This window comes from Amblyraja radiata, chromosome 6 (genome assembly GCF_010909765.2).
Source record: "Amblyraja radiata isolate CabotCenter1 chromosome 6, sAmbRad1.1.pri, whole genome shotgun sequence".
NCBI lineage: Eukaryota > Metazoa > Chordata > Chondrichthyes > Rajiformes > Rajidae > Amblyraja > Amblyraja radiata.
Genome location: NC_045961.1, coordinates 63,271,738 through 63,343,826, shown reverse-complemented (window position 1 = coordinate 63,343,826; position 72,089 = coordinate 63,271,738).

Sequence of the window (72,089 nt, the reverse complement as noted above, 5' to 3'; positions counted from 1 at the left end):
GGGAATCAAGGGATATGGGGAAAAAGTTGGAACGGGGTACAGATTTTGGATGAGCAGCCATATGATATTGAATGGTGATGCTGACATGAAGGGCCGAATGGCCTACTCATATTTTCTATGTTTCTATGTTTCTATAATGTGGCACAATTTCCACTATACGCTTTGCGGTTTTCAACTGCAGGAAAAGAAAATCTGGTGATGTAATGGGAGCAAATAAAGCTTGGAAATCCTTTCAGGGTTGCTGCTCCGAAATATTAATCTTCTAAAAATCCTACATATTTTTGAGCTGACAATGTAAAGTATTGTTGGCAGAAACTGGCACTTGCAAAGAATGTCCAAAATGTAGAAGTATTATAATCTGTGGCACGTACATGCCTCATTCAGATGCACAAAATAACATTTGCAGTTCAAAGTATATTGACATAAATAACTGAATAAAGAACTTGTATTAATGCATATCGAACCATTGCTCTTGCAAAATTAAATCAGGATAGAAATAAATCATACACTATTTCTCATACACTAAATTGAATTCAAAAGGCATTCAATCATTGCCACAACATAATGGCTAACTATCCTTGATGATAAAAGTTTGCCCTCAAGTAGGCCAGTTATGCATCTTGCATCATGAGACAAGCAGAATTGTGGATGAATATTCCACCTCTTCCTTCAGACTCTTCAGTAGGATTGAGTTGAGGACCTTTTCTGCAATTCTCCTATGTTGCTGTATCTGTCAACAACTGTGGTATCCTGCTGACGCAGCTGGAATTTCATGCATATGCTTACATTATGGTCTAATTATATCAAAAAGATATCTATGACATTTTAACTACATTTTGAGTACTGTGTTCAAGTTCAAGTTCAAGTGAGTTTATTGTCATGTGTCCCTGTATAGGACAATGAAATTCTTGCTTTGCTTAAGCACACAGAAAATAGTAGGCATTTACTACAAGACAGATAAATGTGTCCATATACCATGATATAAATATATACACACATGAATAAATAAACTGGTAGTGCAAATAACAGAAAGTGGTTGCTAATAATCAGAGTTTTGTCCGAGCCAGGTTTAATAACCTGATGGCTGAGGGGAAGTAGCTATTCCTGAACCTGGTTGTTGCAGTCTTCAGGCTCCTGTACCTTCTACCTGAAGGTATTTTCCAGTTCTTCATGAAAACTGAAAATGTTTTGGAAATATTGTTGTGTAGCAAACATTCTTGGCTTTGAGTTAAATTTCCCACTTAATGTTGTCGATGTTTGTATTCACAGTCACTGGAAAGAAGTGTGAATATTGCATTTCGAAAAATGGTGGATAAAAAATCCATCGTCAAGTCAGTCATCTAATAAACTCAATATCTGAGAGAGAAGAAGTTGTTCTATTGTTACAGAAAAACAGTTATATTAAAAATCAAAAGGTTTGCACAGGAGGAATTGCATACTGAACATCGTGTGACATGACCCGACTCAAAGGGAAGGTTTTGGACATGAAGATGGAAAGTACAAACTGTTTGGGATGTTGAATAGTCCTTCAGGAAAGAGCTTACAAGACTGGAGAAGATCAGGTATCCACACCTTGAGTAAGCAAGAGAATGAGTTAATTACTGTAGATGACCATAACAATAAGTGTATTAGTAGAATTATAAGCTTGTTGCTGAACAATGAGAAATCATTTAATTACGTTCATGGAAAATTCCATACAAAACAGCACAAAAGGCTAATGTTAAAATGTACTTTCTCAGTCTGGGGGAAGCACAGCTGCTATTCAAAGTCCCAGAAGCAAGACCTAAGCCATTGTTGCCCCAGGCACTCCTCCCAACCATCTCTGCTGAAACAATCTCCCTGCCACATACTTTACAAGCTTCAGGCAACCTCCAAGCAGTGATACTTTAACCCATTAGGTGCTAGACACCAACTTGGTTATTCATTGTGTTGAGCCAAATAACCATAACTGTTTCGCAACCCGGATGTTGGGTCCTCCGCTTTACAAAATCTTCCGATTTCTTGACATTACCACCACTGCTTGGTTCCAAAACTCTTCAAGCTGTCCTCGAAACACTTCTGATTTTTTTACCCCTTGCTCTTCCTTTAAGATCATCCTCACAAGCTACATCTTTGATCAGACTAGTGACCATTTGTCTAAAAATCGTAGTGTCATATTTTGTTAGGTGATAATCCTTGAAGCATTTGGTATAGTTTGTTAAATTATGGGCACTGGTTTTCCTTATTAACCAGATCCTGTAGCGGCGCCTGCTGGCGCACGCAGTTATCAAACCATCTTTGGAAGCCGTGGTCACGTGACTCGGGAGGGGCTGCTGGTTTTACGCGCGGTTTCGCTTTCCCGCGGCAGTTGAATGCTGACCACCGTTGTGGCAGACGGGTTGTAAGAATCTGTGAGCTAAGAAGCTATTTTGAGATTAAAATAAGTTACAAAACTTAGTTGTCATTCATGCGACCGCCAAATTGGTGACCCCAACCTGTCTAGCCATTGTTAGACAAGCAAAAGATCATGCAGGAAGACTACGTTCCTGCAGAACAGCCGGCACGAGGCAGGGCTCACCGGGCTTCAAACTACCTTTGTTTTGGCCGGATCAACCTCAGGTGTGGTTTGCCCACGTTGAGGCACTGTTTCATCTGCACCACTTTATTGCGGATGACACCATGTATTTCCGTGTGGTAGGAGCTCTGCCACAGGACTGTGCCTCGAGGCTGTTGCCTTACATCAGGGACCCGCCGACGATCGCCAAGTATGAAGTTAGATAGAGCCCTAGGGGCTAGTAGAGTCAAGGGATATGGGGAGATGGCAGGCACGGGTTATTGATAGGGGACGATCAGCCATGATCACAATGAATGGCGGTACTGGCTCAAATGGCCGAATGTCCTGCTCCTGCACCTATTTTCTATGTTTCTATGTCTGAAGGCCCTCGTGCTCCACACCTTCGGTCTCACTCGCAGAGACAGGGCGGCGAAGATTCTACATATGGACAGCGTCGGCGATCGGCGGCCATTCACCATCATGGCAAAGATGTTAGCCCTTGTTCCTAGAGCAGATGAACGACAAAGTTCGCCTGATGCTCGCCGGAGCTGATTTCAGCGATCCCCAGCACCTCGCGGAGAGAGCTGACAAATTGTGGGCCCACTGGCCAGACGTTTGTGCCTTCACCCCTCCCCTGTCACAGCGCAGGTGCAACCGAGACGACATCGGGAGGAAGAGGAAGCCCAGCCCAGCACCGAAGAAGCATCGCCGCTTCCAGTGGTCTACAGCCGACAACGTTGGTGCAACTACCATCAGCGCTATGGCACCGAAGCCCGAAGATGCCGGAACCCCTGCTCGTTTCAGGGAAATGCCTCGGCCGATCGTCCATAGAGGCGGACGCGATCAGCCAAACGAACACCTCTACGTCCATGATCGCCACTCTGGTCACCGTTTCCTGGTGGACTCCAGTGCCATTGCCAGCATCCTGCCGCCGAGCACCCGAGATACCGGCGTCGGTAAGGTAGGACCCGTCCTCTCGGCCATCAACGGGAGCGACATTCGCATTTACGGTACACGGACCCTGGACTTAAATTTTAACTCCAACCCGTATAGGTGGAAGTTCACCGTTGCTGACTTCACCCAACAGATATTGGGGGCCGATTTCTTGCGCGCGTTCCCCCTGTTAGTCGATGTGCGAGGCAGACACATGGTTCCAGTGTCGGACCTGTGCCCTGCCAAGACGTGCAATTCGTCCACGCCCCTACAGCAACTCGACGAGGTAGCTGAGATCCAGCAACCTTTCGCAGCCCTGCTCACCGAATTCCCAGTGTTGCTCACACCCCGGTTCGACGGGGCCACGTCCCGTCATGGCGTGGCCACCACATTCCCACCGAGGGCCCACTGGTTCATGCATGCGCGTGCCGCCTCCCGCCCGATAAACTGAGCATCGCACGAGACGAGTTCCAGCTTATGGAAGACATGGGGATTGTGCGGCGGTCGGATAGCCCTTGGGCTTCCCCGCTGTATATGGTACCCAAAGCGTCCAGGGGTTGGAGACCTTGCGGTGATTACAGGCGTCTTAACGGCGTAAACACTGCAGATGGGTACCCAGTCCCGAACATCCAGAATTTCTCGGCTCATCTAGAGGGCGCAACCTTCTTCTCGAAGGTCAACCTCATTCGCGGATATAATCAAATTCCGGTCCATCCCGACGACGTCCCTAAGACGGCCTCCATCACCCCTTTCGGCATTTTCAAATGGCTAAGAATGCCTTTTGGCCTGAAGAACACCGCTCAAGCGTTCCAAAGGCTAATGGATCAGGTCGGTCGGGGTTTGCCGTTCATATTCATCTACCTCGATGATATTCTGGTGGCCGGCAGCTCGCAGGCAGAGCACGTTAAGCACCTCCGCCTGATCTTAGAAAGGCTGCACAAACACGGGTTGGTGATCAACCCTGTGAAGTGCCAGTACAGATTGCGTTCCATTTCCTTTTTGGGTTACAGCATTACCTGCCACAGCACACAGCCGCTGCCCGAGAAGGTCAACGCTATCCGTCGCTTCCCGAATTCCCTATCCGTCAAGGGCCTGCAAGAATTTATCGGAATGGTCAATTTCCACCACCTATTCGTCCCGTCAGCAGCCGCCATCATGCAGCCGTTGTTCCAGTGTCTGGCCGGTAAGCTTAAGGACCTGGTCTGGTCCAAGAAGGTTGAGATGGCTTTCAAGGGGGCTAAGACAGCGTCAGCCAATGCACTATGCTGGTACACCCTAGGGCATCAGCCCTAATGGCCCTCACCATGGATGCATTGGACGTTGCGGTAGGTGCTGTCCTCGAACAATGAGTAAGTAGCCGCTGGGTGCCGCTGGCATTTTTCAGCAGGCAGCTGCGGGCCCCCGAGGTTAAGTACAGCGCTTTCGATCGGGAGCTCCTCACGTTTTACCTAGCGATCCGCCATTTCCGATATTTCCTGGAGGGGCACGCATTCACTGCATTCACGGACCATAAGCCACTCACGTTCGCTTTAACCAAGGCGTCCGATCCCTGGTCCGCCAGGCAACAGAGGCACCTCACCTACATATCCAAATTCACATCAGACATTCGGCATGTGGCGGGGAAGCTGAACGTTGTGGCTGACGTGCTGTCCCGTCCGGCAGCCCCTGAGGTTTCAGCTTTGCGCCTAGGTGTGGATTACGCGGAGCTGGCCGCTGCCCAGCAGGCTGATGCTGGCATGGAGGTTTACCGCAATGCTGAGTCGGGCCTTAAATTGGCTAAGGTGCCCTGCTATGTTACGAGATTGTGCTTATGTTTTCCTTTGTAGGGATGCTCACCGCTCGCCGTTACAGCTGGTGTACGAATGTCTGTACAGGGTGCTGAGGACTGGTACCTCGACGTTCATGTTGGACATGGGTGGCAAGGAGGAGTTCATTTCCATCAGCCGCCTTAAGCCAGCATACGTCGACGAGGATAGCCCGGTGGCGGTGGTCACTCCGCGGCATAGAGGACGTCCGCCGGCCGTTTTGCCACCCTCTGCACCTGTTACCCCCGGTTAACCATATAACCATATAACAATTACAGCACGGAAACAGGCCATCTCAGCCCTACAAGTCCGTGCCGAACAATTATTTTCCCTTAGTACCACCTGCCTGCACTCATACCATAACCCTCCATTCCCTTCTCATCCATATGCCTATCCAATTTATTTTAAAATGATACCAACGAACCTGCCTCCACCACTTCCACTGGAAGCTCATTCCACACCGCTACCACTCTCTGAGTAAAGAAGTTCCCCCTCATGTTACCCCTAAACTTCTGTCCCTTAATTCTGAAGTCATGTCCTCTTGTTTGAATCTTCCCTATTCTCAAAGGGAACAGCTTGTCCACATCAACTCTGTCTATCCCTCTCATCATTTTAAAGACCTCTATCAAGTCCCCCCTTAACCTTCTGCGCTCCAGAGAATAAAGACCTAACTTATTCAACCTTTATCTGTAACTTAATTGTTGAAACCCAGGCAACATTCTAGTAAATCTCCTCTGTGCTCTCTCTATTTTGTTGACATCCTTCCTATAATTGGGCGACCAAAATTGTACACCATACTCCAGATTTGGTCTCACCAATGCCTTGTACAATTTTAACATTATATCCCAGCTTCTATACTCAATGCTCTGATTTATAAAGGCTAGCATACCAAAAGCTTTCTTTACCACCCTATCTATATGAGATTCCACCTTCAAGGAACTATGCACGGTTATTCCCAGATCCCTCTGTTCAACTGCATTCTTCAATTCCCTACCATTTACCATGTACGTCCTATTTTGATTTGTCCTGCCAAGGTGTAGCACCTCACATTTATCAGCATTAAACTCCATCTGCCATCTTTCAGCCCATTCTTCCAAATGGCCTAAATCACTCTGTAGACTTTGGAAATCCTCTTCATTATCCACAACACCCCCTATCTTGGTAGCATCTGCATACTTACTAATCCAATTTACCACACCTTCATCCAGATCATTGATGTACATGACAAACAACAAAGGACCCAACACAGATCCCTGAGGCACCCCACTAGTCACGGTTATGTTTCACCGATCCCCTCTGTTACGCCCGTCCCTCGTTCACGTTTGTCGCGCCCCTCCAGTTCAGTTTTGCTGGCCCCTACTGTCACGCTCATCCCGCGACCTCGGACTATGCATTCTGGTCGCACCGTCTGGTTACCCGTGCGATTCTGAGGGGCGCCATGTAACGGCACCTGCTGGCGCATGCAGGTATCGAACCCGGTGTTCGGAAGCCGCGGTCTCATGACTCTGGAGGGGCTGCTGGTTTTTCGCGTGGTTTCGCATTCGCGCTGCAGTTGAGTGCTGACCACCATTGTGGTCAGACGTGGTGTAAGAACCTGTGAGCTGATAAGCTATTTTGAGAATAAAATAAGTTACAAAACTTAATTGTCATTCTTGCGACCGCCAAAATCCTTCCTTTATCTTAACTTTTATGCTTTCTTATGTTGCGCAATCCCTTTGTCAATGTGCATTCAATTTTAGAAAAATACATTGTTTATTAACCATGTGTAAAGGTTGTAGAATGATTCCAAAGTACACTGCAGCACCATTATTTTAACAGTGCTCCCAGTCCACATATCATTACCATTTTGTACCTCAGATGCTGCAATACAATATTTTGGCAGAGTTTAGCATTTGACTTTTTGCCAAGAGGTGTTCACGCTCAGATTCTGACATACTGGGGTTCCAGATTGCAGCTTCAATCAGCAAGGTTGTTTGCTGATTCATATACAGCCACCTAGGGTGGTACAACCCTGGATGAGAATACAATAAATATCTGCAACTATCTCCTCGAGTGCAGTTGCAGTGACCATTACAGATATAATTTGGTGCCTATTTGATGAACAATGTGAAGCTTGAAGTGAAAGGAGAGTTAAGTAGTTAAACAGTAGCCAAGACTTTGGCAAGAAGACTAAGTCTGTACATCGGTAAATTAATACACCCAGACCAAACTGGGTTTATACCTAAGCGACATTCGTTTTATAATTTGAGACATTTGTTTAATATAATCAATTCACACAGAACGATAAACGAAGACTTAACAATTATTTCTTTAGACGCAGAAAAAGCTTTTGACCAAGAGGAACGGGCCTATCACTTTACAGTGTTGGAAAAATTCCAATTAGGAGAAAACTTCATTTTATGGGTGAAGCTGTTATATAACAACCCGACAGCCAGAATATTGACAAATAAAATTCTGTCATCTAAATTTCATTTATCCAGGGGTAATAGACAAGGATGCGCCCTTTTCACCAATGTTATTTGCCTTAGCCATAGAACCTCTAGCAGAAATCATCAGAGTACATTTGGGTATTCATGGATATAACACAAGACATACAAATAACAATATTTTGTTCTATGCAGACGATGTATTCTTATACATCACCAACTCCCAAGTTAGTATCCCAAATGTAGTATAGAATAAACTGGAATAAAAATGCCAATAAAAGCTCAAGACCCTTCACAACTCCAAAAATGTCCCTTTAGAATTGTTACTGAAAAGTTTAGACATCTTGGAATTTACGTGACTAGAACATACACCTCTCTATTTCAAACAAATTTCCCACCATTTATTACTAAACTAAATGCCCACATTCAATTCTGGAAAACACTCCCTATTTCCCTTATAGGTAGAGTAAATGCCATAAAGATGATCTTCCTTCCACAACTCCTATATTTATTTCAATCAATATATCTCCCCAAAAGTTTTTTTAAAAAATTGACCCTATTATCACAAATTTCATTTGGGACTACAAAACCCACAGAATTCATAAAAGACATTTGTGTAAATCTAAAGAAAATGGAGGATTAGCACTTCCTAATTTCCTTTTCTACTACTGGGCGACTAATATTAAAAACATAATTTTCTGGATGGATGATACATGTCAACAGGTAAATTGGTTAAAAATGGAGAGGGAAGATTGTTTGCCTTTTAACATAGGCGCGATTCTACTTTCTCCAACACATCTGAATAAATCAACGTATGAGCAAAATCCGATAATACACAGTACCCTACGTATTTGGAAACAGTTGAAATTAAGTCTCAAACTGAGAAATTTCTCTCTCCTACCAATCGCTAACAATCCCTCGTTTAAATCGTCTACTTTAGATAAGGCATTTGCACAATGGAATTAAAACGGTGGGAGATCTCTACGAGAAGGATTTTTTCCTCTCGTTTCAAGTACCAGGGGAAATATCATTTGAAAGCAAGCAATCTTTTTAGATATCTTCAAATCCGAGATTATGTGAAAACATATACACAAGATGTCATTTTATGGGTCCAGATATACTAGACAATTGTATGAATAGACATGCCGACACAAGCAAGTTAACATCCTACATTTATAACACTCTTTTAATTGCGCATACCCCATCTTCTGAGATGTATAGGCGAGCATGGGGAGACGAGTTGGGTTTATTAATTTCAAAGGATATATGGGAGGAAAGCCTACTATACATACATTACTGCTCTCTCAATGTCAGGCACTCCCTGATACAATTTAAAATACTGCATAGGCTTTACTATTCAAAGACTAAATTGAAGAAGATCTTCCCAACCGTCTCCCCTATTTGTGATAAATGCCATCTTCAAGAAGCGACTTTAACCCATTCTTTTGCTTCCTGTATAAAGACACAAAACTTCTCGAGGGGAATATTTGATAAGGTATATCTCCATCGTAATTTTTCTTATTTCCTCTTGCTCTTCTTTGGTAGTTTAGGGGTCTTTTCCTTCCTTTGTTTTATTTCACTTCATTCTTTCCTTTTTTCTCTCTTTTTTTTTTTTGATTTAGGTTTCAATGTTAAAAATGAAGCTGTACAAAAATTGTATAAATGTCATGTACAATTGCTTCTAATAAAATAAATACAATTTTTTTTTAAAGTAGTTAAGCACATGATCTTCCTGGGAGGAGTGAAGGCAGCAGTGTGGCTGAAACAAATGGCTGCTGCATGTTAAGGAAATTAACAAATTAATTGATAGATGACTGAGAAATACAGAGCCAAGGGCCACAAGATAATGAAAAGGAATGTCATATTGACAAACTTGGACGCACTTCAAATACATAATTTTGGACAGTGGCTTTATAACAGAGGTTCTTTTCATAAATCTCAGTTGAAACTACTTTGGAAGGAGTGACTGAAGACTGAACAATATGCGAGTCAGTTCATAGAGGTTTCAGAACAACAAGAGTTGTGCTATTATGACATTCCACAACCAAGATGAGAAGCAATAAACCCAGCAGGAGGTAGTGCAGTTATATATTATCAAATGGGTCTGGTCTTGGATATATAGAGTGAGAACTTGAGGTTGTGTGAGTTCTGATGCAGAGCTTGGAGATTACAAAACTTGTTGTTTGCAGAGTTCTAGCATGACCTGAATCAAGCTCAATTTGAGTTTTGTACCTTGAGGCTAGACTATCCTGTAATATAGAAGCATTTTCACATCTCTGAACATTCGAGGAAATATATCATTTCTGATATGGGTTTCCGAATGTCTGCCTAGAATGATCACATTGTCTCGTATCTAACTCTTTTCTCATGTGTAGCTGCAATTCACTCTTCTGTATCTTCCCATGAAACCTCACAATTTCTTCAGGAATATTTCTACTCATTCCTTGAGTAAGATTGACTCAAGAGTCAAGACGTCAAGTGTGTTTAATTCCCATATGTACTGACAACAAAGCTTTATCTACGAACTGAAATCTTTACTAGAATAGCAGATTTATAAACAAACTACACACAGATAATATGTACAATCAATCAATACAATATAATCAGTTTTCTTTGTCACATTGCACATAAAGTGCAAGTGAAATTAATTTGCCAGCAGCGGTACAATGATAAAGAACACCCAAAACACACAAAAAATTTAACACAAACATCCATCACAGCATTCATCACTGTGGTTGAAGGCAAAACATTTGGCCAGTCCTCCTCCATTTTCCCCCGTGGTTGGGACCTCAACCCTCCGCAGCAGTCGCTGCGGGCATCCAGATGTACAGACAGGTAAAAGTCCAGGTAAGTCCAGAGTCGGCTCTTCCCCACCGGAGACCACGGCTTCAGGTTGGTGTAGGCCGCAGGCCGGCAGGCGAAGATAAACCAAAATATAATAATAACCACAATACTCGTGCATAAAAGTGATTAGTGACATAGAATTTCATAGTTGTGTTTGGTGGGTCATGTAGTATTTAAGACCCTATTTGTTGTTAAGAAGAAGCTATTCTTGAACCTGGTGGTCACAGTTTTCAAATTCTTATACCTTCCTGCCAATGGTAGGAGTGAAATGAAAGTGAATCCAGGGTGATATATGTCTTTGATGATATTGGTTGCCTATTTGATGCAGTGTTTATATCGATCCCTTCGATGGTGGGGAGGATTATACCTGTGAACGACCAGGTGGTGTCCACCACTCTCACCTGTATTCCTGGGCTTTCAAGTTGGCGAACCAGGCCATGATGCTACCAGTGAGTATGCTCTTGGCTATACACCTGAAGGAATTCAAGAGAGTATACTAAATCTCCTCAATTTTCTAAGGAAATAAAGGTATTCATATTTTTTTTTGTGATTGCTTCGATGTGCTTGACCCAGAACGCATCTTCAGAGAAATGCACACCCAGAAAGTTGTTGCTTCTCCATCACCAACCCATTGATGAAGACAGGTTTATGGATCCTTGGCCATCTTCTTTTAAAGTTGACAATCAGCTCCTTGGTCTTGCTAATGTTGGAAACAAGGTTATTGTTTTGGCATCATTCAATCAGACAATTGATCTCTCCTCCTATCGATCCTGACCACGGGTGCTGTCTGTATGGAGTTTGTACATTCTCCCCATGACCACATGAGTTTTCTTTGAATACTCCGGTTTCCTCCCACACTCCAAGGATATACAGGTTTGTAGGTTAATTGACTTTGGCAAAATTGTAAATTGTCCCTAGTATGTAGGATAGTGTACGGGGATCGTTAGTGGCACAGACTCGATGGGCCAAAAGGCCTATTTCCGCTCTTTCTCTCAACTAAACTAAATTAAACTTGAATTGGTCCACACAGGTTTTAACAATACGGCCAGGTACACCATCATGACCGGATGCTTTCTGAGGGTTCACTCTTATGAAGGATGACATCTGCAGTGACAGATTACAATGACATCAGGGGCTATGAAGGGCTGAGAAGGCACATAGCTCTAAGCAAATTTCTCAAACGCACAGATGTCCATGGCATTTCTATTCCTGGCATTGCCTCTGTACTACTTAGAAAACGGTTTGCTGTTTTTTCCCCCCGCATATAATCACTGTCCTGCCACACCCTCAAGTAGCATTAGGCCAAAGTCAGTGCCCCTTGTTGGATCCAGATGCTCTTTATTGTCACTGGTCATAAAGGTAGACAACCAAAAACATAAAGAGAGACACAAGAGGCTGCAGATGTGGAATCTGGAGCATAAAACAAATTGTTGCAGTAATTCAGCAGTCTAGCACCATTTATGGAGGCAAAGAGAATGCGGATCAAGACTGCATTAGGATAGCGGGTGACAAGGGATGATAGACTCTATAATGAGGTAAAATGGATGGGTGATATAAAGTCAGGTAGGTGAGTGGTAGCATCAGGTGAGCTGGGGCATGATGGGTAGATGGAGTTAGTTTGGAGAGGGGGATGAGGGAGTTTAGAGACAGAAGGTGCTAAGGGCATTTCCCTGATATAAGAGTCAGGGGTCATGATGCAGCTCATAAAGTCATAAGGAATAGGAGTAGAATTACGCCATTCGGCCCATCAAGTCTACTCCACCATTCAATCATGGCTGATCAAGTCTACTCCACCATTCAATCATGGATAATGTTTAAAGAACAACAGAAGATAACCAAAAAATCCATACAGGGAGAAAAGATGAGGTACGAAGGTAAGCTAGCCAAGAATATAAAGCAGGACAGTAAAAGCTTCTTTAGGTATGTGAAGAGGAAAAAATTAGTTAAGACCAAAGTTGGACCCTTGAAGACTGAAAAAGGTGAATTTATTATGGGGAACAAGGAAATGGCAGATGAGTTGAACAGGTACTTTGGATCTGTCTTCACTAAGGAGGACACAAACAATCTTCCTGATATAGAAGTGGCCAGAGGATCTGGGGTGACAGAAGAACTGAAGGAAATCCACATTAGGCAGGAAATGGTGTTGGATAGACTGATGGGACTGAAGGCTGATAAATCCCCAGGGCCTGATGGTCTGCATCCCAGGGTACTTAAGGAAGTGGCTCTAGAAATCATGGATGCATTGGTGATAATTTTCGAAATGTTCTATAGACTCAGGATCAGTCCCTGTGGATTGGAGGGTAGCTAAAGTTATCCCACTTTTTAAGAAAGGCGGGAGAGAGAAAATGGGGAATTATAGACCAGTTTGCCTGACATCGGTGGTGGGGGAGATGCTGGAGTCAATTATAAATGAGGAGATAGCCGCACATTTGGATAGCAGTAACAGGATCTGTCCAAGTCAGCATGGATTTACGAAAGGGAAATCATGCTTGACTAATGTTCTGGAATTTTTTGAAGATGTAACTAGGAAAATGGACAAGGGAGAGCCAGTGGATGTATTGTGCCTGGACTTTCAGAAAGCATTTGATAAGGTCCCACATAGGAGATTAGTGGGCAAAATTAGGGCATGTGGTATTGGGGGTAGAGTGCTGACATGGATAGAGAAGTGGTTGGCAGACAGGAAACAAAGAGTAGGGATTAACGGGTCCCTTTCAGAATGGCAGGCAGTGACTAGTGGGGTACTGCAAGGTTAGGTGCTGGGACCGCAGCTATTTACAATATACATCAATGATTTGGATGAAGGGATTCAAAGTAACATTAGCAAATTTGCAGATGACACAAAGCTGGGTGGCAGTGTGAACTGTGAGGAGGATGCCATGAGAATGTAGGGTGACTTGGACAGGTTGGGGGAGTGGGCAGATGCATGGCAGATGAAGTTCAAAGAGGATAAATGTGAGGTTATCCACTTTGGTATCAAAAGCTGAAAGGCAGATTACTATCTAAATGGCGTCAAGTTGGGAAAAGTGGAAGTACAACGGGATCTGGGCGTCTTTGTACATCAGTCTATGAAATTAAGCATGCAGGTACAGCAGGCAGTGAAGAAAGCGAATGGCATGTTGGCCTTTATAACAAGAGGAATTGAATATAGGAGCAAAGAGGTCTTTCTGCAGCTGTACAGAGCCCTAGTGAGCCCTGGGGTATTGTGTGCAGTTTTGATCCCCTAATTTAAGGAAGGGCATTCTTGCTATTGAGGGAGTGCAGCGTAGGTTTACAAGGTTAATTCCCGGGATGGCAGGATTGTCATATGCTGAGAGAATGGAGCAGGTGAGCTTGTATACTCTTGAGTTTAGAAGGATGAGAGGGTATCTCATTGAAACATATAAGATTGTTAAGGGCTTGGACACACTAGAGGCAGGAAACATGTTCCCAATGTTGGGGGAGTCCAGAACCAGGGGTCAAAGTTTTAGAATAAGGAGTAAGCCATTTAGAACGGAGACGAGGAAACACTTTTTCTCGCAGATAGTGGTGAGTCTGCGGGATTCTCTGCCTCAGAGGGTGGTGGAGGCAGGTTCTCTGGATGCTTTCAAGAGAGAGCTAGATAGGGCTCTTAAAAATAGCAGAGTCAGGGGATATGGAGAGAAGGCATGAACGGGGTACTGATTTGGGATGATCAGCCATGATCACATTGAATGGCGGTGCTGGCTCGAAGGGCCAAATGGCCTACTCCTGCACCAATTGTCTATTGTCTATCTATATCTCTCTCCTAACCCGCTCCATAGGACATTGGTTAGATCATAAGGACATAAGGACTAGGTGTAGAATTAGGCCATTCAGCCCACCAAGTCTACTCCGTCATGCAATCATAGCTGATCTATCTCTCCCTGCTAACCCCATTCTCCTGCCTTCTCCTCATAACCACAGACACCTGTACTAATCAAGAATCTATCTATCTCTGCCTTAAGAATATCCACTGACTTGACTTCCACAGCCTTCTGTGATAAATAATTCCACAGATTCACCACCCAGTGACAAGAGAAATGTCTCCTCATCTCCTTCCAAAAAGAACATCCTTTAATTATATGACCTCTAGTCCTAGACTCTCCCACTAGTGGAAACATCCTCTCCACACCCACTCTACCCAAGCCTTTCACTATTCTGTATTTCAATGAGGTTCCCCCTCATTATTCTAAACTCCAGCGAGTACAGGCCTAATGCCGACAAAAGCTCATCATAGGTTAACCTACTCATTCCCAGGATGATTCTTGTAAACCTCCTCTGGACCCTCTCCAGAGCCAGCACATCCTTCCTCAGATATGATTCCCAAAATTGCTCACAATTTTCCAAATGCAGCCTTACCAGCACCTTATACAGCGTCAACGTTACAACCCTGTTTTTGTATACAAATCCTCTTGAAATAAATGCTTGCATTGAGTTTGCTTTCTTTACTTTCAACTTGCAGATTAACCTTTTGGGAATCCTGCACCAGCACTCCAAAGTCCCTTTGCACCTCCGATTTCTGGATTCTCACCGCACTTGGAAAATAGTCTACGCCTTTATTCCTACTGCCAAAATGTATGACTCCACACATTGCTACACAATAGTCCACCTGCCACTTCTCTTCCCACTCTCCCAAGCTGTCCAAGTCCTTCTGCAGAGTCCCTGCCTTCTCTTCACTACCTGCACCTCCACCCATTGTCGTATCATCCGCAAACTCTGCCACAAAGCCTTCAATCATCTCATCCAAATGATTAATATACAATGTGAAGAATAGCGGCCCCAGCACCGACCCTTGAGGAACTCCACTAGTCAGACAGCCAACCAAGAAAATCCCCCTTCATTGCCACTCTTTGTCTTCTGCCATCCAACCAACCTGCTATCCATGTTAGTATCTGCCCCTTGATACCGTGGGCTCTCATCTTCCTATGCAGCCTAACACGTTAGGCCACAATTGGAGTACTGCATGCAGTTCTGGTCACCCATTACAGGAAAGATGTTGAAGCTTTGGAGAGGGTGCTGATGAGGTTTACCAGAATTCTGCCTGGATTAGAGGGTTTCAACTACAGGAAGAGTTTGGATAGACTTGGATTGTTTTCTCTGATCTCAGTGGAGATTGAGGGGAGACTTGTTAATATATAAAATTATGAGAGGCATAGTAGACAGTCAGAACTTTTTCCTAAGGTGGAAATGTCGAACATTAAGAGTCATAGCTATATGGTAAGGGGGTGAAAGTTTAATGGAGATGTGTGAGGTAAGATTTTTACACAGAAATGGTTCAGTCCTGGAATGCATTGTCATGAGTGGTGGTAGAGGCAGACATGATAGTGGCATTTAAGAGACTTTTAGATAAGCACATAAAAGTGCAATGAATAGAGGGATACGGATCATGTGCAGACAGATGAGATCAGTTAAGCTACGCATCATGTTCGGCATTGTGGGCCAAAGGGGCCATTCCTGTGCTCAACTGTTCTCTGTAAAGCTAGGTAATGGGGATGGAGTAGTGCAAAGGAATGGAAATGGTGAAAAAAGGAAGTGAGAACCTCAGTGGACCGGTGAGAGTGGGAAAGGGACAGAGTGAGTGTAGGTTACCTGAAACTGGAAAATTCAAGGTCCATTCCATTGTGTTGTTGACTATGCAGACAGAATATGAGGTGTTGTTCTTCCACTTTGCATTTGGCCTCACCATGGGAGTGACGAAGACCGAGGACAGATTGGCCAGTTTGGTCATGAAGTGAAGTTAAAATGACATGCACCAGAAGCTCAAAATAGCCATTGTAGACGAAGAACAGGTGCTCCATAAAACAGTCGGAGAGAGCATTCTTGGTCTTGCTGATGAAGAGGTGGCCACATCAAGAGCAGCTAATGCAATGGATAGGGTTGAAGAATGTGCAGGTGAATCTTTTTCTTCCCTGGATGAGCTGTTTAAGTCCTTGGATGGTGGTGAGGGAGGAAGTATAGAAACAAGTGTTGCCCCTCTTGTGGTTACGAGCATTTGACCAACAGGACATCCTTTACTGAAGTAAAGTAAAGTAGTCTACGAATGGAAGTGTCTGATACATCACATGGTGCATTTATTTCTTAAAGTTGGATTTTTTACACCAATTACTTCAATATAATCATCATCCGACTAAAATACAGGGTTTAATCTGCAGGTTAATCATTGTAACATGTTCTAAGGGTTGTTGTGCAGCGTGCTGCAAAGGAAAATAAGTACTCTTCTGATGAATAATTACAAAAGTTACATAAATGGCAATGTTTCTGACTAAAGAAATCTATTGTTCTTTCTCTAAATTAAACATAACCTAAACATCCCAACGGTTTCCTTACCATGATTCTGGAAGTAAGTTTCTTGTACCTGTTTCCTAGAAGTCCCTTTGCTTTCTGACACACAGATCCTATTCATAATCTGTTCTACAATCTGCCCATATCTGGCATTTTTAACTATAAGGAGACCACTGACCACAAATCTTGTGCTTACTAGAAGAACTTTCCTATATCTAAATTCACCATACTTATGAAATGTTTCTCAGTGCCCCTACAAATGCTTCTTTTTCTCAGAGAATAGAGTCCCAAAGTATGTAATCTGTTCACATAGCTCAGCTTTCTATTCTTGAGACTTAGCTTTGTGGCATCTCGTAGGCTTTTCCTGCAATTTGGAGATTAAAACCAGCTGGGACTTCAGCAAACCCAGATAAAATTTGAAAACTGTACTATACAATATAAAACCCAAATACTTCAAGCAGTTTGAAGGAGTCTGTAGTTTCCGTCGAGTGCAGATGGATTAATGTTCTGAATTTATTCAAAATGTGATTGATATCATGAACCACAAAGCTCTGACAAAAGGACCAAACATTCATTCATCGATGTAATGAGTAAATACACATGCTAGCCCCTTGTGAATGATTGTAAAATTAATCAGTGAAAGACCTTAACGAAAAAAAATGATGACAAATAGATTGGTCGAGATTTCCTTTGTGTGCCTGGCGTATTAAATTCACAAAGCAGTTATAAATTAGCTTACATGTGGTTCACTGGGGGAGCCTTTCCTTTTTGAAACTATGATTGCCTTACCCATATCTTCCTTTCTTCTTGATTGTACTTAACTGAAAGAAATTGCAGATCTATTTGTAACTGGTTGAATCAAAAATTTACTTCACCTTGTGAAGTTCCCTTGCAGAATAAACATCCTATAAAATATATCTTCCTACTTTCTCTAACTATTATAATTTGATACTTCAGCAGAGTCATTCTGCATTACGTCAGAAAGAGAATAGGCTTTAAAAATCACACAAAGACATAGAAACATAGAAACATAGAAAATAGGTGCAGGTGGAGGCCATATGACCGTTCGAGCCAGCACCGCCATTCATTGTGATCATGGCTGATCGTCCCCTATCAATAACCCGTGCCTTCCTTCTCCCCATATCCCTTGACTCCACTAGCCCCTAGAGCTCTATCTAACTCTCTCTTAAATCCATCCAGTTACTTGGCCTCCACTGCCTTCTGTGGCAGGGAATTCCATAAATTCACAACTCTCTGGGTGAAATTTTTTTTTCTCACCTCAGTCTTAAATGACCTCCCCTTTATTCTAAGACTGTGGCCCCTGGTTCTGGACTCGCCCAACATTGGGAACATTTTTCCTGCATCTAGCTTGTCCAGTTCTTTTATAATTTTACATGTTTCTATAAGATACCCCTCATCCTTCTAAACTCCAGTGAATACAAGCCTAGTCTTTTCAATCTTTCCTCATATGACAGTCCCGCCATCCCAGGGATCAATATCGTGAACCTACGCTGCATTGCCTCAATCACAAGGATGTCCTTCCTCAAATTAGGAGACCAAAACTGTACACAATACTCTAGATGTGGTCTCACCTGAGCCCTATACAACTGCAGAAGAACTTATTTACTCCTATACTGAAATCCTCTTGTTATGAAGGCCAACATTCCATTAGCTTTCTTCACTGCCTGCTGTACCTGTAAGCCAAAGACATCTAATATCAACATTGGCAAAGTGACTCCACAAAAAGAAATCAATTTTCAAAATGGAATAAAAGCTTTTTTTTGGAACACAATGATGTGTTTAGTGCAGAATATTATTTGTGTTGGTACAAACAGCCTTAAAAGGATTGACTGCAGATCACAAAAATGAATTTTCAACAGCAGGCCATCAGTTGCATTAGATTATTCAGCTACAGTGCAAGTTTCTATAACAACCCAATGGAGGCAGAGTGGAATAGATGTTGTGGGGAAAACAATAACTGAAATGTGAACTATTTCATTGAACCTAGCCATTTTTTTTAAGCTAGAGCATTTCCATCCTGGTCATAGATTTTCTGTACCTCAATATTATTATTGGACTGTTTGAGCCTATATAATCAGATTTTGTTAAATCAAACTATTTGATCATCTATTTGATTGTGTTTCCGTATACTTTAAGAGGGAGAAAATTATATTTTTGTACAGTTAAGAGTCAGAAAAACCTGTCTCTCTCCTCCAGAAACTGTGGTGCTTAAAGTTTAGTATGGTGTTGATTTCCTAAGAAATTTAGAATAAGCGGCAGATACAAAAACAAATGTAAATTACTTTTAAAGGAAAAAGTGGAATAATTGCAATGTTGTTATATATTTATAGTAGTGGATAAACATACACAATGTCATTCTCATTGCAGTTCACATTTAAGACATGTTAGCACCATGTGATATTCCATATGACATATTAAAGATAGTTATTGTGATCTTTCTCCTTTACTGACTCTCAAGCAGATGTAAGAGTACTTTTAATTATAAGGGTTGTACAGATAGAGATCCTTTTCTGCGATCTTGACAACAAAGAATATGGATGATCAAGCACTTTGTATCCTCATGACTAAGCTGAATTAATTGTTGGTACACACTTAGCCATTCTTGCCCATAGTGGTGATAAGTGGACCTCAGGAGTTTGGCTGATTTCTGCGTTTTTTGCTTGTTTTGCCATCACATCTCAGAGATATTGTATTTATATATTGTAGAGGCCCTTTTAAAAATTTAAAGTATTATTTAACAAGAATCTGGAAATAAACAGTTGATATCAGTAAAAATGACATGATTGTTAACAAAATAAAACTGGCTCTCTAAAGTCCATTAAGAAGAAATAAATGCCTTCCTTATGTCGTGGTGGCTGTGCCTTATCTGCCCTTTCATGTGGTCTTACAAGCCAGTCAGATATAGCAATAGTATGCAATTTCAATAGTCCCTCTACCATTCAGATGCCAACCTTGTCATGTTCCTACACCCCGAGGTAGAAAAGAAATGAAGACATGATCAAAATGTTTAGAATTAAATTGTTAGTTAGGTTATAAGAAAATGCTGCAACACACTTGTACATTATGATGTCTAACAATGAGCTATAACATGAATAATTGAATAATCAGACAACCATTGATGTTGATCGATGGATGTTTTCCAGGATGCCAGTAAAGTTATCCTATATTCATCTAAGTACAGTATTTCCCTAATTTTCTGTTTCTATTGCATATTTTTATCTTCTGCAAAATGTTCCTTTTGCCTTACACCCATGTGAGAGGGCAGATGGGATTTAAACTTACAATCTCATTAGGCTGGTACACCTGCACTGAAATTGTAAATTGCTCATTTCTAAGCTTCCCCCCAATCTACTTTCATTAAAAACACTAAATCAAGCACTTTAAACAACTGATCTTTATTTTAACAAAAGTGCATTATAGTTCAACTACTGTACCTATCCCACCGTGGGTCCGGTCCTCGTATCTGACTGATCAATCCCTGTTGGCCTCGCTCAGACAGAGACACTCAAGAAGTTCACGCAATCCTAAGCGCTCTCCCAGAAGATCGACGCTGGACCTCGTTGTAGCGGACTTTTATATGTCCCGGGACCTCAACACTCGGCAAAGTTAAACTCTGCAACATTGTTTACAACTATTTACAAGGCGTATGTCTGGTTTGCAGCCATCCAATCCATTCTATGCATTTTGCACCTAATTGACAGGGTCTGCAGATGTTCTTATTCTTTTCATGCAAATTGTATCTGGGCTCTAGACACACTGGCACCACTCCGCAGCTTGTCCCAGCTCTGCAGAGAGCAATTGCAAATTGACCAAATCTCCCAGCAGCCCTGAAGCTTTTACACCATTTTGAAGTCCTAGCCTCTCCAATTTAGCCAGGATTAACATCCCTTCCTTTTTATAATTTATGGTGAGACCACACCTGGAGTTTAGAAGCTTGAGGGGGGATCTTATAGAAACTTATAACATTCTTAGGGGTTTGGACAGGCTAGATGCAGAAAGATTGTTCCCGATGTTGGGGAAGTCCAGAACAAGGGGTCACAGTTTAAGGATAAGGGGGAAATCTTTTTTTTTATTTTATTTTTTTTTTAAATTTATTTATTAGAAGTAGACATATTATAAAATGTAGTTACATATTATAGTAAAAAAACTTTTCATATACATCAGTCATACATTATTAAAATTTTCCATTATCAATTACTTCTGCTTCTAGTGTTTTTATTTTTTATAGAAAGAGGGAAAAAGAGAGGGTAGAAAGTTACAAATAAAAAAGAAAGCAAAAAAAAACACAACAGAAAAACAAGGGAGGTGGAATGGGTTACCTGTAATACATCAATGGAGATAGGTTCGTAGGTTATAAAGTATAGCTTTTCATCTATTCCTGAGTTCAAGTTTCAGTTGGGTCCTCGTGCTGTGCCAATCTATCCCTTCAGATAGTTAATGAATGGAGCCCAAATTTTATGGAAAAGATCTTGTTTGTCCATTAAGACAAGTCTAATTCTTTCTAAGCATAGGGTCTCCGACATTTCCGTAATCCACATTTTAATTGTGGGGGTTGTAGGGCCTTTCCAAAATTTTAATATTAATTTTTTTCCAGTTATTATACTGTAGTTGAGGAAATTTCTTTGGTTTGTTGTGAGTGTTAAGCTTTGTTCTGATATTCCAAGTATTATTAATTTTGTGTCTGGGTCCAGTTTTGTATTAATAACTTCTGAAGTTATTTCAAAAATATCAGTCCAGAAATGTTTAAGTTTTATACAGTTTGCAAATGTATGTGTTAAATTAGCCTCTAAATGTAGACATTTATCACAAATAGGAGAGATTTGTGGGAAGATTCTATTTAGTTTTATTTTAGAGAAGTGTAGTCTATGTAAGACCTTGAATTGTATTAAAGTATGTCTGGCATTTAATGAACATTGATGTATTTGTTGTAAACTTTCGTCCCACATATCTTTCGTGATAGGATGACCTATTTCATTTTCCCATTTGTATCTATATGGTTCGGTCGGTGGTACCTCGTTGTTTAGTAGGGTGTTATAAATATAAGCTATTAGTTTTTCAGTATTAGGATGCTTGTTCAGACATTCATCAAGAATTTCTGATTCCCTATTCCTGTAGACTTGTGTATTAGATTTAACATAATCTCTAATTTGTAGATATCTGAAGAAATTATTTGAGTGCAGTCCATAATTCTGTTAAGGGGGAAATATTTTAGGACCGAGATGAGGAAAACATTTTTCACACAGAGTGTTGTGAATCTCTGGAATTCTCTGCCACAGAAGGTAGTTGAGGCCAGTTCATTGGCTATATTTAAGAGTAAGTTAGATGTGGCCCTTGTGGCTAAAGGAATCAGGGGGTATGGAGAGAAGGCAGGTACAGGATACTGAGTTGGATGATCAGCCATGATCATATTGAATGGCGGTGCAGGCTCGAAGGGCCGAATGGCATACTCCTGCACCTATTTTCTATGTTTCTATGTTTCTATGATAACCCATCATTTATGATAACCAAATAATTCAATAATCAGCTAACCAGATATACATAAGTGTGTACATTACATTTCCCATCTATCAGCAACACAAGATGATGATGTTTCTTGCCAGGATCTTGTCTAGCATCCGGAGTTTTCATGGGCATAACTTCACAATATCCATCTGATGAGTCTTCACCTCCCAAGTTTTTGTGGGCGCGAATTCCCTCCATCCGTGTTGCTGCCCAGTCTTCCATCACCTTCCACAGTCGAACCTAAAACCTAAAAATCCCGAAAAACTTGGCACAAAGCAAGTTACCATCATGCACTCATGTTTTCCCATACATTCTCTATAGTTCTGCAATACTATCCCTATTCAAACCTATTATATTACCCTATTACTAGATCCCTGTTCCTATTCTGTTCCCTAATATACTCTTTATTATTCTAGGATCGACACTAAATAGCCTTCTTCTTACTCACACGATGTTATAATATGTATTTCTGATGACGGGTAATCATATAAATTTCAGCTGGGTTAAGTCCAGATTTCCCTACAGGCATGACTCCAATTTAACCAAATCCAGTCTCAGCCTTCAATTTACTATTTCAAATTTCAATGTCCATCTCGTTCTTTTCATTCCACAGCACTATAGCCGATAATAAAATTCCATTCCAATTCCTGTGGAATTCCCAGCTGTTCAAATTTAAACAATCAATTTTCAAATGTTATCAATTTCATCATAAATCCAATCCAGACTGCCAAATCCAGGGACAATTTATTTCCACCTTGATAATAAAAGCCGCTTTACCATCAAGGGTTAAATAATTCAAATCCATCGGGCAAATATGTATAGGCTCTGCTATTCTCAATACCTATTCAAGTTTCTCCCTCCAATTTACTGTCTTTCCTCCAGTACCTCTTCTTATTTATATATGTCTCTTCACTATGTTAACTTGTAACTGTGTTGATTCTCTACTATGTTGGCTCTTTACTCTATTGACTCTTTACTATGTTGGCTTTGTTCTCTGTCTAGGTGTTCTCACTGATACTAGTTCTTAACTATTGAATAATTCCATAGTCCGGTCTCTTAAAGGGAAGTCCTGCTGCTCACAGTTCCTCTTTTGACCATTTCTAATTCCAACTCCAATTTCGATTTCAATTCACCTTTTTAATTTTCAATTTTAAGTCCAATTGTAATTCCAATTTTAATTCCAACTCCCATATTCCCAAATTAATTCCATGTTACCAGATCTTCCCAAGTTCCATCCTTCTTGATGTCCTTTGAACAATCCTTCCCATCTTTGTCTGCCTTTCTGGGGATGAGATAATAACAATGTCAATTAATAATCAAACTCCAATTATTCCTAAGTCAGATTCCGCAGGTCTATTCCAAATCTCAAATTTAAAGTCCCTCTAATTCATTACCATACAATTTCGAGACCGAATCCAAAATGTATAAAGTTATTTCTAATAACCATAATTTAGACGCAAATTAAGTATTTTACTCCAAACCACCGAGCAATGTTTTTTTTAATTTGAAGTCAGTCCTTTAAAGTGGGGCTTGTCCCAAAAGTCATTATAGGTCATCGGTGTTTCTTTCAAAGATGATTGAAGTGTCCTTTACTCTCCTTCCTTTTCTTTCTCCAATAGCTAGAGGATATTAAAGTTGGGCATTAGGGTCGGTCTTTTTCTTCTTCTTTTCTGATGGTAGTTTCAATTTTAAGGGAGTCGGGATACTGAGGAGCAGCTTGCTCTGTCTGCTGGCCTTCCCAAATCTCTTGAAGAGGCAGGACGGTACCAGTTCCTCCTGCTGGTCACCTGTTTCTGGGGAGCTACATTACCTTTTGCTGTCTTCTTCCCATTCTTAAGGGGTCTGTGCATTCTTTTACCTCGCTCCCCAGATAGTTTCTCATCGATATACTGTCCTGCAGGTACAAACTCAGTGACACATTAATATAATATCTTCTTTCCCCACTCCCGTTCCTCCTGCACAGTAAGTTTGTTTCTTCTCTCCCTAGTGCCATTTCCATTCCTTAGTTGCCATCCCTTCTCATGCCAGCTACTATGTTTCCTTGTCATGCTTCTTCCTTTCAGTGAGGGTTTCGTGAGAATTGGATTCTATATATCTCCTCCTACTTGAAAGGGGTGGTGTTCTTTCTGATTTATAGTGCTATTTCTCAGGCCATGTGAGGATGCCTTTAATTTTAATAGATGGTATTACTGTTAACTGGCAGGTTAGGACTACCAAAATGGGTTGGATTGTCGAAATGTCCCTGCCCCCTGACTTCCCTGCCCGTGTCCTCCTCCTCTACCTTCGGGGTCCCAAGAGTCTCGGTACCCCCTTGGAATCCATCGGTTTCTGTAAACCCGTGGCCTCCTTCTCTGCCCCCTTCCTTCTTGATAATATTCTCTAGTAGGACACGACCGACTCCAGTGTCCCAATTCCCCACAGCTGTAACACTGAAATGGCCGGATTGCTCTATAACCTCTCCAGCCAAACCGAGGAAAGTTCGGGTCTCTGAATGGCAGGTCTATCCAGGCATTGTGGTCTTCTTCCCCCTTATCCTCTTCTGTTCTTATTTATTTTATTTGAAATAAGGTCTGACTGTCTGTGGTCTGGGGGACATTTAAACCTAATGCGGGCATCTCCCTACAAACACACTGTCTACGGGAGTCCGTTCTAAATCCCCTTCATCGGTGAATTGCTCTGACATAATGATATTATTCATGTCCAGATCAATCCATCCATATTCTCCCCCTCTCACCCTCTGAAAGGCTATTTGTTCTATGCCGGCACTTCAAGAAGGATTCTTTCATCCTCCCGCTACTGGAGTCCCTAATTAATTTTGGCACCCATGTCGATGGATTCTTCCTTCTAGCTCCCTGATTTCCCCTACTGTCCTCTACTTGTGGGGCAATCATAGGAGATAGAGGATCTCTCCCAGATGTCTCTACTTCAGATATAAATTTAGGGGGAGGAGCCGAATATTACGCTGACTCCTCCTGTGTGCCCTGCTCGCAAGCTGCACATGGTTTCTCCCAATTGGGAACATGAGAGTTCTGTGAGAATACTGTGGCTCTAGCTCCACTCTGAATAATTCTGCACACCCTGGCATATAATAAATATATCTCCCATCAAGATATGCAGACCCTGTTTCACTCTTACCGAATTTAACAGAATTAGTTTTTGTCAGCACCTCCCCTTTAAGAGCCGTCTCAGTCGTCTCCCTTTCAAAATATGACACTCTCTCCTGCTCCTGTTTCCGCTCCTGCTCCTGCTCCTGCTGTTGGCTTACTAGTTCTCCCTGTCCCTGCTCTGGACTGTCCCGAGAAGGATTGGATCTATCGTGTTCTCCTATTCCCAACTTACAAGCCGCCATTCTTAGGGTGGACAGTTAAACAATTTCTTTATTTATTTTTCTTTTAGTGAAGAACATTCTCCACATCCCACTTAACTAATTTCTTTCTTCACTGTTCCCATATTTTTTAACGATCGTTTCTATATAGTTTAGTCTTATTACAGATTTTAGTCCACCCAATGGCCAAAGTTCGTCTTTCAAAATTGCATTTAATTCCCCAGGTAATCCTCTTAGTCTATCCTCTTCATGCGGAAGCTCCACGCAAATTATCCTTATCAGGCTTTCTAATTTGTTTGATCGGTCCTTCTCAGAGACATTCCCCATTCTCGGAACAATTGTCACAAAACAAATAGCAAAATAAAGGTTCCAGACACTAACACCTCTTCCAATCACTCCTTCCTCTCAGACTCCAAGGTCAATGGAATCTCTCCCACACAATAGTCAACGGTCTTTCCGATCCACACTTACTCTAGCAATCGCTCCCTTTCAACTGTTTCCCAGTCACTCCTATTCAATCACTCCTATTCAATTATTCAAACCATTCGCTCCTATTCAGTCGCTATCCGAACTCTCTTATCAGTTAAATCACAATCACTGCATTCAATTCCAAACTTTCAAACAAAGGATCTCAATCCAAGTCCAACTCTCAATCACAGTCTCTCACGGAGCAATCTCTCTCTCTCTCACTCAATCCACTTTAAGTTTGCACAGACAGACAAACCCAAACCAAGCTAACAAAACTATAATTAAGAATGAAAATATTCCCCCGATTCCCAAGACACACCCTAATATAAACTATAAGCATCCAGTAAACCCCACTCTAATTAATCTTCCTCGTGGCGCAATCAATCAGCGGGATGACTCCTCCCCCGATGCAGTGATCGAAGGAGTACAACCCCTGATCGAACCACCCCGATTCACATTCTTACAACAACACACTCTAAAATAATTACAAATATTTAAGTCAAACACATTCTTACTTCAAGTTTCTAAATCCGTAAACACTCGCACAAGCAGCAACACAAATGACGGTCCACGGACCACGATCTAAATCTTAACCTTTAATTCTCAATATACTCTAAGTTTATTTACGTACATAGAATATTTACAAAATTCGGATCCTATGACAATACAAAAAGCTAGATTTTTATAATTTACAAAATGATTTAAAGCAGTAGCGCACAGTTCACGAACACTCAATCTCTACGCTGCGTCACGCTGTTATCACGCAGTGAATCTCTCCCTCTGATACCGAAGATTTTCCCCTTCCTAGTTTACTCTTTGTTGAGGGGTACTACTCCTTAAATGACTACTTTTCTTCCCGAATTTTACTATCCTTCTGCTAAGACTGGACTTCTATAGGGGGATCACTATCCATCCTCTCTAAGTTCGACAGAATTAGGGGTACCCTTTGCTATTCGAATTACTTTTCATCAAGTAAAAAGGTTCCCGTCTCTCAGGTACTCTTCGCTATCAGGTACTAGTCAACAATCGACCAGAGGATTACTATTCACTGTTGATCACCCGCTATTCGGAATCAAACATGGACATGCACCAACTCCGAAGTTCTATATACAGGAATTCGAATTCCACCTTACTGGCAGAACTTCAATATGAAATTCAGTATTTGAAAATTTGACTTTGCAAATATAGATTCGAACTTGAACTCCTAATTTTAGTGCGTATCTCTTCTACTACGCGGGCTCTCGAATCAAACTAAAATTGCCCAGTTGAATTCTTGAACAGACTGGAGTATTCCAGCCAATCTATACTCTGTCCGTACAAGCCCAGTACCTTTACAAGGGTCTTTGTCCATCACTTCAGGGAGCGACTCAGATACCTTCACACAGACACTCCTCTCTGCTGGGCACTGAGGATTCAGCACCTAGCCGCTTCGCGCTGTGAGTTATCGATGCCGATTTTCAAGCGCACCTTTCCAATTCGCGCTCCCGGCAAAGATCCGATCGAAGGCTAGACCTCTATTTTAATGCGCCACCATGTCTAACCCAGGGCCATGCCTCGCCCGATGAAGCGCATTTGGCTCTCATTAAAGCAGCTGAAGTCTGCCAACTATGACCAAGGTTTTGGGCCTCCAACCCAGGAAAGGGCCTCTAACTCAACCCCAGCAGGGCCTCTAACCCCACGCTGGTTTGATGGACCCCTAACCCAAAGGCATGCTAACCACTCCCCCATGCTTGCCTGACTCTGTTCTAATGATCTCGATTAGACCCTTTCCCAAACCCGTGAATGATCGATCCGCTCCAACTAACGAAGTGCCGAAAATCAAAGCGAAAACCGCACAGTGGGCCCGATTTCTGCACGCGATCGAAACAGCTCAATACCCTTGATCGCAAACTTGTGTTTGGGGGTCTTTTGAGATCCCGGATGAGCCCCCAATGTAAATTGCTCCTTTTTAAGTTTCCCCCCAGTCTAGTTTCTGTAAAAACACTGATTCAAGCACTTGAAACAACTAATCTTTATTTTAACAAAAGCGCATTACAGTTCAACTGCTGTACCTATCCCACCGCGGGTTTAATCCTCATATCTGCTTGTTCAAGCCCTCTAGGCCTCGCTCAGTCAGAGACACTCTAGAAGCTCATGCAGTCCCAAGCACTCTTCCAGAAGATTGACGCTGGACCTCATGGTAGCGGACTTTTATATGTTCTGGAACCTCGAGGGGCCGAATCACATGGGGGTGGTCTCTTAATAATCCAATTACAGATATCGTGTAACCCCATACATAACAGACATTTGCCTAACCTAATAATACAGCAGCTCAATACAAAGAAGATATGAGGTTGCTTTGGCAAGTAAGGTGAAAGTAAACCCAAAGGGTTTCTACAGCTATAGTAATAGCAAAAGGATAACGAGGGATAAAATTGGTCCATTAGAGGGTCAGAGTGAGAGCTATCTGCAGAACCAAACGAGATGGGGGAGATATTGAACAATTTATTTTCTTTGGTATTCACCAAGGAGAAGGATATTGAATTATGTCAGGTAAGGGAAACAAATAGAGTAGCAATGGAAACTATGAGATTCAAAGAAGAGGAAGTATTGACACTTTTGAAAAATATAAAGGTGGATAAGTCTCCACGTCCTGACAGGATATTCCCTAGGACATTGAGGGAAGTTAGTGTAGAAATAGCAGGGGCTATGACAGAAATATTTCAAATGTCATTAGAAACGGGAATGGTGCCGGAGGATTGGCGTACTGCGCATGTTGTTCCATTGTTTCAAAAGGGTTCTAAGAGTAAACCTAGCAATTATAGACCTGTTATTTTGACGTCAGTGGTGGGCAAATTAATGGAAAGGATACTTAGAGATAATATATATAAGCATCTGGATAAACAGGGTCTGATTAGGAACAGTCAATGTGGATTTGTGCCTGGAAGGTCATGTTTGACTAATCTTCTTGAATTTTTCAAAGAGGTTACTAGGGAAATTGATGAGGGTAAAGCAGTGGATGTTGTCTATCTGGACTTCAGTAAGGCCTTTGACAAGGTTCCACATGGAAGGTTGGTTAAGAAGGTTCAATTGTTGGGTATTAATGGTGGAGTAGCAAGATGGATTCAACAGTGGCTGAATGGGAGATGTCAGAGAGTAATGGTGGATGGCTGTTTGTCAGGTTGGAGGCCAGTGACTAGTGGGGTGCCTCAGGGATCTGTGTTTGGTCCACTGTTGTTTTTCATATACATCAATGATCTGGATGATGGTGTGGTAAATTGGATTAGTAAGTATGCAGATGATACTAAGATAGGTGGTGTTGTGGACAAAGAAGTAGATTTTCAAAGTCTACTGAGAGATTTAGGCCATTTGGAAGAGTGGGCTGAATGATGGCAGATGGATTTTAATGCTGATAAGTGTGAGGTGCTACATCTTGGCAGGACAAATCAAAATAGGATGTACATGGTAAATGGTAGCGAATTGAGGAATGCAGTTGAACAGAGGGATCTAGGAATAACTGTGCATAGTTTCCTGAAGGTGGAATCTCATGTAGATAGGGTGATAAAGAAAGCTTTTGGTATGCTGGCCTTTATAAATCAGAGCATTGAGTATAGAAGTTAGAAACATAGAAACATAGAAATTAACCATATAACCATATAACCATATAACAATTTTCAGCACGGAAACAGGCCATCTCGACCCCTCTAGTCCGTGCCGAACACATAATCTCCCCTAGTCTCATATACCTGCGCTCAGACCATAACCCTCCATTCCTTTCCCATCCATATAACTATCCAATTTATTTTTAAATGATAAAAACGAACCTGCCTCCACTACCTTCACTGGAAGCTCATTCCACACAGCTACCACTCTCTGAGTAAAGAAGTTCCCCCTCATGTTACCCCTAAACTTCAGTCCCTTAATTCTCAAGTCATGTCCCCTTGTTTGAATCTTCCCTACTCTCAGTGGGAAAAGCTTTTCCACGTCAACTCTGTCTATCCCTCTCATCATTTTAAAAACCTCTATCAAGTCCCCCCTTAACCTTCTGCGCTCCAAAGAATAAAGCCCTAACTTGTTCAACCTTTCTCTGTAACTTAGTTGCTGAAACCCAGGCAACATTCTAGTAAATCTCCTCTGTACTCTCTCTATTTTGTTGACATCCTTCCTATAATTAGGCGACCAAAATTGTACACCATACTCCAGAATTGGCCTCACCAATGCCTTGTACAATTTTAACATTACATCCCAACTTCTATACTCAATGCTCTGATTTATAAAGGCCAGCACACCAAAAGCTTTCTTTACCACCCTATCTACATGAGATTCCACTTTCATGGAACTGTGCACAGTTATTCCCAGATCCCTCTGTTCACCTACATTCAAATTAGGTGCAGGAATAGGCCATTCGGCCCTTCGAGCCTGCACCGCCATTCAATATGATCATGGCTGATCATCCAACTCAGTATCCCGTACCTGCCTTCTCTCCATACCCTCTGATCCCCTTAGCCACAAGGGCCACATCTAACTCCCTCTTAAATATAGCCAATGAACTGGCCTCGACTACCCTCTGTGGCAGAGAGTTCCAGAGATTCACCACTCTCTGTGTGAAAAAAGTTCTTCTCATCTCGGTTTTAAAGGATTTCCCCCTTATCCTTAAGCTGTGACCCCTTGTCCAGGACTCCCCCAACATCGGGAGCAATCTTCCTGCATCTAGCCTGTCCAACCCCTTAAGAATTTTATAAGTTTCTATAAGATCCCCTCTCAATCTCCTAAATTCTAGAGAGTATAAACCAAGTCTATCCAGTCTTTCTTCATAAGACAGTCCTGACATCCCTGGAATCCGTCTGGTGAACCTTCTCTGCACTCCCTCTATGGCAATAATGTCCTTCCTCAGATTTGGAGACCAAAACTGTACGCAATACTCCAGGTGTGGTCTCACCAAGACCCTGTACAACTGCAGTAGAACCTCCCTGCTCCTATACTCAAATCCTTTTGCTATGAAAGCTAACATACCATTCGCTTTCTTTACTGCCTGCTGCACCTGCATGCCTACTTTCAATGACTGGTGTACCATGACACCCAGGTCTCGCTGCATCTCCCCTTTTCCTAGTCGGCCACCATTTAGATAATAGTCTGCTTTCCTGTTTTTGCCACCAAAATGGATAACCTCACATTTATCCACATTATACTGCATCTGCCAAACATTTGCCCACTCACCCAGCCTATCCAAGTCACCTTGCAGTCTCCTAGCATCCTCCTCAAAACTAACACTGCCCCCCAGCTTAGTGTCATCCGCAAACTTGGAGATATTGCCTTCAATTCCCTCATCCAGATCATTAATATATATTGTAAATATAAGTTGGGATGTAATGTTAAAATTGTACAAGGCATTGGTGAGGCCAATTATGGAATATGGTGTACGATTTTGGTGGCCAAATTATAGGAAAGATGTCAATAAAATAGAGAGCGTACAGAGGAGATTTACCAGAATGTTGCCTGGGTTTCAGCAACTAAGTTACAGAGTAAGGTTGAACAAGTTAGATCTTTATTCTTTGGAGCGCAGAAGGTTAAGTGGGGACTTGATAGAGGCCTTTAAAATGATGAGAGGGATAGACAGATTTGATGTGGATAAGCCTTTTCTATTGAGAGTAGGGAAGATTCAAACAAGAGGACATGATTTGAGAATTAAGGGACAGAAGTTTAGGGGTAACATGAGGGGCATCTTCTTTACTCAGAGAGTGGTATCTGTGTGGAATGAGCTTTCAGTGGAAGTGGTGGAGGCAGGTTCGATTTTATCATTTAAAAATAAATTGGATCGGTATATGGATAGGAAAGGAATGGAGGGTTACGGTCTGAACTAGACTAAAACTCCTGTTGGATGGCCTGTTTCCGTGCTGTAATTGTTATATGGTTATATGGTTATTGAATTCAAACCAGGCTTCGCTTGGAAGCAACTGAGAAACATTTACCCTGATCTGCCAGAAACCCAGACAAGGTTTAATACCTCATCCAATCAACACTCGGCAAAGTTGAACTCTGCAAAATTATTTACAACTATTTACAAGGCGTATGTCTGGTTTGCAGCCATCTAATCCATGCTATGCATTTTGCACTTAATTGACAGGGTCTGCAGATGTTCTTAATCTTTTCTTGCAAATTGTATCTAGGCTCTAGACACATTGGCACCACTCTGCAGCTTGTCCCAGCTCTGCAGAGAGCAATTCCAAATTGTCAAATCTCCCAACAGCCCGGAACCTTTATCCTATTTTGAAGTCCTAGCCTCTCCAATTTGGCCAGGATTAACAAAATGCCTGCCAAGAAAATGGACACCAACCTTCAGAGAATATACAATGTGAAACAAGACTAACATGCTTCCTTAAAATAAAGATGCATTCTTCTTAGACCACCGTGACATAATTTCTACGTGAGCTGTCAACTTCCGGTAAGTGAACGTTAGCTGAGGGAAATGAAGACTTCTACCTTATGGAATAACTTGCCGGATGTCATCGATAGTAAAATATTTTGTCAGGGTGCGGGAGGAGAACCAGGAAGTGTGATATTACGTTGTTTTCCTTGACCGCTTTTTAATTTTTTTAAAATTAATGAACTCTTTTTGTGCTCTGCATGCTCTGGTGACTGGCAATTGGTTGTCTTGTAACTTCTCCATTTTCTGCTCATCCTCCTTGTGTTGTGGCCCTTTGTCCAGTTCATTTTCATCACCATCATATTTTTCATTATTGCATTTAATGATATATGTTTATTTATGGTCATATTATAAACACAGCGTAATGCAGTAATCTTGGAAGTCTGGTTCAGGTGTCCAGTTGTGCTTCACGATTTGTTTTGGACACGTTTTCTAAAAACCCATATTCTGTATGTAAATTGTTTTGTTGTCCAACAGGTTTTATTTGTGTTTGGATCCTTGGAAGATTTGCTAAAAGCCTCACTGGAATAATCAACAATGTGGAGGAGATAATGGGCATGAGCTAAAATGAAGTGGACCATTATGGTCAAACGTGTATGATTGAACGTCCCAGTGAAAGAGTTTAAAGATTTAGAAGTTACAAAATGGATTCTGCTGTAGATTTAGAAGCAATAACCTTTCTTAACCTGAATGCTTAACCTTTCTCCTACAACGCTAGCAAGAGTACAGCACAATAACATGAATGTTTTCGCCTTTCTTCTACAACACTAGCGAGATTACAGCACAATAACATGAATGTTTTTGCTCTATGATATCAGTAGATATTTCACCCCGATATTTAGGAATAGGTCATCTGCAATGTATGTAATGGGAAGCACTTCTTGTCCATACAATATGTAACATTTTAGAGAGGACTTGAATGGCACATGAGTCCTGCTGATTACTAACTGGTTCAATGATGACTATCCAGGAGGAGTGTAAGTAAATTCCTGTTTCCATCTTAATAATGCAGGCTGCTCTTTTTCTGGATCTTAATACTCTTGCTGGTCTGACCCAGTCCAGGCTTCTGTGTTGGATCTTTCAGTTCATTTTCATTTTTCCAAAAAGACCAGAAGATGAATCTATACATTTTCTAAACATGTTTTATTAATTGCATGTTCAGCATACCAAATAATTTCATAGCTATTATTGACACCATAGAATTTAAGTCTCCTTTACCCCTGTAACCTCTTTAGTTTCCACATGTTGCAGTTGCCATGTCAGAAAGACAATGCCAGAAGACCACATGCCTGTTTTCATCGGTGGTTCAGTAGTAGATAGAGTTAGCAACACCACATTCCTGGGGGGGGGGGGGTTAACATCTTGGTTGACAAATCTTGGGCCCAGCGCATAGATCTAATCATGAAGAAGGCATGCAACCACCTCTAGTTTTTCAAAAGTTTGAAAGAGTTTAATATGCAATACTCTAACAAATGTCTACATCTGTGCTGTAGAATGTATCCAACATGGTAGCATCCTGGCCTGGTATGCCAATTTCATTGCAACAGAAGACAAAAAGCTGCAGAGCCACCCCAATGAATCTCAAGCCCAGCCTTTCCTCCATCAAAATTATCTACATGAGATGCTGCGTCACCATCCAGACCATGCCCTTTCTCACTATTGCCATCAGGCAGGAGGTGTAGAAGTCTGATGTTTGACGCTAGTGCATCGAGGAACAGTTATTTTCAATACAACTATCAGGTTCTTGAACCAACCTACACAACTCTACAAATCTCACCTTGACAATGGACCACTATAGACTATCCTTAACACCATGTTGGACTTGTTTTTTTTAAATTAATGATTTTGCATCATTAATTTATTCTTTTCCCTTGCACAGTCGTATCTTTTAGAAATGTTATGCATAATTTATGCAAAATATATGCATAATTTGATTTTGTCTTTGTTTGTCAATGTGCTTCTGATGCTGCTGCAAGCAGGAGTTTTCATTGTAGCGATATCTCAACATACTTGTGCACATGATAATAAACTTAATGCAACTCATACTTATTAATTACTCCATTTTAACCTTTCTTTTCAAATTCAGCTTTTTTCTAATAGACAATAGGCAATAGGTGCAGCAGAAGGCCATTTGGCCCCTCGAGCCAGCAGCACTATTCAATGTGATCATGGCTGATCATCCACAATCAGTACCCCATTCCTGCCTTCTCCCCATATCCCTTGACTCTGTAATCTTTAAGGGCTCTGTCTAGCTCTCTCTTGAAAGCATCCAGAGAACCAGCCTCCACTGGCCTCTGAGGCAGAGAATTCCACAGACTCACAACTCCCTGTGTGAAAATGTTTTCATCTCATCTTATCAAATGCTTTCTGAAAATCCAGGTACACTACATCCGCTGGCTCTCCCTTGTTCATTTTCCTAGATACATCCTCAAAAAATTCCACAAGATTAGTCAAGCATGATTTCTCCTTTGTAAATCCATGCTGACTCGGACCGATCCTGTTACTGCTATCCAAATGTGCCGCTATTTCATCTTTTATAATTGACTCCAGCAGCTTCCCCACCACTGATGTCAGGCTAATCGGTCTATAATTCCCAGTTTTCTCTCTCCCGCCTTTCTTAAAAAGTGGGATAACATTAGCTACCCTCCAATCCGCAGGAACTGATCTTGAGTCTATAGAGCATTGGAAAATTATCACCAATGCATCCATGATTTCTAGAGCCACTTCCTTAATTACCCTGGGATGCAGACCATCAGGCCCATGGGATTCATCAGGCTTCAGTCCCATCAACACCATTTCCTGCCTAATGTGGGTTTCCTTCAGTTCCTCCATCACCCCAGATCCTCTGGCCACTACTATATCAGGAAAATAGTTTGTGCCCTCCTTAGTGAAGACAGATCCAAAGTACCTGTCACGAAGTCAGCCACAGTTTCCCCCTTACTCCCCTTGGAATATTTCTTCCTCTTTGGAATGAACTGATCCTGCACCTTCTGTATTGTTCCCAGAAATACCTGCCATTGTTGTTCCAATGTCATCCCTGCTAGGGTATCTTTCCAGTCAATGTTGACTAGCTCCTCCCTCATGGCTCCATAGTCCCCTTTGTTCAACTGTAATACTGAAACCTCTGATTTACCCTTCTCCTTCTCAAATTGTAGATTAAAACTTATAATTTTATGGTCACTACCTCCTAATGGCTCCTTTACCTCGAGTTCCTTTATCAAATCTGGTTCATTACACAACACTAAATCCAGAATTGTCATCTCCCTGGTAGCTCCAGTACAAGCTGCTCTCAGAATCACGGAGGCACTCCACAAACTCCCTTTCTTGGGGTCCAGTACCAACTTGATTTTCCCAGTCTACCTGCATGTTGAAATCTCCTATAACAACCATAGTGTAGCGGCACCAAACGTGGTGAATAAAGGTGAGACGTCAGGCCGGTTCAAACCGTCGTTTATTCATTGGTGACACGTTAGGTTGGTGCGCTAACTATAATAACAGTGTTGCTGTAACTGAGCGAGGTTGTTCACGAGGGCTCAGTTACCGGTTGACTACCTTAAGGTCTCGAGGTGAGATGACCTTAAGTACCAGGACACTCCCTCTAGCCCTTGACGTCACGTGCCCGCCCTCGTACCTCCTGACGAGGGTTCGAGCATAAGTGGCCTGTGTGTAGGCTGACGCCACAATAGCATTAACTTTACGACATGCCAATTTTAACCCTTGATTCAACTTGCACCCTATATCCAGGCTACTGTTTGGGGGCCTGTAGATATCTCCCATTAGGGTATTTTTACCCATACAATGCATTATTTCCTTCATTCTTTACTTGCTTTAACTATGCATGGGAATGGTGTAGTTCTCTGATTTGGTGTTTAGAATCTGAATTTGCATTGAATCATTCTCACTCTTAAAACAAACTGCTGGAGGAACTCAGTGGGCCAGGCAGCATCTGTGAAGACAAAGGGGAATCAATAGTTTGGGTCAAGAAATGTGTCAGTGAATAATGATAATATGGTGTGTGACACACTTGCTACTGAGACAAAGACTTGAAATGTTGATCATAGTGCTGAATTCTATTCTAATTCTCACTTGCTGAGTATGCGTATCATTTTTTCTATTCTATCTGAAGAATATATTAATTTGGCTGCATATTTAACAGGAGCCCATCGAGCATTAACAATGTGGTGCACCAGTGGAACTAGATCTTCATTTATGGAATATTTAGAAAACCATCTTGATAATCCCTTGGCCAATGCCAACACTCAGTGGAAGTAATTGTGCGTTCTAAAAATATATTCATGATTTTTTCAAACTGGTTAGTAACAGTGAAAAAAGGAACGCTAATAGAATGTTAGGTACCAGGAACAATTGAAATTCTAACATCCAAGCAGAAGAAGGGAAATGATTTTAAATGGATTATTATACTTGATGTGATTTGAAGGAGCACCACCATAAATACAGCAGCAATCTCATACAATACAATCTGAGCAGTGACAGCCCCTCCACTCTAACTCCCCCACCCCACCCATTACCAACAAGACAGCACTACTGTGGACAGTCTGTCAAGCACATTAAAATTCACCTAACACCTGCATTAGGCTGCAGTGTAATCACCATGCATGATTAGGTAAGATCAAAATGTGCAGACTATCAAATTAGTCTCCAGCAGAGAAAAGCAACAAAATAAAAACAATCATATAATGCATTACTATAGAGTCAGAGTCAGAGAGTCAGAGTAGCACTGAAACAGGGCGATTTGGCCCATTGATTCCGCATCAACCATCAGCCATCCATTTACACCAATCCCATTTTATTTTTCCTACAATCCCCTCAACTCCCTGCAGATTTGATTACTTATGTGTGCATTGGAGGTCAATTAACTTGGCCAAATAACTTACCAACTAACACCTCTTTAACACATGGGAGGAAACTGGAGTACTCTGGGGGAAACTCGAGCAGTCATAGGTAGAATGTGTAAACTCCGCATAGACAGAGGTGAGGATTGAACCCAGGTCTCTGAAGCTTTGGGGCAGTGGCTCAACTAATTGTGCCACTGTGCCGCCCAAATAAATCATGCATTTGAATTGGCATCATTGATTTATTGGAAAATTAGTAAGTGCCATTTAATCATGCGGAATGGTTTTAATTAATTTGGTGGAATCTGTTTTATCAGAATTTTGAGGATTCTATTCAGCAGTTTCTTCCAACTTGATCGTGGAAAAAATAATATGCTGACATTCCAATTTGTTACAATGCAGGCAGAAGTTTGCCAGGTCAGGGCAGAATCAGCTTCTTATTTGTGAACAGTGAATAATTTGTGTCCTATGGAACGAATTTTGAACTTTTGCTTATCTCTATTTTACACCGCCTCTTATCAGGGGATGCAGCAACTAATTACTGTAATTTCTTTAATCACCCTCTAGTTTGTAAGTAATACTTTAATCAACTTCTGTGCCTGTGTGTGGGCAAGGGAGCACTCAACATATTTGATGTAGGTTTTAAAATCAAATATTAGAGGCTTTTGCCCTCTTGTATTACACAAGGATGATAAGGTTACTGGTGGGAGCATTGAATTGGATTGAATAACAGTGGGCACAAAGAAAACAGCTGTTGTGTAAACAAGAAAGTACCTCTGTTTTTTTGATAACTAGTCTAGGCACTTGACCTGTGTGGGTAATCTAATTATGCACTGCTATATATATATATATATATATATATATATATATATATTTAACTAAACAGGTGGCTTAATCAAAATCAAATCCAGATTGGCAGCATGAACGACTAAACCGTACCCCACTAAACCTCACCCCTCAAATACACCTCACACTTCATCTCACACCTTAACCCCACCTCAACTTAACTAAACCTCACACCTAATCCGCACCTCGACTAATCGCTGCCTCTCTCCCACTCCCACTATTTATAGCCCCCCACCTCCCCGGCCGTTGGCGGCGCCTCACGTGAGGGGAACAGTTCCAACCAGGGGGGGTGGGGCCAGGCACGGAGAGCAGCGCAGGTGCAGGTGCATTGCCCAAGAGAGCCGGTGGGAGGGGAGGGGAGGGGCGCACGTTCACTGACGTCGACGTCAAGCCAGAGCCCCGCCCCCTGCGGGATATAAGTCGGAAGAATATGCTTCTGGGGCCCCTCCGGGATTAGGGGCCCTGAAGCTTCAGCTTCATTAGTTTCACAGTAGATGTGGCCTCCTCTACATTGGAGATACAAAATACAGAGCTGGGTACCTGCTCTGCTGAGCACCTGCATTCAGTAAATAGGGGGCCATTCTGACACTGTTGCCTACCATATTAATTACTTATTCTGACCTTTCTGCACTCCCAAAGGCACTCAAATTCTATTTGCAATCTCTCAGATCCAATATCAATTGCTACTGCTGCAGGTAACTAACTTTATTCATATTAACACTATATCAACTGTAATATTGGTTTGCATTTTTATTTCATTGTTATCACGTGCTGTCCTAGAATCATAGGGAGTTAGATATCCTTTGGCCCATTAAGCCCACAGTGACAATTAACATCTCCTCTTTGCACTAACTCTACATTAGTTCCATGTTTTATTACCCCTCCCCCCACCGCACCCCCCACCCCCCACCCCCCACCCCCCCCCCCCCCACACTCCCATCGACTCTCTACAGATTCAACAACTCACTAACTAAGTGGCCAATTAACCTACCAATTTGTATGTCTTTGGGACGTAGGAGGAAACCTAAGCACCTGGACGAAACTTATCAGGCACCTCTGTGCACATAGAGCAAGTACAGTGCATAAAAGAAGGCAGATACAAAATCCTGGAGTAACTCAGCGGACCAGGCAGCATCCCTGAAGGGAAGGAATGGGTGACGTTTCGGGTCGAGCAGAGATGCTGCCTGTCCTGCTGAGTTACTCCAGTATTGTGTGTCTATCTTCGATTTAAAGCAACACCAACAGTTCTTTCCTATGCATTTTTAATAAAAGAAGTCCTTCCCTTATATGTCTTCCACAGGTAGCAATGTTACAAAATTTTGAGATTTTAAAAATCAAGTCTGTAATTTATCCCATCAGATAAAGCATAAAAATAAGTTTAATTTGACACCTAATTCACTTTCATATCTCAAGTATTTAAAAAGTTATGGCCATTTTCATACTCGGAAATGAGCATCTTGTTCCCTATTGATTTTCTATGGACATAACAAAAAAGTTGTGATCGTGAACAGTCAAAAGCCCATAACTTTCTTAAAAATTAAGAGAACTGAATGAAATTTTCAGTTATCATAGATTGAAGCATTCTGAAACAAATATGAAATAATCTTACTTGGATGACCTGAAATTAAAGCATATAATTAGTTAGTTACCTAATTGTAGCTAATTTCAGACTTCAATTACTAGATCTAAACATCTATCCATTTCTTAATAAATTATTAACATTTTTAAATAGCCTAAATGTCCAAATAATATTCACAAATAATTCACAATAAAACATGATTTTTAAATCTCATTTACATTAATTTATAGACCAAATGGAAGGAATTCAGTGTTTAATTGCTGTAAATAAATGCCCATTTAAATCAGCTTTCTAGTGGGATCCTGTGGAACGCGCTGGTTTAGAACGTTCACATTGCGGTAGATTTGTGCCCCAAATGCCCAGAAAAATACTGCGCGATATAATGGGCCCAAATTGAGCTACTCGCAATATTAAATTTTGTATAAAGGGATCTTTAGAAGCCCTTTTTAATGTAAAAATATACAACCTAACTTCTGCTATTTGCTTTATGAGACCCTGCGGTTGCTGGCGGTCGCGGGTTTAGAGATTGATTTTTAAACTACTATAACTATTATACGAGGCCTTTAAACCTAATAATAGCTTTTGCGACGGGGTCTTCCAGCGATTTTTCGTTAATAATTAACTAGGCTGAACATCTTCGATTTGAACAGCCTAGAGAAAATCGCGTTTTAAACCCGCCCCCTCTAAACGGCGCCAAAATCGCGCACACCCGCAACGGCAGATTTTCAAAGACGCTTCAGGTAGGCTTTGCAACATACCTACCACAGGTCTCTTATTTAAGAAACTCTTAGACAGATACATGGATATGACAGGTTTAGAGGGATGTGAACCAAACGCGGGCAGGTGCGACCAGTGTAGCTGGCACATGTTGGCCAGTGTGGGCAAGTTGAGCCGAAGGGATAGTTTCCACACTGCATCACTCTGAGTCTCTGACTCTAAGTCCAATACATTAGGCTTCAGGAACTATTGAATTTTTAGTGGCCAGGAATACAAAGAGCATTTCTTTGGCATGTTACATTGTGATTAACAGAAGCACAATAAGAGTAACTCTGACATTCTGGACCTTATCTGACCACACCACAATGGTTTCTTCCCTGGATGATATAGGAGTAGTAAATATAAAATGCTTAGCAATAGTAAAAGGACTAATAATCTGAAATAGAAATTGCAATGTTCTGAAATAGCTGTATTTATCAATATTGATTGATTAAGTAAAAAGATAAACATATATTAGGGTGTGAATTGCTTCTTTAGGATGAAAGGTTTAACTATAATCAAGTGCAGTGTAGAATTAAAGAACAAAAAACAAAAAAATAGAAAAGCAATAAAACACAAAAGGGAAAATGTTCCCAACATTAAATCCTAGCCAGCTACCTTTTTCAGCAATTAGCTTAGCAATTTTCAAAGTACTTTTACGTGGTTCCTCGTTCCTGATAAATATCATGTCATAACCAATTTGACCCATGCAATGCAAATAGTGCTCACAAATTCATCATTCGTATTATTCTTGTTATGGAAATGCTCAATATAGCAGAATTTAGCCATATATGTATGCTCTGTCTGCGTATTGTATTTAGTGACTGAAGTTGTAGAAAATTTGAGTCTGGCCGAGAAGAGATGTATGCCAGAAAAAAAACTACCCTTCCACCATAGAAAACATAGAAAACATAGAAAAATAGGTGTAGGAGTAGACCATTTGGCCCTTCGAGCCAGCATCCGCCATTCAATATGATCATGGCTGATCATCTAAAATCAGTACCCCGTTCCTGCTTTTCCCCATATCCCTTGTTTCCTTTAGCCCTAAGAGCTAAATCTAACTCTCTTGAAAACATCCAGTGAATTGGCTTCCACTGTGGCAGAGAATTCCACAGATTCAAAACTCTGGGTGAAGAAGTTTTTCCTCATCTCAGTCCTAAATGGCCTACCTCTCATGCTTAAACTGTGACCCTTGGTTCTGGACTGCCCCAACCTCAGGAACATTTTTCCTGCATCTAGCCTGTCCAATCCTTTCAGAATTGTATATGTTTCTATAAGATATCCTATCATCCTTCTAAATTTCAGTGAACTGGTTCAAGAGATTTTTTCATGTAGTCCAAGTAGCAGATGCTGACTGTCCCTTTGTCATTGATAAGATCACCTTCATTCTTGGCTCTCAGAGAGATGGGCTGTTCAGGATTTGGGCCAAAGCAGACCCTGACTGTGCTGAAGAATCCATGCATATCATTGTTATCAGCGAAATGCTGGACCTCCTGCATTCTTTCCACCCGCCATCTGTCCTTTAAATATGGGATCCTCTGACGGACCTTGGCATTCAGGTGCCGAGATAACTGTTTATTTTACTTTGCGATGTGATGCTTTGATGTTAGACATCGATTAGGATGTTAGACTAATTGCTATTAATTGTGTTGTGCCTGGCTGCATAAGCGAGCAGGAAAATTGACGAAACAGTAGGATTTTATTCATCATCAGCTTAATGAGTGAAGTGCCTTTAAGTTCTGTCCTTTTCCTTACACTGTCAGCATGGCTTTGGATTGCAGCCGATGACCTAAGGTTTTGTGGCACTCTTCCACATTGTTTCCTGTCTTCCATTCTGAGCAAATTTAGATTCATGCAGGGACATGGTGATAGAAACTTACTCTTGCAACAGAAAACAGAAGGACAATTGATCAAATTTCAGTGTTCAAATAGTGTTGGAAAATACCCAAATAGGCATTACGTTCATATACAGTAAATACTAAGGAATTGAGGCTGGTGTCCCATACTGAATGGGTGGAAATGTGCATACTTTGATGGTATGAAAGGTGGTAGCAGCTCACCCCAGTTACTTACATGAAGCTAGGCACCCAATTTTGATGTGCCACAGAGCTCAAAGCCTAGGAAAGATTTAATTTCAAGAAACTGGTATTTAAAACTTGCAAATTTAAACAGCACATCGAAGCTCATTTCCCACCTTACACATATTGTTCACAGAAGTAATTGGACACAAACTACGCTGCTAGAACTTATTTGAAGAATTACTTTTATGTTAAGTTCAAATTAAAAATAGCATTATCATTATGTGCTGCAAGCAAACATACTTTGCGAACATTTTGATGCTCTACAGACCAGCAGAAAATGTGGAACTTTTAGAGAACTGCTTTATATTGTACTCAAGGTCAGGAATTGAACGGAAGCCTTAACTTTGTCACGTCACTTCATCTGCCCCTTGCTGCTAACTTTCAGAGCTGGTCATCTAATGGAGGGAATAGCATTTAATAGAAAGATTAAACAAGTACTTACCGTTTGAAGTTTGATCTTTATTTTATGAGAAATTTGAAGTGAGGGAATATGTGAAGAGCCCGCCAGCCCGCATGCGCATCAATCTTCAGAGCAGCTGTATGAAACCACAGACTGGTTACTGAACTTAAGCTATAGAAAGATTAACGACCTTAAAATTACCGAATGATCTTTATGAGAAGTAGGGTTGGGAGTGGAAGGCATGTATTCCCTCACTTCAACTTCTCATAAAATAAAGATCAAACTTCAAACGGTAAGTTCTCATTAAATCTTTCTATTTTATATCAAAGTCACGTGTGTGACTAAGTGAAGCCTTCAAAGATCTGTGTTTTCATGCAGTAACCCATCTGTGTGTGAAACACATAAACAGATAAACCATTAATGGTAGAAAAACATGTGTTATTAATACCATGATGATAACTTGCATACATGGCCATTGTTCTTAACCAGACCATAGTCCCAATTGACTTTGGGTTAGACAATAACTCATGCAACACTGTTCAGAATTCTATCTACAAATATCCAAACATATTCAACCAAATTTTATAACTTCTTAATACGCACTATGTAAGCCTCTTGCTGTACGATGAAAGGGAACTATCCAATCTATTGGCTGCTAATGAGCCATCAGCAATCTCTTGAAAGACTATTAAATAACAATAAAGAAACTATCTTTCATCTCATAGGTACTAGCAAGCTCAGTGTACTTGTATACCTAATAACATCCCCAATCTCCGCTCTGGTGGGTATGCTGTCAACTCTAAATGTACGCAATCATGCCCATTTTGCTTCTGAGATCATTCCCATGACAAGCTACCCTAATGTCAGTTATGACCCAGAGACCGAGCCAGAGATTGAGTCAAGACTGTGTTCTTTGTGCTGAAATCAGTTGCTAAAAGCATAATCAACTTAAAAAATACTGCTCCCATTAGGAATACAGTAGAAAAATATTTGCATAATAATTTACTGATATACATTGCACACTACAATGAGTGTAGGCTTTTTAGAGCAGTCATATGAAATACACCCTGCATAACGGTAGTGAATAGCGGGTGAATAACCAATCATTTATTGTACAACTTCTGGGACTATAGAGAATGACAAAGCAGCACAAGCAGTGTCAATTGTGCTATCACATAAACGCTTCTCTAAGCCCAAATTAAAAGCCACACAAACCTCTGTTACTTCCTTTTAAAAGTAACCCACATATTTTGTTCACAAACTACCCATACAATCGTTCAGAGCAAGCTGCCCGAGAAAAGAGGCTGCCCCATTCTTAATATCATAAGAGGAATCTACTGATAAACCCCTACGTTTTATCAGCTGCAAATTTGAATGTTATCTAAAACTCGATGACACAATGCCCTTTGATCTGAGTAGGGCAGCATTAGCTTCCACCACTGGCTTTGTTATCAAAACACCAGATAATCTGTGCTTCTTGTGTATAGATATGGCAAAGTATGCATCTTCAAGATCGATTCTCTGAATCAGCTAAATTTCTGAAAGCCAATCATCCATTTTAAACTGGGTAACTAAACACATGATCAGATTAGCCAAATCCTAACCTGATTTGGCATGCTCCACGTTTCTGTAATCTTGAGAAATATCAGAAATATACACCTCTTGTTCTTGGGCAGACTACTCATCCTCTGTGAGATGTCACTAATTCCACTTGGAACCACCATTCCACCATTGAGCATACGGACGGAAAATGTTTGGCTTCTCTTGCCGCGGAAGATGCATTATCTAGTTATTCATACATTTCGCTGATAACATATAATCAGAACCTTATGACTAGAGCTGAAAACACAGTATCCACATGATGTGGGAATACGAGTTCCCTGTCAACTCTTGACTATTAGAGTCACCACGAATCCTCAGCGTTCTTCCTCAGAGAGGAATTTAGCATAATGCAAGCCTGAACCAAGAATTGTTAGCAGTCCTCTGACTGAAACCACCTGTCTGAGTCGCCAGTGTGCGCAACACAATCTCTTCCACCAGCTACTCAATCAGGAATACTGGTATTGAGAGCCTACAGATTATTATAAATACATTTTTGATTCACAACATGAACCTGCAGGTCTGATAAAAAATACTATATGCCAGACCGGTTTCCTGCTGGTAGCTATCCAGAGAGGATGGCAATGATGTTTCCAACGAACTGGCAACTCCACTTACTGAGCAGAAATTTAAACATGTGTTGAGGGAAACTTCAACTACTTCACTCTACTGAGCAGCCGGATAACCTCAATCACAGATGTTGAGGCAGTGCTTCCCTGTCAATATGACCCATATGGCCAGCCAGTTCCATGATGGTCTACCCTGAACCAGAGTAACCAAGCTGTTCCTACTTGGAACTTACAGAGTTTACTATGCAAGGCACCGTGCCAATGTCTCTGCATCAACCTAATTTTTTTTTGAGACAGTGAAAAGATACTAGACAGCCCATGCTGCCAGTAAACCCAAACCTGGGCTGACAGACTGCTCCATTTCGGAGTTTTACAAAGGTTAATAAAGAGACCTTACCTGCCAGCGTCTCTGAACCTGGGTCGATCTGCTTGTTGGAGCTTCAGCGAAGTTCCATATGCAGGCCTTGTTTGACCACATCTTCAGCCCCATGCTTGCCATTCCTTCAGCTGGTGTGATGTTAGGTAGCTGATGCCGCTGGCCAACTCCTCTGGTAGTGTCTTGCCCGTCCCCAAGGGAACAGCAAATTTAGAGGCAAGAGCAGGCAGCTCTTCCTGATGCGACTCTCGTACATCATGCATTAAAGCATGGGATTCAAGCACATACTCATGTTCGGAGTCAGCTCCATACTGATTTCCAACACTCCCCTCGACAGAGTGGGAGAAATAGTGCAACCCTGAACCAGGCTTTGCCACAGGCGTATGACTCGAACTGCCTGTGCATTCCTCCATAACACGGAGCATATTTTGTGCCACCATCTCCGACACTCTCTTCATCCGAGTGGGAGGAATATTGCAATCCTGAACCAGGCGTTGCTACAGGCATTTGACTCGAATTGCCTGTGCATGCCTCCGTAACACGGAGCATATTTTTGGCACCATCTCCAACACTCCCTTCATCCGAGTGTGAGGAATATTGCAACCCTGAAGCAGGTGTTGCCACAGGCGTATGACTCAAACTGCCTGCGCATGCCTCCGTAGCACAACGCATATTTTGTGCCACCATCTGATCCATCAGATGTTCCAATTGAGACACATGGCCAGTCACATCTGCCATAGATGTGGGGACAGAATCCGCTTGTCCCGAATCGTCCGACAGGACTTGTCTCACAGACTTGGCTTTGGCTTTGCCCTGATTCGGGGTTGCCAAGCTGCTCCCTCTAGGAGCTGCTCCCTCTAGGAGCCGAATCGGAACTAGCTGTGCAGATCAGCGCTGCCAGCGACTCCGAAGTGGCCGTCAGCTTTCCGTACTGCCGCGGTCCTCTGCTGTCGGTATAAATCATCATATTTATTGAACTTACCAGACAGGTTGCACCTGTTAGTGACTCCGAGTCCTTGCTCCCTTCTGGAGCCTCAAAGGAGTATTTCAAGGGGGGAAATGGAGCGCAACCCTGCACCAGGTGTTGCTACCTCAGGCCTCTGGCCCCCATATGACCTGGATGAGCCGGCATCATAATCGGCATCATAACCGATACTCCCCACGACAGAGTGGGAGAAATACTGCAACCCTGCCAGGTGTTGTCACAGGCATATGGCTGGAACTGCCTGTTAATGCCTCTGGTACATGGAGCATAGTTTGTTCATATGATTAAAAAAAAAACTTTATTGGCATGATAAGATACATCGTTATATTGCTAAAGTATTAAACATGACCTTTGTATCCTATCTGCTAGGATAGACACAAACGTGACCATTAAAAACCTGCCAACTCTATTTATAGCCGCCCTATAAATAGAGCATACACCATACGCTGCTCTCCAGCATAAGCTAAACCGACCTCAGCCGGCAGCATCTATGTTTAAAATTGTTAGGTGCTACTGCAGCTGAGCTTACCTGGCAGTTGCTGTCCTGGCCATGGCTATTTTAAAACCACCGGCTGCTGCTAATCCTTTGCAGCGATCGCTGACCTGGCCGCGTCAGCAGCCGCAATATCGAATCCCAGCTCCTTACGGAGCCTCTACGGCGGCCTCCAAATCCGGCTGCCTGCTCCCATTCGGAGCTCCAATAGCAGCAGCCGCACAGGCTGCGCCAGTCAGCTACTCCGGGCCCGCTGTACCGCAGCGGCCCGTTCCTGAAAACAAAATTAGCTTACCTGCCAGAGCAGTTTTGAACTGCTCCGACTCCCGCGCCATGCGTCGACGTATTGACGTGCATGCGGGCTGGCGAACTCTTCAGGTAGTCACTCACGTGACTTCGATATAAAATGCACTTTAGACAGGTTTTTTTTTCTCTGTGAAGATGCTGTAAATGTCATAGAGGCTACATTTTCTTTCACTTGTTGCATTTTGGGAAGTCAAACCAGGGCATGATCTTTACAGTGAATAGCACGGGTCTAGGGATTGTTGTGGACCAGAGAAATCTAGAAGTGCAGTTGCATAGTTCCTTGCAGGAGGCGTCACAAGTAGCTAGGGTGATCAAGAAGGCATTTGGTACAATGGTCTTCATCAGTCAGAGTATAGGGTTTAGAAGTTGGAAGATTATATTACAGTTGTACAAGACATTGGTGAGGCCACATTTAGAGTACTGTGTTCAGTTTTGGTCACCCTGTTATTGGAAAGATGTTATTAAGCTGGAAAAAATGCAGAAAAGATTTACTAGGATGTTTCCAGGACATGAGGGGCTGAGCTATCTGGTGAAGTTGAGGAGGCTAGGGCTTTATTTCTTGGAGTGCAGAAGGATGAGGGGTGATCTTACAGAGGTGTTAAAGATCATGAGAGGAATAGATTTGGTAAATGCCAAATTTACACAGAGTAGAAGAAGCCTTTTTATATGCTTGCCTTCATCATTTAGTGCATTGAGTACAAGAGTGAAGATTTCATAATGCAGCTGTTACAGATGTCGGTAATGCCACATTTAGAGTAATGTATACCATTCTGGTCGTCCTGTTATTGGAAGGATGTATTTCAAGAAGAAAGGGTGAAGAAAAGATTTACAAGGATGTTACTGGTTCTGGAGGGTTTGAGTGAAAAGAGAGTCCAGATGGGCTTTGTCTTTTTTCCCAAGAGTATGGTAGGTTGAGGGCTGACCCTATAGGGGCATTTAAAATCTTGAGAGACATAGATAAGGTAAACAGACAGGTTTTTTTTTTGCCCCGGGTTAGTGAAGTATAAAATTAGAGGACATATCTAACGGAGAGAAGGGAAGGATTTAAAAGAGCCTTGAAAGGCAACATTTTCACACAGAGGGTGGAGCATGCATGGAATGAGTCACCAGAGGAAGTGAAAGAGGCAGGTATAATTAAAAGTTTTATAAGGCATTTTGACAGGCACATGGATAGGAAAGGATGGAGAGGAGTCTGAAGAACTTGAAAATAGACACAAAATGCTGGAGTAACTCAGCAGGACAGGCAGCATCTCTGGAGAGATGGAATGGGTGACGCTTGGGTCTCGACTCAAAACGTCACCCCTTCCTTTTCTCCAGAGATACTGCCTGTCCCGCTGAGCTACTCTAGCATCTTGTGTTTATCTTCGGTGTAAACCAGTATCTGCATCTCCTTCCTACACATCGTGACCCAAAACATAACCTAATCCATGCTCTCCAGAGATGCTGCCTGGCCTGCTGAGTTGCTCCAGCACATTGTGTCCTTTCATAGATAGGGAAGGTTTCGAGGGATATGGGCCAGATACAGGTATGGGAATAGCTTGGTTAGGCAACTTGGTCGGCATGGGACGAGGTGGACCAAAGAGCCTGTTTCCATGCTGCGCAGCTCTATGACTCTAAAAAAACGTAGATCATTAATACCATTCCTTCAGAAATTGTTTTGCATCACTACTCTGTTATGTAAGGAATAAGTATTTCTCTATTTAGATTACAGTACAGGAATTCAGTGGGGCAACAGTTTGCATGGTACAGGATTGGAAAACTTTCCTGCAGTGTATCTTTCCAACTAGGAACTCATCCAGATTTGAATATTGCCATCTGGTGCACCCAGCAGCATAACATTTGTGCATCAGTGAAGAGAGCAGGCCATTATTCCAGTCATGTGAACCTGAGGCTGTTCAAAAACACTTGATTAGGTTGAAAATGGACAACACTAGTCTCCAGAGTTCATCATTCTTTCTAATGACAAAATAGAAAATTATTTAAATTAAATATAACCACTTCCCACTGCTAAGATCAATGCAATGCAAGGAGTATTCATAATAAGGTGGATGTTGAACGTGCAGATAGCCATTAATGATTATGATATAGTTGGGATCACGGAGACATGGCTCCAGGGTGACCAAGGCTGGGAGCTGAACATCCAGGGATATTCAATATTCAGGAGGGATAGAGAGAAAGGAAAAGGAGGTGGGGTAGCATTGCTGGTCAGAGAGGAGATTAACGCAATGGAAAGGAAGGACATTAGTTTGGAGGATGTGGAATTGGTATGGGTAGAGCTGCGAAACACTAAGGGGCAGAAAACGCTGGTGGATGTTGTGTACAGGCCACCTAACAGTAGTAGTGAAGTTGGAGATGGTATCAAACAGGAAATTAGAAATGCGTGCGACAAAGGCAAAACAATTATTAAGGGTGACTTCAATCTACATACAGATTGGGTGAATCAAATTGGCAGGGGTGCTGAGGAAGCGGATTCCTTGGAATGTATGCGGGATAGTTATCTAAATCAACATGTAGAGGAACCAACGAGAGAGCAGGCTATTTTAGACTGGGTATTGAGTAATGAGGAAGGGTTAGTTAGCAGTCTTGTTGTACGTGCCCCCTTGGGCAAGAGTGACCATAATATGGTTGAGTTCTTCATTAGGATGGAGAGTGACATTGTTAATTCAGAAACAATGGTTCTGAACTTAAAAAAAGGTAACTTTGAGGGTATGAGACGTGAATTGGCCAAGATTGACTGGCAATTAATTCTAAAAGGGTTGACGGTGGATATTACTACAAAATTTTGTTCATCCCAGTTTGGCAAAAGAATAAATCAGGGAAGGTAGTGCATCCGTGGATAACAAGGGAAATCAGGGATAGTATCAAAGCGAAGGATGATGCGTACAAATTAGCCACAAAAAGCAGCATACCAGAGGACTGGGAGAAATTCAGAGACCAGCAGAGGAGGACAAAGGGCTTAATCAGGAAAGGAAAAATAGATTATGAAAGAAAACTTGCAGGGAACATAACAACTGACTGCAAAAGTTTTTATAGATATGTGAAAAGAAAGAGATTAGTTAAAACAAATGTAGGTCCCTTGCAGTCAGAAACAGGTGATTTGATCATGGGGAACAAGGATATGGCGGACCAATTGAATAACTACTTTGGTTCCGTCTTCACTAAGGAAGACATAAATAATATGCCGGAAATAGCAGGGGTCAAAGGAGTTGGAGGAATTGAGTGAAATCCAGGTTAGTCGGGAAGTGATGTTGGGCAAATTGAATGGATTAAAGGCCGATAAATCCCCAGGGCCAGATAGGCTGCATCCCAGAGTACTTAAGGAAGTAGCTCCAGAAATAGTGGATGCATTAGTAATAATCTTTCAAAACTCTTTAGATTCTGGAGTAGTTCCAGAGGATAGGCGGGTAGCAAACGTAACCCCACTTTTTAAGAAGGAAGGGAGAGAGAAAACGGGGAATTACAGACCAGTTAGTATAACATCGGTAGTGGGGAAACTGCTAGAGTCAGTTATTAAAGATGGGATAGCATCACATTTGGAAAGTGGTGCAATCATTGGACAAAGTCAGCATGGATTTACGAAAGGTAAATCATGTCTGACGAATCTTATAGAATTTTTCGAGGATGTAACTAGTAGCGTGGATAGGGGAGAACCAGTGGATGTGGTGTATCTGGACTTCCAGAAGGCTTTCAACAAGGTCCCACATAAGAGATTAGTATACAAACTTAAAGCACATGGCATTGGGGGTTCAGTATTGATGTGGATAGAGAACTGGCTGGCAAACAGGAAGCAAAGAGTAGGAGTAAACGGGTCCTTTTCACAATGGCGGGCAGTGACTAATGGGGTACCACAAGGCTCAGTGCTGGGGCCCCAGCTATTTACAATATATATTAATGATCTGGATGAGGGAATTGAAGGCAAAGTTTGCGGATGACACTAAGCTGGGGGGCAGTGTTAGCTGTGAGGAGGATGCTTGGAGACTGCAGATGCAGTATAATGTGGATAAGTGTGAGGTTATCCATTTTGGTGGCAAAAACAGGAAAGCAGACTTATATCTAAATGGTGGCCAATTAGGAAAAGGGGAGATGCAGCGAGACCTGGGTGTCATGGTACACCAGTCATTGAAAGTAAGCATGCAGGTGCAGCAGGCAGTGAAGAAAGCGAATGGTATGTTAGCTTTCATAACAAAAGGATTTGAATATAGGAGCAGGGAGGTTCTACTGCAGTTGTACAGGGTCTTGGTGAGACCACACCTGGAGTATTGCATACAGTTTTGGTCTCCAAATCTGAGGAAGGACATTATTGCCATAGAGGGAGTGCAGAGAAGGTTCACCAGACTGATTCCTGGGATGTCAGGACTGTCTTATGAAGAAAGACTGGATAGACTTGGTTTGTACTCTCTAGAATTTAGGAGATTGAGAGGGGATCTTATAGAAACGTACAAAATTCTTATGGGATTGGACAGGCTAGATGCAGAAAGATTGTTCCCGATGTTGGGGAGGTCCAGGACAAGGGTTTACAGCTTAAGGATAAGGGGGAAATCCTTTAAAACCGAGATGAGAAAAACTTTTTTCACACAGAGAGTGGTGAAGCTCTGGAACTCTCTGCCACAGAGGGTAGTTGAGGCCAGTTCATTGGCTATATTTAAAAGGGAGTTAGATGTGGCCCTTGTGGCAAAAGGGATCAGAGGGTATGGAGAGAAGGCAGGTACAGGATACTAAGTTGGATGATCAGCCATGATCATATTGAATGGCGGTGCAGGCTCGAAGGGCCGAATGACCTTCTCCTGCACCTAATTTCTATGTTTCTATGTTTCTATGTAAGATGTTTTTGTATTATTAAAGTATTGTGATGTGTTCAACCATGAACTGAAGTGAACTGAACTGAACTGAAGTAGGTTTTAAAAACGTTCTGAAAGTATTCATGCTTTGGAATACATGATGCGCATCATTGATCAAACATTGATGCAGCAACAGCATCACCATCACTCTATGCTTCCATCCCCTTTTAATGTTGTCTTATGGCAAAGACGGTACAATAAAATTTCTCAGCAATGAATATGGCTTGAACTGTGCCCAAAAATTCAATCTCATGTTTTTGTTCCACAATATTATGCATCCCAAAATTAATATTATCCACAGAGGAACATGATAACAACAATTTTTAGCCCAATCTGTATCAATCCAATGATATTTTATTGTCACATGCACCTAGGTACAATTAAATGCTTTTATTTCACGTATAACCCAATAAAATCAGATAGCGGACCTAACCTGGGCAGTACACAAGTGTTGCCATGTTTCTGGTGCTGACAAAGTTACAAAAGATCGCCAAAAAGTACAATCTTCTGCTGCCACCGCACCTGACAGCAGGCCACTAACCCACCCCATCCCACCCCCCTACCGGGTTCCCCCTTTGTTCTTGGTGGACCTCCTCTCTTTCGACGACACTCCTCACTCTCGACGACTCTCCTCTGCATCCCCAGCTGGGCAACATCTGTATGGGCTGACGGTGGAGTTTGTTAGAGATGTTTGTTCTGGGATGTCCTGGGGGGTGACTACATGAAGGTCCTGGGGGAGAGCCTGGTGACTGGGGAGATGCCCCTCCCGTTGCATTGTGCAGTCGTTGTCCTGCTGCCCAAGAAGGTCGAACTCTGCCTGTTGTAGAACTGGTGCCCGGTCTCTCTCCTCTGTACAGAGTATAAAGTTTTTGCGCGGGCATTGGGAAATCGCCTGGGCTCCGTGCTGTCCCAACTGATCCACCCAGACCAGTCCTATACAGTCCCTGGCCGGTCCATCAGGATAACATCCACCTGGTTAGGGACCTCATTCATCTATCTCAGGGATCTGGTCAGTCAGCTGCTTTTCTGTCCCTTGATCAGGTGAAGGCTTTTGACAGGGTAGATCATGACTACCTCTTCGGGATGCTGCAAGCGTTCGGATTTGGACCGCGTTTTGTGGCCCGGGTCCGGCTTTTGTACGCTGCAGCGGAGTGTCTCGTGAAGGTTAATGGTGTGTTGTTGGCTCCCATTCATTTTGGGAGGGGGGTACGCCAGGGATATCCCATGTCTGGTCAGTTGTACTCGGTCTGTGTGGAGCCGTTCCTGTGTCTTCTCCAGAAGCGGTTGACAGGCCTGGGTCTACCAGGACCGGAGGTGGAGGTGGTTCTCTCGGTCTATGCCGATGATGTATTCCTTACGTTTACTGACCCTGTTGACCTGCGGAGGATATGTGAATGCCAGCAGGTCTTCTCGGCTGCGTCGTCCGCCAGGATTAACTGGAGTAAGTGTTCTGGACTTTTAGTGGGCCAGTGGCAGGTGGACTCCCTGCCAGATGGGGATGACATCGTATGAGTGGAGCACCACTCACCTCCTCTACCTGGGGGTCCACCTGAGTCCCACTGAGGATGCTTGACCGGTGAACTGGCTGGAGCTGGAGACAAAAGTTGTTGCCCAGCTGGGGAGGTTGTCAGGCTTGCTTAGAGTTCTTTCTTTCCAGGGTAGGGTGCTGGTCATAAACCATCTGGTGGCCTCCATGTTATGGTACTGGCTGGCCCACCCTCTATCTTTGCAATTACAATACAGAAGAAACTGGTGGATTTCTTTTGGGGAGATAGGAAGCACTGGGTTTCCGCAGCGGTCCTGAGTCTCTCGTTGGAGGAGGGTGGCCAGTCCTTGGTATGCTTGCGTACCCAGGTGGCTGCTCACCATCTCAGGACTCTGTGGAGGTACATGTATGCGGAGCACTACCCCAGATGGCACGCTCTGGCCACGTATGTTTTCCGCCGGTGCCGTTGCCTAAAGGATGTTTTGCGGTTCCCGGTGTCGGGCATCAGTCGACCCGCAGTACGGGGTCTGCTTAGTTTCTATCGCGATATGTTAAGAGTGAGGAATTTGGAGAGAGAGAGAGAGAGAGAGAGAGAGAGAGAGAGAGAGAGAGAGAGAGAGAGAGAGATATCTTGTCTAAATCAGGGAAGGTAGTGCATCCGTGGATAACAAGGGAAATCAGGGATAGTATCAAAGCGAAGGATGATGCGTACAAATTAGCCAGAAAAAGCAGCATACCGGAGGACTGGGAGAAATTCAGAGACCAGCAGAGGAGGACAAAGGGCTTAATTAGGAAAGGAAAAATAGATTATGAAAGAAAACTGGCAGGGAACATAAAAACTGACTGCAAAGGTTTTTATAGATATGTGAAAAGAAAGAGATTAGTTAAAACAAATGTAGGTCCCTTGCAGTCAGAAACGGGTGAGTTGATCATGGGGAACAAGGATATGGCGGACCAATTGAATAACTACTTTGGTTCCGTCTTCACTAAGGAAGACATAAATAATCTGCCGGAAATAGCAGGGGACAGCGGGTCAAAGGAGTTGGAGGAATTGAGTGAAATCCAGGTTAGCCGGGAAGTGGTGTTGGGTAAATTAAATGGATTAAAGGCCGATAAATCCCCAGGGCCAGATAGGCTGCATCCCAGAGTACTTAAGGAAGTAGCTCCAGAAATAGTGGATGCATTAGTAATAATCTTTCAAAACTCTTTAGATTCTGGAGTAGTTCCTGAGGATTGGCGGGTAGCAAACGTAACCCCACTTTTTAAGAAGGGAGGGAGAGAGAAAACGGGGAATTACAGACCAATTAGTCTAACATCGGTAGTGGGGAAACTGCTAGAGTCAGTTATTAAAGATGGGATAGCAGCACATTTGGAAAGTGGTGAAATCATTGGACAAAGTCAGCATGGATTTACAAAAGGTAAATCATGTCTGACGAATCTTATAGAATTTTTCGAGGATGTAACTAGTAGCGTGGATAGGGGAGAACCAGTGGATGTGGTGTATCTTGATTTCCAGAAGTCTTTCGACAAGGTCCCACATAAGAGATTAGTTTACAAACTTAAAGCACACGGCATTGGGGGTTCAGTATTGATGTGGATAGAGAACTGGCTGGCAAACAGGAAGCAAAGAGTAGGAGTAAACGGGTCCTTTTCACAATGGCAGGCAGTGACTAGTGGGGTACCGCAAGGCTCAGTGCTGGGACCCCAGCTATTTACAATATATATTAATGATCTGGATGAGGGAATTGAAGGCAATATCTCCAAGTTTGCGGATGACACTAAGCTGGGGGGCAGTGTTAGCTGTGAGGAGGATGCTAGGAGACTGCAAGATGACTTGGATAGGCTGGGTGAGTGGGCAAATGTTTGGCAGATGCAGTATAATGTGGATAAATGTGAGGTTATCCATTTTGGTGGCAAAAACGGGAAAGCAGACTATTATCTAAATGGTGACCGACTAGGAAAAGGGGAGATGCAGCGAGACCTGGGTGTCATGGTACACCAGTCATTGAAAGTGGGCATGCAGGTGCAGCAGGCAGTGAAGAAAGCGAATGGTATGTTAGCTTTCATAGCAAAAGGATTTGAGTATAGGAGCAGGGAGGTTCTACTGCAGTTGTACAGGGTCTTGGTGAGACCACACCTGGAGTATTGCGTACAGTTTTGGTCTCCAAATCTGAGGAAGGACATTATTGCCATAGAGGGAGTGCAGAGAAGGTTCACCAGACTGATTCCTGGGATGTCAGGACTGTCTTATGAAGAAAGACTGGATAGACTTGGTTTATACTCTCTAGAATTTAGGAGATTGAGAGGGGATCTTATAGAAACTTACAAAATTCTTAAGGGGTTGGACAGGCTAGATGCAGGAAGATTGCTCCCGATGTTGGGGAAGTCCAGGACAAGGGGTCACAGCTTAAGGATAAGGGGGAAATCCTTTAAAACCGAGATGAGAAGAACTTTTTTCACACCAGAGAGTGGTGAATCTCTGGAACTCCCTGCCACAGAGGGTAGTCGAGGCCAGTTCATTGGCTCTATTTAAGAGAGAGTTAGATGTGGCCCTTGTGGCTAAGGGGATCAGAGGGTATGGAGAGAAGGCAGGTACGGGATACTGAGTTGGATGATCAGCCATGATCATATTGAATGGCGGTGCAGGCTCGAAGGGCCGAATGGCCTACTCCTGCACCTAATTTCTATGTTTCTATGTTTCTATGTTGTCCTCACCTTCCATCCCATCAGCCGTCGCATACAACATATCATCCTCCAACATTTTTGCCACCTGCTTCTTCTTGCGTTTGAGGCAGCAGAAGTTATGTAATGCTGTCCAGGGAGGAACGGCACTCCCGTCGGAGTGGCCCAGCTCGAGGAAGGAGCGGCACTCACGTGAGGGCGATCCGGCTCAGGGCTGGAACGGTGCTCCGGTGGCTGGGACGGCGTTCTGGCGGCGGCGACCTGAGTCCTGGGTACAGCCGCGGGCCAGCGGCTGCGTCCGCTGGACTGGAGGGCGGCAGCTTCGACCACGAGCTGGCCCGTTCGCGGGGTTCGGTGAGCCGCGGGACTGTTTGTGCCATCGCCCGGTTGGGAATCGCTTCAGCGCAGAGGGAGAAGAGGAGGGAAGAGACAGTAACCCTAAGATTTTTGCCTCCACCACAGTGAGGAGGTGCTTGGAGGATACACTGTGGTGGATGTTAATTTGTGTTTATTGTTAAGCAATGCAGGAGGTTGTTCCATGCTGAGACTTTAGCACGGATAGCTTCAAGGTGTTGCTTGTAGGTCAGCTGCTGATCTAGTTTCACCCCGAGGAATGTAGGAAATGGGTTATAGGGTAGGATTGACCCATTGACGGTGATGGTTAGCTGGCATTGAGCTTCCTTGTTGTTCTGGTGAAATGCCATTGTGGTGGTTTTTGCCACACTCAGTTTTCGTCTCCAGGTCTTAAGGTAGCCTGCGACAAGTTCCATATCCGCCAAGAGCACATCCTCCACGTTTGACCAACACCTGTCCGAATGCAATAGGGCCAGGTCATCCGTGTATCCATACTGGTGCGAGGTCGTGCGTGGCAGATCGCTGATATAGAGATTGAAGAGCATGGGGGCCAGTACCCGTTTCTTAGGCGTCACTGTCGACTAGATTGTCCGTCGCTGGTCTTGAGTACAAAACTGCGGTTGGCAAAGATGTTGGCAAGGAACCGCACTAAATGGTGGTTACGATACAATGTATCGTAGGCGGCGGTGAGGTCCAACAGTGTGATGCCTGCCTTGTGACCCTTTTCGAAACTGTCTCCACCTCCAACGGGATCCCACTACTGGGCACATCTTCCCATGTCCTCCCCGTTCTGCTTTCCGCAAAGACCACTCCCTCCGTGACTCCCTAGTCAATTTGTCCCTTCCCACCCAAACCACCCCCTCCCCGGGTACTTTCCCCTGCAACTGCAGGAAATGCAACACTTGTCCCTTTACCTCCCCCTCGACTCCATCCAAGGACCCAACCAGTCTATCCAGGTGAGACAGAGGTTCACGTGCACTTTCTCCAACATCATCTACTGCATCTGCTGTTCCAGGTGTCAACTTCTCTACATCGGCGAGGCCAAGCTCAGGCTCGGTGATCGCTTCGCTGAACACAGTCCATCTTAACCAACCTGATCGCCCGGTTGCTCAGCACTTTAACTCCTGGTTGCTCAGCACTTCAACTCCACCTCCTTGGCCTTCTCCATTGCCAGAGTGAGACCCAGCGTAAAATTAGAGGAACAGCACCTTATATTTCGCTTGGGTAGTTTACACCCCAGCAGTATGAACATTGACTTCTCTAATTATAGACAGTCCTTGCTTTCTCCCTCCTTCCACTCCCCCTTCCCAGTTCTCCCACAAGTCCTACTGTCTCCGCCTACTTTCTTCCTTTTTCCCGCCTCCCCCTCACCCCCCGACATTAGTCTGAAGAAGGGTCTTGACCCGAAACGTTGGCAATTCCTTCTCTCCATAGATGCTGCCTCACCTACTGAGTTTCTCTAGCAATTTTTGTCTACCTAAGAAGTATGGACAATATCGGTGAGGGGAGGGGGGGCGGGGTGGGGTTGTAGTGTGATGGACAGGAGTGCATTCACAACTCTGCAATTTTTGTCTTGTGCAGAACAGTTGTCAAACCAAGTGGCAATGCATCTAGATCGGATGGCATATTTGTGTTTCTGTTGAATTTGGTAGTAATCATTGGAACCAAGTCAAACTTCCTTAGCCTTCTGAGAAAGTGGAGACGTTGGTGTACTTTCTTAAACGTAGTGTCAAAACAATTGGATCAGGACAAGTTGTAGGTGAATTTTACATCTGAAAACTTGAAGCACCTTCCTGATGCCATGGAGCTGCTCCTTTATTTATTTTAGTTTATTATTGTCTCGTGTACCATGGTACAATGAAATAATTTTTGTCACATGCTGTTCAGTCAGGACCACATTCTAGCTGGTGAACGGACAGTTCAGTTGCATGATAACAGCTGGGAAGAAACTGTCCTTGAATCTGGGGGTATTTTTCAAAATCGTATCTCTTGCCTGATGGGAGAGTGGAGGAGAAGGAGTGATCAGGGTGAGACTGGGCCTTGATTATGCTGGCGGCCTTGTCGAGGCAGTGTGAAGTGAAGATGGTCAATGGAAGGAAGAGTGATTTGAGTGATGGTCTGGGCTATGTCCAGAACCCTCTGCAATTTATTTCAGTCTTGGATGGAACTGTTCCCAAACTGTGATGCCGTGATGCAACCAGGAAAAATACTTTCTATGGCACTTCTGTGGAGGTTGATGAGGGTTGTTGGGGACCTGCTGAACTTCTGAAGCCTTCTAAGGAAGTAAAGACATTGGCGTGCTTTGTTTGCCACAACTTTGATATGGCTGGTCCAGGATAAATTGCTGGTTGTTTTCCTGACATTGAGGGAGAGGTAACTAGCTGATCACTGTGCCTTGGAAGCATTCTCTAATTGATCTCTAATTCGAGTCCCAGCAATTCCTATTTTTGATATTACAATTATTTATTTCAATAATGCTTGCTCTGAAGGTAAAACAAAAACTCCCAAATGTGTCCATTGATTTTGACATTGGCACTAACTTCCTTCAGAGACTATTGCTTTTCATGCACAGTCCTAGAAAAGATAAGCCCCAACTGCTAAGTAAATGCTCTCTAAAAATAACTGATAGTTAATGAGCTTTTACCTTATCTACAATTATAATCAATTCTACCGGAGAAAAGAGCTGAACTTAAATGTGATTCCAGTTTAATTTGTTTTTATTAGATTTGGATGCAAGATCTTAGTCATAAGATTCAGAAAAATAATTATTGATGTGTACATCACTGATATTAAATCTAACACAAATGTACTTATCCTATACATTGGTAAATAAAATAGAATAGAATAGAATAGAATAGAATGCCTTTTATTGTCATTCAAACAGCTTGGTTTGAACGAAATTGCATTTTCTACAGTCTACAATTACAAAAAAAATTGACATTGACCATGAAAGCTTTGAAAAATAAAACAGAAAAATAAGATGGCATTTATTCTAGCAACTACAGAAATCTATCCAAGCAAGGAAGGTTAATTATTACTTTAACTACTAGGTTATATACTTGACTGTAGAAATAAAAGCAAGTTGCACAGCTAGTGGAGCAGCTATCTCATAGCTCAAATAAGTTCATCCTGATCTGAGGATACCTCTAACTATCTGTGTAGAGTTTGCACTTTCTCTCCAGATCTGCAGTGGTTTCTTCCAGTGCTCTAGTTTTCTCCCACATTCAAAAATGGCGTGTGGTTTCTTGATTTCCACTTTTTCGGAAGTCGTCAATTAGTTCCTTGGTCGTGTTAATGTTGAGCGAGAGGATATTATTGCCACACCAATCAACCAGGTATTTTATCTCACTCCAACAATTTGACTCATTAAAGCAGCTTCCCACCATTCCACATGGTAACTTACAGGATAATTTGCACAAAATATGAACGTCTGAAGCTTCCTTTGTAACTGTCCTTCCACTTCACAGGTCGATAGGCAAGAAGCTTTTTCTCTCCTCTGAGACATTATAAGCAAAACTAAAATATCGTTTTATTAATTTAACACTTAATAATTGGGTTTTAATGTGATTCCTACACAGACAAATGATAAAGATATCTGATGTTTGAATGACAAATACACACAGTGAAATAGTCTTCATATTTTGGCTGCATGTGCTCATTGGCCAATAGTTCCTTCGCAGCCACTCATGGTCACCATTCATCCACGCACTAAGCTTGCTCTTTCCGTGAGAAGCTCCCCAGGAGAGTACTTGTGTTCAATAAAATTGTCTCCAACATGATCAGGAAAGCTTTACAAATATTCTTTATATCCACGGAAGTGCTTTAACAACTGGTTAACCCACATCTCAAAACTGAACAGGCCGTCAAAGCTTTTAAACAGCTGGAATACCTGTGATTGTCTCCAACTGGAAAGCACTGCAGGAAGCCGCAAAGCAAGATTCAGACAATAGTCTTTTGCCAAATACAGGAAAGCAGAGGCAGGAGATGCGCAATATTAATCATGCATCCAATATACAGAAAAATGTGGATCTGAATATTAATGATCCTGTTCCATCTGGACATATAAATATACCTGTAAATTGGAACATTGCAAATGTGACTCCCTTGTTTAAGAAGGGAGGAAGAAAAAACATGGGAACCTAATCCAGTTGGTTTAACATCTATTGTTGGCAGGATGCTTCAGTCAATAATCAAATAAGAAATAGCTAATCATTTAATGAAGCTTAATATAATGAAACTAAGTAAACATGGTTTAATTTAGCTCGTTAGAGGTATTTCAAGTCGAGACAGATAAAAACTTGATGTTAGAGGTCAATGAACAATCAGGAGAAAGGAAGTGTTGAGTTCAGGGGTAGATCAAACATGATCATAATGATTGGTGTGTCAGACCTCAGAGGTCAGGTGATCTATTCGAGCTCCTATATTTTTTGTTCTTGCAGCGAATAGAGTTATATGCCTTTTCTGCCTAGCAGGGATGACAGTGGAACTAAAATGGCAGGTGTTTCTAGTAATAATACAGAAGGTGCAAGATTAGTTCATTCCTAGGAGGAAGCAAGATTCCAAGGGGAGAAAGGGAAGATCATGGCTGACAAGGGACGTCAGGTACAGTATAAAAATTAAAGCGAAGAAGTACAACGTAGCAAAGATGAGCGGGAAGCAAGAGGATTGGGTAATGTATAAAGAACAACAGAAGATAACCGAAAATACAATACGGGGAGAAAAGATGAGGTACGAAGGTAAGCTAGCCAAGAATAAAAAGCAGGATAGTAAAAGCTTATTTAGGTATGTGAAGAGGAAAAAATTAGTTAAAACCAAAGTTGGATCCTTGACGACCGAAAAAGGTGAATATTGTTGATATTGTTGATATCCATGCCTTTGTCTTTATTGCTTGATATGGAAGTCTCAAATGTATATCAAAGGAATGATTTACTGATTCATATAGATAAACCATCTATATTTCAATGACACTGGGCTTTGATATTTCATAAAACAAATCTAGTTACAATTACCATGTAAAATAATCAAAGGCTAATTTTAATGTTGAGCTGGATTTTGCCATTTGTTTTAAGTATCTAATGGTTCTTTCATCTGTTAACATAAATGAAAACTATAGTTTGGGAATAACTTGCTTTGGTTTCAATATTTTTAGTGACTTGCCCTTGGATGTTGATAGGTCCTATTTAGTTTAGTTTAGAGATAAAGCGCGGAAACGGGCCCTTCGGCCCACCGAGTCCATACTGGCCAGTGATCCCCGTATTTTAACGCTACCATAACGTTACGTAGGGTAAATTTTACATTTTATACAATTAAACCTGTATGCCTTTGTAGTGTGGGAGGAAACCGAAGATCTTGGCGAAAACGCATGCTTGTCACGGGGGGGACATACAAACTGAGTACGTGCAGCACCCGTAGTCAGAATCGATTCTGGATGTCGGCACTGTAAGGCAGTAGCTCTACTGCTACGCCACCATTCTGAAGCAAGGTGTAGTTTGCAAAAAAGAATCAAAAATGAATACAGTATTCCACTGCTAGTAGATATTGGGAGGTATGTAACGGCACCTGCTGGTGCCTTGGGGTAGTCAAACCCTCGGATTGGCTACTCCAGTCACGTGGGCGCAGGGAGCAGGTTTTGCGTGCTTTCTGTCATTTTCATTCATTCAAGCTCCACACTTGTGGATGCAACATCGTTTTTTAGCTGTCTTACAGACTCGCGTTATTCATTGTTTTACCATTCGTAATAAAGATCATTAACTCACGGTCTCGACTCTGCTAAACTGGGGACCCCGACGCAACCAATCATTATTGGACGCCAACAATGCAAGCCGGCACCATTCCAGGTGCTCAACAGAATGCTGTCGGCCTCAAGCTGCCGGTGTTTTGGTCCATAGAGCCACAGGTTTGGTTCGCCTATGTGGAGGCACAATTCAACCTCCGTAACATAGTGGCGGAAGACATGAAGTACTTCCACATCATCGGAGCGCTCACGCAGGAGACAGCTTCGTGGTTGTTGCCTTTCCTGCAAGACCCGCTGGCACTCGCTAAGTACCAGGGCCTCAAGGCCCTCCTCCTTGGCACGTTCGGGCTCAACCGCTGAGACCGCGCCGCCCGCCTCCTGCACATGGATGGGTCTGCCGTTTGCGTTCATCTACCTGGATGACATCCTGGTCGCAAGCCCCACCCAGGAAGAGCACATCGCCCACCTGCGGACCCTTTACCAGCGCCTCCATGACCATGGCCTCGTAATCAACCCCACAAAGTGCCAGTTCGGCCTCCGTTCCATCTCCGTTCTGGGGCACAGCGTCACACCTCAAGGCGCCACCCCGCTACCCTCAATGGTCGAGGCCATTCGGCAGTTTCCCCGGCCACGCACAGCAAAGGGCTTGCAGAAGTTTGTCGACATGGTGAATTTTTATTACCATTTCATGCCGGCAGCTGCCAACATCATGTGCCCGCGGGAGCTTGAATGGTCCTCGGAGGCAGACACGGCATTCGAGGGTGCTAAGGCGGCCCTGGCCAACGCCACCATGTTGGTCCACCCGCGGACCTCAGCCTCAACGACTCTCACCGTGGATGCCTTGGATGCGGCTGTGGGCGGCGTCCTGGAGCAGCTTGTCGACGGCCACTGGCAGCCGCTGGCCTTTTTTAGCCATCAACTGCGCACCCCCGAGCGCAACTACAGCGCCTTCGACCGAGATCTCCTGGCGTTGTACCTGGCCAACAGGCACTTTAGATATTTCCTTGAAGGTCATGAATTCACTGCCTTTACAGACCTCAAACCCCTTACCTTTGCCTTGGGTAAGGTCTCCGACCCGTGGTCCGCCCGCCAGCAGCAGCACCTCACTTACATATCGGAGATCACCACGGACATCCAGCACGTCACGGGTAAGCTAAACACCATCGGCGACGCCTTGTCCCACCCTCCCCTCCCCTCCATTTCAACCATAGACCATGGCGTGGACTAGGACGAGCTGGCTGCAGCGCAGCGTGCGGACGCAGGGATGGCCGACTACCGCATAGCTTCGGGCACCATGGCCCTTTGCGATGTCTCCACAGGCCGGCCTCGCCCCATCGTCCCCACCAGTTGGCGCCGCCGGGTGTTTGATTCCATCCACGGGCTGGCCCATCCATTCACAAGGACGACCAAGTGGCGGCCAAATTTGTTTGGCATGGGCTCCGCAAGTAGGTGGTGGCCTAGGCCCATGCCTGCATTTCCTGTCAGACCTTCAAGTTCAAGCGGCTTGTGCGGCCTCCGGTGCAGGATTTTGATGTCCCCGTGGGCCGTTTTCTGCATGTCCATGTCGACCTGGTGGGCCTGTTGCCGACATCTCATGGCGCCATGCATCTACTCATCATCGTGGACCATTTTACGAGGTGGCCAGAGCCTATCCTGTTCTTGGACACCTCCGCCACGGCCTGTGCTCGGGCCATGGCGGCCAACTGGATTGCCCGGTTCGGAGTTCCATTCGATATCTCCACTGACCGGGGGGCCCAGTTCACCTCTGCCTTATGGTCTTCCCTAGCTCAGCTCTATGGGGCGCGCTTACACCATACCACCGCCTACCACCCGCAGGCCAACGGGCTCGTGGAACGTTTTCACCGCCGCCTTAAATCGGCGTTGAAGGCCCAGCTCATAGGTCCGGACTGGATGGATCAGTTACCGTGGGTGCTCCTCGGTATTTGCACTGCCCCCAAAGAGGACTTGGCTGCTTCCTCCGCTGAGCTGGTGTACGGCTCAGCCCTGCAGGTGCCTGGGGATTTACTCCCTGCCGTTCGCGAGTGGGTGGACCCTGCCCCAGCGTTGCTGGTGAGCCATCGGGAGTGGGTGAACGGGTTAGCTCCTGATCCTACTTCGCGGCATGGTTTGCCAGTGGTGCATGTGCCGTCGGTTCTGCAGAATTGTGCCAATGTTTTTGTTCGCAGGGCCGCCCACCGCTCCCCCTTGCTGCGGGTATACGAGGGGCCGTTCAGGGTGCTGCGGTCCAATGTCGCCACCTTCACCTTGGACATGGGTGGCCGGGAGCAGTTCATCTCCGTTGGTCGTCACAAGCCCGCCCACGTTGACGTGGACAGCCCAGTGGTGGCCGCACTACCCCGACGTAGAGGTTGTCCGGCGGCCGATCCAGCTGCACCGGTTGTGCCTGTTTCCCCCGAACTGCTCGTCCCCGTTCTTTCCACCCCATTACAGTTTCCTGGTCCTGTTCGACCAGTCCCCCCTTGTCACGCCGACCCCCTTGCGATCCCCCTGGCCCTGTTCGATCCTGTTCGGCCTGTTTTAGTTGTTACGACCCCGCCTCCGCTGACTACACGTTCTGGTCGTTGTGTCCAGGTCCGTGCTCGGTTCCTTACCTCGGGTTCTGGGTTGGGGGGGGGGGGTCCTGTCGCAGCACCTGCTGGTGCCTTGGGTAGTCAAACCCTCGGATTGGCTACTCCAGTCACGTGGGCGCGGGGAGCGGGTTTCGCGCGCTTTCTGTCATTTTCATTCATTCGAGTTCCACACTTGTGGATGCAACATCACTTTTTAGCTGTCTTACAGACTCGCATTATTCATTGTTTTCCCGTTCGTAATAAAGTTCATTGAATTAAGTCACAGTTTCGACTCCGCTAAAAGTTCATATATTCAGAATAGTTTCAGGGTTACATCGGTTTCTACTCATGGTCTTGATGATGAGAGGCTTATAGCTAGGTTAGTGTTTGTTTGTGTAATTAGGAAGAGAACTGGCGGCCGGTTCTCTGGAAACATTCAAGATAGCGGAGTCAGGGGAGAAGGCAGGAACGGGGTACTGATTGAGGGTGATCAGCCATCGTCACATTGAATGGCGGTGCTGGCTTGAAGGGCCGTAAGGTCTACTGCACCTATTGTCTATTGTCTATTGTCTATTCTCCAGATTTCATTCTCTTATGGCCTGTCCCACTTAGGCGATTTTTCAGCGGACTGCCGGCAACTGTCAAGTTGCCGGCAGTCGCCTGGAAAACCCGCTACTACAACGGTGACTGTCAGAGTGGAACACACACACACCCAAACACATCGCTTCCTTCACCAGCCCATGTGAATTCTTTAGACAGTGCTTTCCCGCTTTCCCTGTCTAAAAAATTCACACGGTGCAAAGACAAGGTGATACAGACACACACCGCAATGAACAGGCTGTAATTAAGATGGCTAAAGCACAGTGTACGGTAAGTCCTTTAAAAGAGGAGGGAGAGGGGGGAGAAAGGGGGAGAAGGAGTGAAGACAACTTTTAAGAAGCCAGAGAAACACAGCTGTGAAGCTCGGCAGATATTTAACGTATCCTTGGTTCTGAAAACTACTGCTTACCTTTTTTTTTCCCCCAATGAGCCAATGAAATTCACCGGTCAGCACCGGCTACAACCTACAAGAACCTCCGAGAACCTTCGACCTCCTGGCAACCCATTAGGCCCTCCTGGCGACCCACCTATGGCTCGAGAATTCTCGCCACTCTCCATGGCAGCTTCATTCTTGTCGGCGCTAACTTTTCAATGTTTAAAAATTCACGGCAACCATAATGAGGCCGCGACTGGATCCCAGAATGCGTGAACTCCTCACGACCATGATGGCGACACCCGGCAACCACCCGCGAACATGTGGCGACCATGTGGCAACGGCATAATCTCCTGTAGATGCCTAAAAAGTTGCCTAAGTGGGACAGGCCCATTAAGGGCCTGTACCAATTAGGCAAAATTTTGGGCGACTGGAGGCGACTGCTGCAACATGTTGAACATTTTTCGGTGACAGTGGAAACAATTTTTGCTGTCGTAGGTTGTCGTAGGTGCTGTCATAGGTTGCCGCCAGATATCGTAGGTGAATTCCATTAAAACTCTTCCCTGGCAGTTGCCAAAAGAGTCGCCTAATTGGGACAGGCCCATTACTAACCCTATTCCTACAGGACCATACAGAACTCCAATCACAGATATACCCATTGAACTTAGGTTTGAAACAAGAAACCTCAAAATCTATCATTTGTGCAGATTCCTTTAAGATAGTAAAATGCCCCAAGGATGTGACTGGACAACATTTGACTGAGCAGAATTGAACAAGTGATTTTAAATTGTATCATAAAAAAGAAGAGAAAATTAGAGTGATGGCGACTTTTAGCAAAGGAGTTCAAGTGCTTAGAACCCATATAGGCCAGAATTTTTAAAGTAAAAAGGAATATTGGAGCATGGTAGCTGAAGGTAGTTACAGATAAAAAATATCAGAGAGAAATTTAAAAACAGAAATATTAATTTTAAATGAATGGCTGGTTGTATTTAGGTGTGTGAAGTCAGTGACCACAGGATGGCTGGTGCTCAGGACCTGATGTGACTTTGAATTATTGATAGAACTTTACTTGAGATCAGGATTGTGGAAATACATTTCTTATAATATGACTGATTATTGGATTGTTTTTGGTGATTTTGTCTGAGAATTTGAAATGTAATTGTTTTCATTGTTTGTACCTGTAGTTGAAGCCTTTATTTGTCAGATGATTCATTTTGTTAGCTTCACAAAATGAAGCTCGTTGAGATGGAGACGGGCATCCCTGAGAAGTTTATCATCCCACTGCCTGACCTTTACCCACCAAAGTAGAACACCAGCCAACCTGACAATCTCTCAAAATTAATAACACTTCCCCCCCCACCCGGAACAAAATAATAATGCATACATGGGTTTCATCTAAGAAAACGTGGGCATTATAATTTAACCATACACAAAATTCATTACTTTACTATTACGAGGGAATAATAAACACAGTTCAAACACTAATTAAAATCCAAATACTGAAGCAACAAGTACTAATATTGGTTTATTAATGTCACTTATGACATACAATAATGACCATATAACCATATAACAATTACAGCACGGAAACAGGCCATCTCGGCCCTACAAGTCCGTGCCGAACACTTATTTTCCCCTAGTCCCATCTACCTGCACTCAGGCCATAACCCTCCATTCCTTTCCCATCCATATACCTATCCAATTTATTTTTAATGATAAAATCGAACCTGCCTCCACCACTTCCATTGGAAGCTCATTCCACACAGCTACCACTCTCTGAGTAAATAAGTTCCCCCTCATGTTACCCCTAAACTTCTGTCCCTTAATTCTGAAGTCATGTGCTCTTGTTTGAATCTTCCCTACTCTCAATGGGAAAAGCTTATCCATGACAAATGTTATGTTGCTTGCTTTCCAGGCAGATAATACCACACGTGAGTGCAAATATACCATGCATGAGTACAACCTTGATATATTTCTAGGGACATGGGAAGAGTAGCTAACTACTATCAACAGAACAGCTGTAACTTGACTGTGCCAACTGCTACAGCGTTATGCTACAGTTAAGTTCATTAATTGGCATTTTACTAAATGAAAATATTTTTGTTTTCGGTGATATAGTGAGGAGACAGGCACTTCACTGACCATTGATCACCTGTTCATACTAGTACAATGTTATCCCATTTTCTCATCCACTCCCAACACATTTGGGGCATTTATTTAAACTGCCAATTAATTTACAAATCTGCATGTCTTTGGGATGTGTGAGCAAAATACACACAGATATCATTGGAGGCCAAGATCAAACCCAGGTCACTGACGCTGTGAGGCAGCAGCAACCAGCTGTGTTAATTTGCCTGCTTTTCTGAAGAGGTATGTGAGCATGCTTTTTAATGCAACAGAATCCTTATGATGGGAAGAAGGACATTGAATATGTGCTAGATCCATAGTTGCAGTTCTGCAGCAACATTGCCGGAGGAATCTCCCAATAATCCCAATCGGTTGGAGCTTGATGTCGTGAGCTACCACCCCAAAATGGTAAGGCCTCGGAGTAGAAAAGATCATGGAAGGAAATTTGAGTGGGCTAAAGAGTTACATGTCATCTGTCACCTGTGTGCTGCGACATTACTAGTTGCCAAATGTTAATGATTATTCTTAACACAAAGGTTATATTCTGGCCATGTGAGGGACTCTATCATCAGGGATCTTGCCTTAATGCTCATATCATTCGGATAAAAACATGCTGTTCATGTGCACCCACATCCTGAGTGGTAATTGATCCACAAAACACCCCTGATCTAAAACTGCTCAGTGGAAATATTTTGTTGACAAAACGGTTTATTCATCTAAAAAAGAATGCAGTAATTACAAGGTTGCACTTTCAGTATAATGTACCTGATATTCTGAAAAGTGAATAATGAAAGGCCTCCCACACCCTCCCACACACCCTTTCAAACTTTAAAGCATTTTTAGATGTCTTTATAATTCAGTTCATGTATAAACTGAACATACTCCCCTTCCTTGTATGTTAACTATATGATTCTGTAGTACATGCCTGATGCATTCTCCTTTTTGAAATTTAAGGCATATGGGGAAAGTATATGAAATTATAAGAGGCAAAGATAGGGTAAATAGCTAGAAGATGCTCAACTAAAATGATAACATGGTTAAGAAGTGTATGAGATATTTATCTTTGCAGCAAATGCAGAAAACTGGGGAATTATGTTAGATGTTGGAATTAAAATCCAACAGGAACAGGCCGTTAGGTCCACAATATCTATGTCAATACAATGCCACATTTGCCTGTACATGATACTTACCCCTCTACTCTGTGCACTTCAATCTGCCCAGCCAGAAGCCTCTTAAATCCTACTATATCTGCCTCCACCACCATCACCCCTGGCAAAGCACATTTTGAGCACCCACCACCATCTGTATAAAAAACTGCACACTTTCTTTAAACTTTACCCCTGTCACCTTAAAGCTATGCTCTCTAGTTTTAGGCATTCCCCCCTAGGGAAAATAAAGTCTATGTCTCTCATAATCTATGTCTCTCATAATTTTTATATACTTACTAGACTAAGTGGGAACAATTGGGTCCCATGTTCACAAGGGAGGGCTGGTCCCCCAACGCAATATTCCACCTCTCCACCAATTCCAATATTGGTGGCCAATATTGCAGGACACCAAATTCAATTTCGTAGCATTTCAAGCAGAGTGCAGGCCACCAAATTCAATTTTGTAGCATTTCATGCAGAGTGCAGGCCACTAAATTCAATTTTGTAGCATTTCATGCAGAGTGCAGGCCACCAAATTCAATTTCATGTCATTTCAAGCCAAGTGCCAGCCACCAAATTCCATTTCATGGCATTTCATGCCGAGTGCAGGCCACCAAATTCAATTTCATGGCATTTCAAGCAGAGTGCAGGCCACCAAATTGAATTTCATGGCATTTCACCCAGAGTGCAGGCCACCAAATTGAATTTCATGGCATTTCAACCAGAGTGCAGGCCACCAAATTCAATTTTACTTCGGAGTCACATGAGTGACTACGTGAAGAAGCCCCGCCAGTTCACATACGCGTCATTATCATCACTCGCATGGCGAAGCACCACACTGGCAGGCACGTCGCTCCTGCCAGCGGTAAGTTTAAACTGCAGTTAAGTTTACTATTTCTTACCTGGTTTTGATTCCATGCAGGAACCTCTCTTTACAGAGGTTTTCCTGTCGGTAATTCGCGAAGCCGACGAGGGAACCAGCTACGGGCTGTGGGGAGACTCCGGTTCCGACCGCGGAAGCGGGTAACTGGCGAATGTCGGGTTCGCGATCCCAGTCACTGACAACACGGTCAGTGACTTCCAAACGCTGGGGAAATACCACAGCAATGCGGCCCCCAGACTGCAGTGGTCCCCCAGATATGCGGTAAAACACGGACCAGAATGGTCAGCCCTAGTGCCGGGAAGGTTCCCCTCCGGTAAGGTATACAGATGATGGGGTTCCCGGATAGGGGAAATCCAGCGGCAATGCGATGCCCAGACCGCAGTGTTCCCCAGGATATGGGGTAAAACCGACCAGAACGGTCAGCCCTAGTGCCGAGAGGATTCCACTCTGGTGAAGTATACAGACACTGGGGTTCCCATGGAGGGGAAATCCAGCAGTAATGGGGCGCCCAAACCGCAGTGGTCCCCAGGGTATGGGGTAAAACTGACCAAAATGGTCAACCCTAGTGCTGGGAGGGTTCCCCTCCAGTAATGTAGAAAATTTGGAGGTTGGCCAGGATGGAGCTCCTTATGGAGAGGATGCTCCATCTGGATACACTAGCAGGAGTTGTGTCTGCATGGGCCTATGGAAGAGCCCGTGCCAGCAGCGACTTGGACAGGGCTGCTTAATGTTGATGCCTAGTCTATGTCAGCGCCGGCCTATGGGAGAGCCGCGCCAGCATCGCCTTGGACAGGGCTGCTTAATGTTGATGCCTAGTCTATGGCAGCGCCGGCCTATGGGAGAGCCCGCGCCCGCAGCGTCTTGGACAGGGCTGCTTAATGTTGATGCCTAGTCTATGGCAGCGCCGGCCTATGGTAGAGCCCGCGCCAGCAGCGCCTTGGACAGGGCTGCTTCAAGTTCATGCCTAAACTATGGCAGCGCCGGCCTATGAGAGAACCCACGCCAGCAGCGCCTGGCAACAGGGCTGCTTAATGTCTCCCTCTTGGAGGAGGAGAGCATGCCGGGTCAGTGTAAATCTGACACCGAGTCTGAGGGTATAGCCGTGGAGCATACCCAAGGGATGAAGGCGAGTCAGAGGTACCATTCTTTGCAGCAAGGTTTGCCATCCCAACACAAGCAGTGAACAACGCTATCAGGGGGACATTGGAGCCAGCCGCCGAATCTTCTATTCAGGTAATACCTATTCAACAGGCAATACCTGGAGAACGAAACACAAGCTGTTGGACCCATTAAGGGCAACAACGAGCAAAGCTTCATCGTTTCGGCGACAATGCACCCCACATCTTCATCGGCAGTAAGCGGTTCACTGAAGCTGGTGGCAGCATGAAAGCTGGCCAGAGGTTCCACGTAATCTACCCGTTCTATTCTACAACTAAGGGGCCACTTACAAGTTGGTAATATTTACACTTGGTTGTACAATACACAAATGATTATGACATTATTATTTACTTAGAGGCATCTAACCATGAAATGGACAATACTAGCATTCCAAGCAGGTTGGAATTGGGCCAGAATTGTGTTTTGAGGCAGGCTCAGTAATTTTGGCCAGGATTGCCTTCGAGACAGGCTCGGAAATATGGGCAGAGTTGTCTTTCGATGCAGACTCAGAATTGTGGCCAGAATTATCTTTCGAGACAGGCTCGGAAATCGGGCCAGAGTTGTCGTGCAGGCACGAAATTATGGCAGGCGTGGCTTGTTCGTTATGAAAAATGGCTGAGTAACAACTGGTTTCATAAGGTGTTCCCATTTACAGTGATCATCAGAGTTATTTGGAGGAGGCAATTGCTATGATGAGGCAATAATAACCTATGATGTCTTGTCTGGATGATATTTTTAACGCTGTATTTTGATA